The following is a 56,620-nucleotide window of genomic DNA, read 5'->3' as shown; positions in this document are numbered from 1 at the left end:
GACACAGGACGTCCCGTCACCAGGGTCCTGTCCCATCTGTAGGGTGACATCAGTGTCAGATGTGCCCTGTGGACCACAAGCTGCATCAGGGAATTCTTGAAGAAGACAAAAGGCAGGCTGGATGCACATGGCAGCCACACAAGCAGGCAACCCTTTCCAAATGGGGATGTGGAGGAGGACACACATTGGCCGTGGCCAGCCCTCCTTCAGGCTGGATCCCGCCTCTCTCTGAGAAGACAGAGCTAAGTCAGTGCTTCCCATACCTCACCTGTGGTGATGTCTCTGTTGGCATTTGGAACCTGCCTGCTTGAAGTTGATGGTGGCTCCAAGGTCACCACTTCGAGTCTGCAGTATCCATGGGTCGCACATGGGCTGAGTCAGGCTTCCTGAATAGAAAGGGTGACAAGGGCAGGCAATACTGATACCCCATACCCCAGAACTAAGAGAGTCTTCTTTTGGCCCCATTTATGAACCAGATTGTATGTGTGTGTGTGTGTGTGTGTGTGTGTGTGTGTGTGTGTGTGTGTGTGTACTCACACATAACACATGGGTAAGCATATATATGTATACTGGTGCATGTGCGGACAAAGGTCAATGTCTAGTACCTTCCTCAAATCACTCTCCACCTGAATTTTTGAGGTAGGGTTGGGCAAAGAACCTAGTCACACCATTTGGGCTAAACTACTGACCTGCATGCCCAGGGCTCCTAATCTCTCTACTTCTCTAACACTGGGCTTACAGACATGCACCGTGTGCCTGGGTTTTATGAAGGTCCTGGGGACTTGAACACAGGCCCTCCTGTGTGGCAGTAAGTACTTTACCAACTGGATGACGTCCCTGAGACCCAGATTTTTTTTTATTATTGTTCTTTTTTTTTTAAAGATAGGGACTTATATAGCCTAGGCTAGCCTTAAACTCACTAAATTACAGAGTGATCTTGAATGGCCGAGCCTCCTGACTCCACCTCCTAAGTTCTGAAATTAGAGCCGTATACCACCACACCCAGTTAGGGACCAGATCATTAGGTTAGAGCCCTGCTTCTGGGATTCTGCTCCCCATAATGGAGTGGGAAGGAAAATACTGAGTGTGGTGTTGATCCTCCCTGTCTGTGGACGGCAGGCTGATCTATTTAACTTGAAGCAATGCTCCCCCAGCTGCGTGTAAGTCTGATCTGTCCTCAGCAGGCTGGAATTTACAAATGGTGCCCTTCCAAGGAGAATGCAGACCAGGCTGGCATCTCCCAGGGGAGACATCGTCTGAGCCCTGTCTTGTCTAAGCGCTCGAGAAGGAGCTTTACAAAGGCACATGGGTTCAAAATGGAACAAGCACTTGACCGTGTTCATCTGGGATGAGGCCGTCTGCCCTTTCCGGGGTGTCCTCAGAGCCACCATGCTCTTTGGAACCTCCTCATAGTCAAGGCCTGCACTCCCCTTTCCCTGGCTGTGGCGGTGACTCAGTCTGTAAAGTGCTTACTGAGTTCAGATCCTCATTGTCCAAGTAAAACCCAGGCACCAAGTGACACCTACTGGTCCCCCAGCTCTGTAGTGACAGAAACTGGAGACTCCCTGGGGCTTACTGGCAGCTAGGCTAGTTAATCAGTGAGCTCCAGGCTCATGGAGAGGCACTGGCTCAGGGAATAAGGTGGAAGGCCAGGAGACCTGATTCCTCCCCGTGGAGGTGGGGACACTGAGTGACCACCACCCTTTTTGCCAGCCCTTGGCACAAAGGCCAGAGAAACCCCGCAAAGGACTAACATTTTGGATGCCTCCCGTCATGTGGAAGGGCCAGAATTTCTGGGTACCCCCCAGCTCTGGGTCTGCTGGGGCGACTGGCCCTGTCTCCTACTGCCATAGAGGACAGCCATGCTGGGAGTGTTGGGTGAGCAAGGAAGGATCTGAGGGAAAGAGAGACCTGGACAACCTGTCCAGAGGAATGAGTTTTACCTTAGAACAATCAGAACTCACAGTGCATAGCAGCCTCCTCCCCAGAGCCAATGTGGCCTCCAGGCTAGGAGTGGATGTTGTTGTTGTTGTTGTTGTTGTTGTTGTTGTTGTTGTTGTTTTGGGGGTTTTGTTTTTGGTTGCTTGTTTTGTTTTGTTTTGTTTGAGGCAGGGTTCCTCTGTGTAGCCCTGATTGTCCTGAAACTCGCTTTGGTCCAGACTGGTTTTGAATCGGAGATCTAACTGCCTCTGGGGCTAAAGGCGTGTACCACCGTTGCCCGACAGGAGCTGATTTTTGATTTGTTTCCTCTCTTTATTCAGTTTCTCATTCAGTTCAGCAGACTTGGATTTTAAATTTGGGGTTGGAAATGTGTCCCTTTTTGGTGGTGGCTGTCTGGTTTGTTTTTAGGGTGCGTGTGAGGGAAGGAGGGCTTCTGTGCGTCGTGGTGCACACGTGGAAGAGAACGACCTTCAGAAGGCGTTGCCCTTCCACCGTGCTCAGAGGCCTCTTGTAATTACAAGTTGCTTTCTTTTAATTTCTACTGCTCTGTTCATTCCAGCCAAACTGCTCCAGGAGCTGACCAGCTTCCCCACAATTCCCTTGCTCCCTCCTTCCATCTTGAAGGAGCACACTGGGATCGTACACACTTGTGCTTCTGAATCTGGCTTTTTAACACGTGCTCTGGGGGTGGCGCTCAGGTCATCAGGTCTGTGCACACTGAACCATCTCCCCAGGGCAACAGTGTGAATCGTGGACCTCAGACGCTTGCGGGGTTGAGTCAGTTCCTCCTGCGCCCTACCACTGAGCGGCTCTCCTCCATCCCAGCCATGTGGTCTGTGGCAGGTGCCAGCGATTGTTTCCCAGAGACCCTCGGTATCCATTTGATCTCTGTGAGAGCTGGAGACAAAATGGTTAAAGTAGAACCGCCTGCCTACATGACCGAGCCCTCCATAAAACTTCACAGGGAGAGACAGACAGGCAGACAGACAGCCGGAGAGGTGAGCCACAGTTAAGTGTACTTGCACTCATCAGCTCCAGCTCCAGGGGATGCATCTGACCCTCTGGAATCCATCTGATCCTCTCTTTGGCCTTTGTACACATATATTCACATACATGTGTCATATATACACACACAAATAAATATTTAAAAAAAAAAACACAAGAAAATACAATCAATTCAATAAATGTTTTTTAAAGGACCACACTGTGAGGCCAGAGAGATGACTCAGTGGTTAAGAGGACTGGATGCTCTCACAGAGGTTTCATGTTCGAGACCCAGTGCCCACAAAGCAGCTCACAAGTCTGTAACTCCAGTTCTAGGGTATCCAGCCCCCACTTCTGGCCTCTACTGGCATTGCATGCACGTGGTACCTAGACATACGTGTACGTAAAAGACCCATAAACACACTAAAATAAATAAATCTGAATAATATTAAAAGTTCCCATTGTTAGCATAAAATAACCTGTGTGGTCCAGGACTTTCATGAACAAAACGCTCTCGTCAGACAGGATGTACCTGAGGCTCAGAATGGGCCAGGCTTTCTGTAGGATGTGCTGGGTTTGAGCATCCCAGGCCTACTGTGCCTCTGTCACTACAGAGGGCTCTGTGAGCATGGAGTTAGGCTTAGGGTCTAAAGTGTGGGGTTCTATTTCTCTCATTGCTGTGACAAAGTACCTGGCAAGAAGCAACTTAATCATGGCGGGGGTTAGGTTGACTGACAACCCTTCACCATAGAGAGGGTGTGGCAGCAAGAGCTGGACACAGCTAGTTACAGTCAGGAAGCAGGCAGGCAATAAATGCTGCCACTCTCTCTCCTTTACAAAGGAATTGGGGGGGGGGTGTAGAAAAGATGGCTCAGCAGTTAGGAGCACTGGCTGCTCTTCCACAGGACCAGGGTTGGGTTTCCTGCTTACGACCATCTGTAACTCCAGTTCCAGGAGATCCAACACCCTCTCCTGACACTGTCTGCTGACTTCACACACAAAATAAAATAAAATTTAAAATGTTGTCAAAAGACAAACTCAGCTGTTGGTCCTTGCCTTCTTCCTCTTTGTTGAAGCACACACAGGAGGTGAGCCGGCCTGCAGGCTTCCTCTCTCACCAGGAAGTGCTAGGATTACAGATGTGTGCTGCCCTCTCCTGCTTGGCATTCTCCCACTTGAGAGGTAAGCACTTTACCCACTGAGCCCTCTCCCAAACTGGCTTTCTCCTTCAAGGTTCCGCCACGCTGAGGGGGAAAACAAAGTCACACACAGTCAGTCGCCCTTGCTGCCCTTGAAAACCAGCTCTGGAAGATGCACTTCCTGAATTCTCAGCTCCTGGAGTCACCACAGCTAGACCAGTCCCCGGGCTGCAGTTGGCTCCCACTAAGGCTGGATGTGTGGGACAAGGTACACTCGTCTGTCTGTCTGCCTGCCTGTCTGTCTGGGAGTCCTAAGTCCTAGTCTGCTCTTAATGGCCAAGACTCCAGCCTTGGGGTCACTTCTGCAGCTGTGTCTGGGAAGGGCCTCAGCCTCCTAACCCAGGGCTGCAGCCTGCTATGGGAGCGCAGCACTATGCAAATGCTCTCCCGCAGCTTGACAAGTGCGGCTAATACAATCTACATACGTTAAATATGCATTTCTCTCAACTCCCCTCAAGGGAAAGAATCTTCTTCTTGGGGTGAAGTTAAAAAAAAAAAAAAGGTCCAGGGAGAGACTGGGGAGATGGTTCAGTGGGTAAGGCTCATGCTATGGAGTGTTAGGTCCAGGTCATAGATTCCCAGCACCCACAGGAAAGCCAGGCGGGCATCGCAGCCACCTCTAATGCCAGCATGTGGGACATGTGGGAGATGGAGACAGGTGATACCCAGAGCAAGCTGGCTGGGGAGGTCTGCCCGGAACAGCAAGCTTTGAGGTCAGAGACAGACGGGCCTCAATATATGAAGCACACAGGAATCAAAGTCTGACATCAGACTTGAGCTTCCAAGAAGGAGAACACACATATACACACACACACACACACACACACACACACACACACTCACGCACACACACACACACACACACACACACACACTCACGCACACACACACACACACACACACACTCACACACACACACACCCTTTCAGAGGAGGAGGAGCGTTAAGGCATAGTGGCTGCTTCCTCTGGATCAGTACCTAGTCTTCCTACACTGGCCAACAGAGGCACAGAGAGGTTAAAAATGTGTTCAAAGCCACACAGTGAGTTGATGGACGAGGCGGTGGCTTAAACAAGACAGTCTGGCTCTGAGAGGCCAGCCGCCTGTCTCTGCTGCCACCGAGCAGGCAAAGTGTGGAGTTACCACCAGCCCAAAGGCTGCACGAAAGGACATGCATATGCTCCTGTCACACTGTCACCAGGCTCCAGCCGGGCAGCAGACCTAAGGAGCAGCGGAAATGGCTCAAAACCAATCTTACAGTCAGCACGGAGCCAGGAAAAGGTGACAGGAAAATTACGGTAAGCACCGGGCTGAAGCAGGCCAGGGCTCCTAAGGAGAGGCTATGTCTCCCAGGCCCGAGAGGCAGGGATGAGTCCTCAACAGATGTCACTGAAACAAGAGAGTCTTCAGAGACTCAGAGACAAGAGATCCAACGTAGGCTCTCCGAGAGATTATCAGAACGACCCAGGCAGGAGAGTCTGGGGCACCAGGAACCACTGTGCCCTGAAGCTGCAGTCAGGCACTGCAGTTATGGAGTTGGATTCCTCTGAGTGAGTTTGGAGAATAGAGTACACTTAAAGGAGCCCAGAAAAATGAGTACACACACGTCTGGGCCCAGAGTTCCAGACTGACACTGTGACTTAAAGTGAGGATGAAGGGGGCAACCCAACAGACCTGGAGCCAAGCTAGGCACAGCTGGTGGGTGGCAGCTACCTTTGATGCCCAGTGGAGAGGAGAGTGGGGTGGGGGCGGCCTGTCAGAGGAACAGGTCTCAACCTAATGGACCTCCAGCCATTAGCTGCCTATCACCACTGGAACCCTGCAGTCTGACGCTGTGGGCTTCCCAGTCTGAACCTGCCATGGTCCCATGGGATATAGAAATTGTGCAAGTCCTCAAAGAGAAAACTGAACATAAAGAATTATTAGCGGGCCACGGTGACAAGGAGGAAGGTAAATTGGAGGCTAGCCCTGGCTACAGAGTAAGAGTCATTGCCCCAGAGAATGAAGTCTGGAGTATAGCTCAGTTGTGAGTGTATGAGAGGCTCTGGGCACTATCCCCAGTATTGCAAAAGAAAGTGGGTAAGGAGAAGGGTTGTCAGTTGAAGAGAGGATGTAATCTAATCTGACAATGGCACCCAAAGGTGTGGTTTTGGGGTGTGTGTGTGTGTGTGTGTGTTAGTAGTGTATGTGTTGGGTGTGTATTAGTGGTGTATGTGTGGGCTGTGTAAGTGTGTATGTGTGTATGTGTGGGGAGTGTATGTGTGCGTGTACTGATGTATATGTGTGGGGTGTGTGTGTGTGTTAGTAGTGTATGTGTGGGGTGTGTGTGTGTGTATGCTGGTGTATATGTGTGGTGTGTGGGGTGTGTATGTATGTGTGTGTGCTGGTGTATGTGTGTGTGTATGTGTGTGTTAGTGGTGTATGTAGGGGGGTGTGTATGTGTGTGTGTTGGTGTATATGTGTGGTGTGTGTGGTGTGTGTGGGGTATGTGTGTGTGTGTATTGCTGGTGTATATTTGTGGTGTGTGGGGTGTGTGTGTGTGTGTGTGTGTGTGTGCTGATATACGTGTGGTATGTGGTGTGAGTGTGTATAGAGGTGTTAGGACTCGATAATTCCATCTAGTGGAGCCCCTGACTCAATTGGGGGCAGGGCTTGTTAGAAAAGGGCTGGGCACGGCAGCATACCCTATAATTCAGATTCTTGGGATCAATGGGATCATGAGTTCAAGGCCAACCTAAGATATGAGACCTGTCCTAGGGTTTCTATTGCTGTGAAGAAACACCCTGACCACAGCAACTCTCATAATTGGGGCTAACTTTACAGAGCAGAGGTTAGCCCGTTACCATCACGACAAGAAGCATGGCGGCATGCAGGCAGACACGGAGCTGGACAGCGAGCTGAGAATTCTACATCCAGATCAGCAGGTAGCAGAAGAGAGACATCAGTCCTGAAACCTCAAAGCCTATCCAAATGACACACTTCCTCCAACAAGGCCACACCTCCTAATAATGCCACTCCCTATGAGCCTATGGGGGCCATTTTCATTCAAGCCACCACAAGACCCTGTTTCCAAAAAATCAAGACAGTGAGCTAGAGAGATGGCTCAGTGCTAAGAGTACTGGCTGGGTTTGTTCCCAGCATCCACATGGCAGCTCACAACCATCTGTAACTCCAGTCCCCCAGGGTCCAATATCCTCCTCTGGCCTCCCAGGGAACCGGTCACCCATGAACAGACATACAGACAGACAAAACACCCCCACACTTAAAGATAAATTGAAAAAAGAAAAAAAAAAGGGAGAAAACCAGAGTAGCCACACTAGAGGTAATTCGACACTCTGATACACCCCTCTGCATGTAGCTCAGGCTAGCCTCTAACTCTGTGTAGCTGAAGATGATCTTTAACTCCCAACCCTTCTGTTCTACCCTCCATATGCTGGGATTACAGGCGTGCACACCACACCCTGTCTTTGTGGTGCTGCGGATCAAAGCCAGGGCCTCAAGCATGCTAGGCAAGCCCTCTCACAACTGAGCTGTATCCCCAGCCTAAATACATTTTCTTTATAACTTACCCCACCTCAAAGATTTTGTTATGGCCATCAAGAGTGGACCAAAACATCAGGGAACTGAAAAGACACAGAAGAGATATCAAAGTCATGCAGGCTGACTTCCCTGAGTGCAGCAACCCCGTGTCAGGCTGAGTGGATGGACTAGGGCTTGGGATTACTGAAACAAGGAGGCATGGGACATGGGCCTCTAAGAAGCAGACACTGCCGTCATGTGTGACTTTCCAGGAGCCTGTGGGGATCTCTCTGCCTGCAGGCAAAGCTGCAGCTACAGCCGCCACAGCAGGAAGGAAGCGCTGTGTGGGAGATGCCACATGAAGCCGTGCGGTGATGCCCACAGAAGACAGACAGGAAGGACCTACTACTCCCTCCTTCCTACCACAAGCACACAGCTGCTTCAAAGTCCCCCATTGCTGGAGCCTAGTGGGGGCAGAACAGAAACATGGTCCGAGAGACTGCTCAGCAAGTAAAGGCTTCGCCACAGAGCCTGGCAACTTGAGCGCTCTCCCTGGGGTCCACACAGCGGAAGGCGAAAACCAACCTCTGCAAGTTGGCCTCTGACCTCCACATACGTGCACACATCTACGGACAGACGTGCTCGCACACCAGTAAATGTAATTAAAGCAAGTTTTTACATTTTATTTTTATTCGTGGATATTTCTGTGCGCCTGTCTGTGTCCCATAACACACAGGTGTGCATGGAGGACAACAGATCCCTAGAACTGGAGTGACAGGTGGTTGTGAGCCGCCATGTGGATTGTAGGAACCAAACCAGGTCTTCTGTAAGAACAGCCAGTGCACTATACCTCTAATCTGTCTCTACAGCCCCTAACTAACTTTGTGGGTCTTTTTAAGATTTATTTATTTTTATTTATGTGAGAACACTGTCGCTGTCTTCAGACACATACCAGAAGAGGACATCGGATCCCATTACAGATGGTTGTGAGCCACCATGTGGTTGCTGGGAATTGAACTCAGGACCTCTGGAAGAGCAGTCAGTTGCTGTTAACCACCGAGCCATCTCCCCAGCCCAGGTTTGTCTTTTAAACAGGGTCTCACTATGCAGCCCAGGCTGGCCTAGAACCTGCTATGTTAAACCACATCCATCTATGCAAGCCTTGCCATTGAACCCAGAACTTCATGAGTTCTAGGTAAACAATCTACCAACTGAGCTGTATCTCAACCCAGTTTGTTTCTTAAGAAAGGATATCATGTAGCCTAGCCTGGCCTCAAACTAAAGACCATTCACCTCTGATGGGGTCAAAGATGTACCCCCATGCCTGACCTCTGGAGACTCTTCAGCTCCCATTTGACTCAGTATCGGTTAACTGGATTTTGGGGTTTAGTTCTAATATACAACATTAACCGCAGCAGCCCCGCTGTGTAGTGAAGATTCAGAACAGGATTCTCAAAGCCCAGCATCCCCAGCCCAATACTGCAGAGCCAGGCTCAGAGGACAATCCCCAAAGAAAATCAGGGATGAGCTAGGATTTCTGAGACCTGCCTAGGATTCTGTCATTGTCCCAAGTTTGGAGGTAGGGGGCCTGGCACAACTCTGTCCTTCACAGCAAGAAATCTGAGCCAGCAGAGCCAGGGCAACTGCTTTAGGGAGGGAGGCTGATGCAAAGGGTGAGCTCCTGTCACATGAGGGCAGGGATTAGGACCCAGGAGACACTGCATTAAGTGAAATAAGCCAGGTCCAGAAAGAGTCACAGCATGGCCTCAGTCACATGGGAAACTGCAGGGAGGCTATCAAGAGTTCAAGGCCGCCCTAGACCTGGGCCCTGTCACAATCACAAACCAGTCTGTTTCCTAGGAGAACAGAGGGTCATGGGTCCCAGACACTAAAGGGGAAAGGAACTTGGTCAGTGGACCAAAGTCACAGTTATGAGCTCAGCTACAGTGCAGAGGAACTGGAGTTCACTGCATAGCTGGAAGAGCAGAGTTTGGCTTGGACTTGGGGGGAGGGCAGTGCTTGGAGACCTGGGCTTCCTATGTTGCTCAGGCTAGACTGGAATCCCTGAGCTGAAGGGAGCAAACCGCCCTCAAGTGTCAGCCTCCCAAGAGCAGCCAGGACAGCACCCACCACTTACTGCCCATGCCGAAGAGACTTCAAATACTTCAGTAAGGAGGTGAGAGCCACATGTCTATAATCCCAGCATTCAGGAAGGAAAGAGAGGTATAAATCTCTGTGACTTTGAGGCCAGCATAGCCTAGAGAGCTAGTTCTGGGTCAGCCGGGGCTACATAAAGAAAGCCATCTCAAAACAAAACAGAAGACAGAGGGGGAGGTGAGGGTGTCTAACGGCCTGGATTGATCCACGAAAGCTTGCAAGTATAAAGTGGCCCACCTGTCTACACTTCCTACAGTTACCATGAAGCAATCAAACAGCAACAACAAAGGACTGGGCTTAGTTCCCTGGCTTGAGAGGAGGGAAGAGGGTCAGCCAGGGCTTGAGAGGCAGTGTACAAGGGCCCTGGGATCTCCTGACTTGGGTTTGAGCCACCTGAGTGGTAAGACAAATGATTATCTCCCCACAAGCCAGCCCCTCCTCAGTGCTCAGTGCTGTGAAAATCACCAGTGGCTCTATTAAGGCTTAAAGCAGAAACACCAGCCAGGCCGCCTACATAGTAATCTTTCTGTGTTTTGCTTGTCAAGGTCCCCTCTTCTCTCCTCCTTCCGTGCCCCCAGTCACCTCCAGAGCCCTCTTGGCCTCTGGATCCAATTCCCAGCCAGGGAAGACCGCCCTGGGCAAATTACTGCTGTCAATTAGATTGCCAGCATGTCTGCCCTGCAAATTAATGATTCCTCTCATCAGCTCATAAATCACCTCCTGCCACAAGCCTGGCCTGGTCCCAGAAGAATGTCCAGGCTCAGAACAGGATAAAAGCAGAACAGTGTTCCCAAACTACATTCCTGGGAACCTGGCCCTCCCTGACAGGTGTCCAGGGCAGGCCTGACTCAAATGGGCATCACCGTGCAGGACTTATCAGCGCCTTCACCATGCCTGAGAACTATGGCTTCCTGCAGCAGCACCATGGACGGCTGATCTCAGAGTCTTGATGAGCAGTTTGCAAATGTTTAGGGAGCTGGGCATGGTGGCACACACACAGGCAGTAGAGACAGGAGGATTGAGAGTTCAGGGTCAGCCTGGTCTACGTGAGACCATGTCTCAAAACAAATGGGCCGAACAGATGGCTTAGCAGTTAAGAGCATCTGTTGCTTTTGTAGATGACAGGGGCTTGGTTCCCAACGCCCACATGACCACAGCTCACAAGCATCTATAACCCCACCTCCAGAAAGTCTGACACCCTCTTCTGGCTTTGGTAGGTATTACACACACACACACACACACACACACACACACACACACACACACACACACACACACACCCCCCTGGGGCACATACAACCAGGCAAATTCACACTCATGAAATGAAAATAAAGCTAAATAAATAAATAAATAAATAAATAAATAAATAAATAAACAAACAAACAAACAAATACAACTGTCAGAGCAGCTCCCAGACTGACTGAGAAGCCTGGCACCCTAAGCAGCACTCACCCATCTCCTGTCTGTCCCGGACAGAGTGGGACTTAAGCACGGAAAGTCAGACCACACTGAGCCAAGAGCTGACAGATCTGTAAAGCAGTCCAGCTGCCGCTTCCTCCTGGGGGTCATTATTCTTCCACCCCTTAGGTGCAGTGAGGCCTGAATTTCCCAGAGGCGCAGCAGCCAGGGGCTCCACCTCTCTCCTTAGAACCAACTGTGCTTTCTATCCCACCCTGTGCCCCACAGACCAAGGGAGGCCCAAGACCCAAGGACATCCCAAAATCTTCCCCAGGCCCATAACCACATCTGAAACTCAGGACAAGACAGGAGGATGGCCACACTCCACTGCCCCCTTCGCTGGAGGACCCGACCTCCGTGGCAGGAGGTTAGAGCCAGTCTTTGCTACTTTGTGAATTCTTCTTTTTCCCACCCTTTACCTACCAGGTTTCAGAGAAGAGAAGGGAAGATAGAGGAGGGAAGAGGAGGGGGAGAGGAGGGGGGAGGGGACGGGGAGGGAGAAAGGGAGAGGGAGAGGGAGAGTCTAATTTCTTTCTTCTTGTTTCTTCTTTGAGCACAACTGTAAGGGCTTGTGATTCGCCACAGAGTGATACCCCAGACTCGAACATTTTGCAACAGCGAAGAGTGTTTACTGTGCAGGTCCAGCATGCAGGGGTCCACCATACATCAGGTTGGAAGACAGGGGTGTGGATTGCAGGATCAATTTAAAGCCTATTAGGGTAGGAATGGGTGACTCTTTTCTTTCTTTCCCTTGATGGTTGTCTCTGTCTCCAGTGGGTATAGGTGCCCTAGTGATTGGTTAAAACTCTAGGAGATTTTAGGGACTTTTGCTGGTTAAATATACTTGGTTCAGGCTAGATGGTGGAGCAAGTCCACCATCCTGACCAGCTGCCCAACTGCTCCTGACTCCAACAGCTCCTGACTAGATGCCTGAAAGAACTGGTTTATTTTGTTGTTTTGGGGTTGTTGTTTTTTTTTTTTTTTTTTTTTTTTTTGTTTTTTTTTTTTTTTGGTTTTTTTTGGGGGGGTTGTTCTTTTTTGTTGTTGTTGTTGTTTTGGCTTGGTTTTTTTGTTTTGTTTTTGTTTTTGTTTTGTTTTCCTAGAATTGACTTGTTTTGGACTTTCCCAATTCTAGGAAACAGAAACTTAGGCCTAGTCTCCCAAACCGCCAGTCTGCAGCCTGTCATGGCGTTCGTTAAGTTGGCTCTGGCTAACCCAGTTCTCTCACAACTACTAACAAAACCACAGCTAACTCCTCTGAACGACCACAAACCACTAACCCTGCCTCTTGGGGCCCTAGCATTTATATAATTTCTGAAAAGTTCCCAGAATCCCAAAGTCACACAATCACAGAAAACATCTGCACTGGCAAAACCACACCTCTGCTAGAGCATGGGGCAAACCATAGTCAGCTGCTGCGGACAGTCTGAAGCAGCCCCGTGTCCCCACACCTGGGATTCTTATAATATTCTTATAATATTTCTGTATTTTTAAAAAGAGATAAAAACTCCAGAATTTTCACTTCACACCCATGTCTGACTCAGTCAAACTCCACTTCCCTGGCTTCTCCCTTAATGGTTGAAGTAGTGTTGTTGAACGGATGGCAGGTCCTTGGTCCTCAGCCCCAACCTTCACCCCTGATCTTCATACACTGAAGAACAGGGAAAGCCACAAACACAGCCGCTGAAGAGTGAGAGGCTTCCAGCCCTGTGAGGCCTGAGACACAGGGCCGGGCAGGTTGAGCCAGTGAAGGGCCAAATGAGGCAAGGAAAAGAGATGTGAGGGAAGAGAACCATAGGGTGGACTTCAGGCTTGGTAAAATCCAGCTGCCTAGAGCTGGGAGAGCAGCCCAATGGTAGAGCACAGGCTTCCTCTGTGTGTGGCCCTCAGTTCCTTCTCCAGAACTACAAAACAAAATTAAATAAATGTAGCAATCAGTTGTGTGAACAGGACTTAGAGGCTTCCCTGTCTGTTACCCCAGCCTCTGCCAACGTTCCTAAAATACAGTCCCCTTATGATCACAGGTTGGCCATCTACAGGAAAAGAGATTTGAATCCACACCAGCCTTCGTGCTTCCCAGCAGGCCTCCCTAAGGGGTGAGCTGGAAGCCTATAGGGGCCGAGTAGGCAGGAAAGAAAATCGGAAATATTTGAGAAGATGTCCAGCCTGAGAGAAGCCCTGGGTGCTATGTCCACAGTGCAAATAACAACTAAAGGGGGCCAGAAAAGATACTGTGGGTGAGGCGGGGAGTGAGGAAGCGACCATGCAGACTGAAATCACAGGCCAAGAAAAGGCCACTGACAGCCACACCAGCTAATACCTCCCTTTAAAGGTGTCAGGCCTGATCAGCCTTTTTTCCTGACAGTCATGGGGTGTGAGATGACATCTAAAACCCCACCACCACTACCAAACCCGCCCTGGACTGGATGCTGTGGCTGAGAATGAGAGTCTAAATCTCAGCCCCACTCAGGTGGCCAAGGTGGAAATGTCTGGTTTCTTTGGAGAGTCAGTTAGGTTATCATGATGTTTGCTGGGGCAGACACGCAGAAGGACACGTGATGTTTAGAAAGAATGTAGTTATGAGCCCACAGACAGCGGGAGCTGGAGCGCTGGTTTGCCTGGCCCTGCCTCGCTAGTCTTCACTGACGACGCACATGTATTGGTTCATCTTACACTGCATTGCTGATCTTCACTTGTGGTGACTTCATGGAGATTAACAAAGATCTTCTGGTGAGGTTCCTGCGGCTTCTTGTTGGTTCCACGGACTCGGGCCATTGCTAGCCTTGTGCTTTTTTTTTTTTTTTTTTTGGTTCTTTTTTTTTGAGCTGGGGACCCGAACCCAGGGCCTTGTGCTTCCTAGGCAAGCGCTCTACCACTGAGCCAAATCCCCAACCCCTGAGCCTTGTGCTTTCTTCTGGATTGATCTGTCCTTGCTGAGTTATATCTGGTGTCTGCTGAGTCATATGTGCTGTCTGCTGAGTGGACTGGGCTGCAGCTGCTGATTCATGTTTGGGGTTCGCTAGTGGACTAGACTCAGAAAAACAAAGATCGGAATCGCCCCAAAGAACCGTTTCTAAACAGGGTCACTTACCTCATATCCTAATAACCTCTGGTGGATGGTGGACTAGAGGGGAGGTTGAATTCTTATTAAAGTAAGCTGTGAAAAATGACACCCACTAGGTGGCCTAGCCTGTGATCTCAGGACCTGGGCAGAAAGTTTGAGGCCAGCCTGGGCTATGTACAGCAAGATCTTGCCTTCGCTTAGCCCCGTGAAAATAGAGAGGGGGAAGAGAAGGAAAAGAGGAGGGAGGGAGAGGCAAGGAGGGAGGGATGGAAGGAGGAGGCAGCATTGTAGCAAACTCCTGTAGTTCCAGCATTTGGGAAGCAGAGCCAGAAGGCCAATCTGGTCTGCACCGGGCCCTGCCTCTTGGAAAGAAACAAAGAAAGAGGGGGACCCAGCTATACCTCTCCTGGGCATATACCCAAATGATGCCCCAACATACAACAAGGACACATGCTCTACTATGTTCATAGCAACCTTATTTATAATAGCCAGAAGCTGGAAAGAACCCAGATGCCCTTCAACAGAGGAATGGATATAGAAAATGTGGTACATCTACACAGTGGAGTACTACTCAGCTATCAAAAATAATGACTTCATGAAATTCATAGGCCTTCTGATGGAATCACCATCCCTGATCTCAATCTGTATTACAGAGCAATAGTCCTTCTCAAAGAGGCGGGGGGAACAAAAATATTCATAGGAGGGGAAATGGAGACAAAGTTTGGAGCAGAGACTTGAAGGAATGGCCATTCAGAGCCTGCCCCACCTGGGGATCCAGCCCATACACGTACAGCCACCAAACCCAGACAATATTGAATCAACCAGCGCTCCCAGGGACTAAACCACTACACATGGACTGACTCACGGCTCCAGCTGCATATGTAACAGATGCAAAGGCAGAGGATGGCCTTGTTGGGCACCAATGCGAGGAGAAGCCCTTGGTCCTGCCAAGGCTGGATTCCCCAGTGTAGGGGAATGTCATGGCCAGGAGTTGGGAAGGGGGGTGGTTGGGGAGGGGGAACACCATTATAAAAGAAGGAGAGAGGGATGGGATAGGGGACTTATGGGCAGGAAACCGGGAAAGGAAATAACATTTGAAATGTAAATTAAAAATATAAAACAAACAAACAAACAAACCATTTGGTGTGATCGCTTATTCAATCAGCAAACAGAAAATGCAGCACCTCAGGGACCCCCACCTGTGTCAGACTCCTCTTTATTTATGACTAGAGACGAGGTGCAGCATGTCAGCTGCTCCCTAAACAGTGATGTCTGGTGAAAACTGCACCACCCGCAAACTAGACAGCCAAAAGTAAAGTGGCTGGAGCAGGAAGGGGCTTGGTCATAAAAAAGGATGCTGCAGCTCCTAAAAAGCTGAGCTCTGTCCCCAGCACTGATGTGGGGAGGCCCATGACCACCTGACCACCTCAGAGGAAGAGGCACCCCTTTTCCCACCACCACAGGCACAGACAAGCACAATGAACACACACAATTTTTTTTTAAAAAATAAGTCTCAAAAGTCCTGGTGGGGGGTTGAGGCAGGAGCATGGCTGTCATCAGTGTATCTGGTCCCTTCTCTCCCTGTCATCATTAACCCGAAGTTCCCATCCTTCAAGTCACCTCCTGATTCCAAGCTCCAGATATCACATCCACATGCCAGGCAGTGGAGGGTAAGAAACAAGATAATTTCCCCAACACACAGCCCCCACTCCCACCCAGAGCCTTCCTGCTGAGTCAGCTTCTGCGGGAAGCTTGCCAGCCACTGCCACCACCTCCACCACACCCCAGGCCTTCTGCTTAAGTCTCATTGGCCTCTTCTTAGAGGGCAGGGGAGGGGGCATTGTAAGAAGTTCGCGGTTCAGCTCAACCCTCTGGGCTCTCCGTAGCTAAAACCAAGGGCGTGGCTATTGGCTGTGCCAAGAGCAACTCCCCCCACTCCACACTCCCCACCCCGCCTCCACCCCCTCCCACCCCTCCACACACCTAATTCTGATTGCTGAATGAAAGGCTGGCCTGAGAGCTTCAGGAAGCTTCTCGCTGATAATGTGGGGCCTCTGCATGAGAAGGATGTAGCCTGGAAGCTGTCCAAAAAGCTCAGAAGACTCGCCTCCTTCCTAGGACTTGCTGCAACAAGTCCACCGCCATCTTGCACCACTGAGAGGGTTTAAAAAACTACAGAGTTGTTTTATTTTACACTTATCCCCTGCGCTGGGGCCCAAGCAAGCTAACATCGAAGTGGCCTCATTTATTCCTCGTCTTTCTCAAGCAATGCATTCTGGGAAATCGGGACAAAGAGATAACTGCCAAGGTTACTAGGCGGCTTGCTTGCCTTTTTGAGACAAGGTTTTTCTGTGTAGTCCTGGCTGATCCGGAACTCACTCAGTAGACCAGGCTGGCCTCACCCTCACAGAGATCTGCCAGCTTCTGTCTCCTGGGATCAAGGTGTGTGCCACCAAACCTGGCAACACAGGCTGCTTCCAATCAACACAATAAGGAAATAATTCTCTCTGCCTTAGTTTGCCAAAACTTATAAAGTTTTGCAACACCTACTTGTGGCCCTGGTTACCTGGGAGGCCGAGACAGAAGGATCATGGCTTTCCTGGACAACACAATGAGACCCAAGATCAATGAATCAATGTAGCAATTTTAAAAAAATAACTTCATGAACCAGAGTTGATGGATCAGTATCTCCTCTCTTCTCTCTCCCTGGGTGACATCATCTAGGCATGCAGGAATGGGTGTGTTTTCTCTCCTAATTAAAGAATTAAAAAGTAGGGAAAATGTGAATAAACCAAAGTTTATTCAAAAGGAACAATTTAAAAAGAAACAGCCCAGAGCAGGCACAGTGGAAATCTCAGCCGCTGCCTGGAGGAGGCGGAAAAGAGAAAGGAGAGAAAGAAATCCACATTGCTTGAGTTAAGCCAGAATGGAGGTTGTTTGGGGGCAGACAAGCAGCTATCCGTGGGGCGGGGAGGGTGGAATTTAAAGAAAGAAGGAGGGAGCCCAAGTACTTGAGATTACACACCTGAGTTCTGGTGGCATCTAAAGAAAAAGACAGGAAAAGGGAACCTTACACCTTCCTGAATCAGGACTCAGAAAGAACAGACCCAGCTGAACTTCCTGGCCCTGCAGGGACTGCAAGAGAAGGCAGGCATTCTGGGAATGTACAGTACCTCATTAAAGGGATAGTTATGCCGCCCATCTCTTAGCCCGCCTTCCTCAGGAGTGGGCACTGGGGCAGGTGATTGACTGGCCTGACTGGATTAACTCTGTCTTAGGTAGCCTGGGATGCTTGGTCTCCGCCCAAGTCAGACAGTCTTGGACTTTTGCTGTGTCAGCCCATTTCTGAAGAGGTAACCCTAAAATCATTTGGAGGTAAGCTGAAACTGGGGGCAAGCTGTAGCTCATTTTAGCCCATTTTCACCATGGAAATCTCAGGATTTGGCTCTGCAGCTGTTTGCCAAGAGAGATCATTATTGTCTGTCTGGGCTGGAGTTCTAGTCCACACCCTGCAGCACAGCTCCTGGCATGGTGCTTTAAGGAGGGATGAGGGCCTGGAACTCTCTGATAGCATTCCCAGTGCATTACCGGGGGTTCCAGATGCTGCTTCTGTGGATCCCGTCCTAGCTGTCTGCTCAGTTTCCACTTCTTGCTTGCACTGCATGCTCCCGCCTTAGAACGAAAGATTTAAATTACGTTCTTTGTCGTGTGTGTGCCTGCCCTGGAGGTTAGAGTTCCCACAGTCCCGTCCTTCCACACGGTGATCCTCGGACTGAACCCTGGTCGTAAGACTTAGCTGCCTTTATCCACTGAACCACCGTGTAGACATAAGGAAATGATTTTGGACGGATCGATTTGGTCTCTTGATTCTTCTTTCCTCAGCTCTTTCTGGTGCGGGATAAAGTGCCAGACTCTCAAGCTGGTGGGGTGGAGGCAGAAGCAAGTATCTTTGTGAGTTCAGGGATAGCCTGGTCTACATAGTGAGTTCCAGGCTAGCCAGGGCTACATAATGAGACCTTGTCTCAAAAAAAAAAAAAAGAAAGAAAGAAAGAAAGGAAGGAAGGAAGGAAGGAAGGAAGGAAGGAAGGAAGGAAGAAAAGCCGATTATGCTCTTACCCAGTTTATTACTCCGCCCTGCCTCACACACATGCTCAACTCCTAGCCCTGGACCCTCTGATCCCCCTCAGAATTTTCAGTTCCTTGCTCCTCGTCCATCTTTTCCTTTGTGGCATTTGCCTTCTCTCTCCGAAGCAATTTATGCCACCACCCCGTTCCCAGTTGCTCCAGGACACAATCTTCACACTGAGATCCTGGGCTGCTGATCAGAGTGGAAGGCTGAGCTAAGATGAGGGACGAGGCGATGTCACACGCTGACTGATGAGATGTACTTCAACCAGACAGCCAGCCGAGCCAGCAGGTTTCCACTGCTGCAGGCGACACCGCGTCAGGGCAGTAACCAGGCCCACGGTGCAGACGATGAGCTGAGATGGGGAATAAAGGAAAGGAAACGCCCACAGAAACCTCGGAAGGCAGGGGAACTAACTCGGAGAGGCAGGATTAGGCCGGGGTGTGAAGGGCTCATATTCTCGGCCGCTGCCCTGTGACTCTGGACATTGTCTGTAGCCTCTCTGAGCCTTGTATTCCTCTTCCACACAGACAGTAACAACAGTAACAGCTCCATTCCCTAGCCGGAGTCCCCTTGGGTAGTCATTTGTCTAATACAGTGGTGACAGTAACCTTTGAACTTAGATCTGTGTGACACCAGGGTGACACATTGACACTCAACAGTTGGGCTCGATAGCCAGGTTCTCCCAGTGTCACCATACCTGAAGAATGATTCCTGTCTCTCTTACAACCCTAGACATGTCCCCTAACTTGGCTCTACAAAGGCAGAAAGAATATTCCATCTCTGCCCAGGGGAGAGGTGGGATAAAGGCACCGGAAGATGAGTTTGGAGCTGCGGCCCAGCATCTACAAAACCTGACCAGGACTGCTGGTGACATCGGTCCGGAGCAGGCAGCCGGTTGCCTGTGGCCATTGCTGACTCAGAAGCTGGGAGGCCTGGTGCTGTCCTCCACCCTGTAGATAGCAGGCTCTCTGGTGACTGGTACAGGAGGGTGGGTGTCTGAGATCCTGCTGAATCCTGTCACATGTAAAACTCGGGGAGCTGGGAGTTTTCGCTCATGGATCTAATCCCAGCACACCAGAGACTGAAGCGAGAGGAATGCTGTGAGCTCCAAGCTAGCCCGGGCTGCATAGGGAGTTCTAGGCCAGCCTGGGTTACAAAGTAAAAGCCTAGGGGGTGATGGAACAACTTTTCTCTGCCCCAACAGATGCCAGGAATGCAGGTTAGGGGCAGAGTCACGGTTTGCACCCCAGGGGCCTACAGGCCTTTCCCAGGGGACTCTACTCCTCGGTGATGTCTTGTTCAGTGACTGCAGGTACCTGGCACCTCCCCACAGTCAGTGGGGCCTCAGTAGGAGTAGTAAGAAGAGACAGAGGGAAAGACGCAAGTGGGAAGGAGGACACCAGGGCCCTGGCCACCACCACAGCAAGCCAGTGAGGAGAGCTCCTCCATGGCCTCTGCTTCAGATCTTACCCCGGCCTTCCTCAGAGATGGACGGCAGGCTGTAGGATGAAATTCTCTTTTGATTCATGTTTCTCACACTGTCCCTGATGGAATACTACTGTCACATCAGACTGGATGAGTGCAGAGATCAGCCTGCCAGCACCTCCCCTGTATAATGTCCACTATCTGTGAAGACAGCATCTGCTGCCTCCCACCCTGTCCTAACGCCTGAAAACTAGATGCAGATTTTGTTGGCCGTCAGCAGAGGGACTCGGACATCCCACCTCCCTCTCCTGCTCAGGGAGCTCTTCAGACAAAACCGGGTCTGAGAGTCACAGTCACCTCCTGGTCCATGTGAGAGAGGAAATGTGTTGTTCTGGAAGCCACACAGTGTGCCTTAGCAGCATCTGGTCAGACACGAGACCTGCTGGTCCACTTCAAAAGCACCTGAGCTGTCTACTGGAGCGACCAGGCTGAGATTAGCTAGGGTCTCTCCCAGGAAAGGAACCTTACCAGGGCTCCACTCACAATGTGCCCAGCTACTCACTCACCAAACATCGACTGAGCACCTACCAAGGAGCAGGGAATCTTGGGAGGACCACGTGTCAGGCATAAACGCCGAGGGGCCTTCTTGACTTTTGCTCACTGAAGTCATGAATCCTAGATGAAAGGGACAGGATGTGGACACCTGGAAGGTCCTGTCCTGTATCACAGCAGGCCAGACTCCAGAAGGAGCTGGGGCCAAGGGCTGGCAACAGGGGGACCTCTGGAGGTTCACCCAAGTGTCCCCTGCATCAAATATCATGAAAGGAGCAGATGGGCTTCAGGGGCTGGAACTAAGAGGTGTTAACAGCACCCCATGGCCCAAAATGAAGCCTCCTCCACCCTCTCCATTCCCTTCAACCCAGCCCCTTCCCCACTGCTCCAAGTTTCACGATGGGTGAGGGTGGTCTGCCTGGGAGGCAGGGAGAGGAGCCTAGAGCTGCAGCCTGGCATCTGCAACCATCATGAAGAGTCAAGCCCCACATAGCCTTCTCCTCCTTCCCTGTTGTCACAGAATGCAGGGACGTTTGTCATAGAGCCAGCCAGGTGGCTGTGGCCTACCTGTCACACTACCTACATCCCCACTCCCTGCTCCACCACACACAGCAGCCTTCTTTCAGTACCCCTGGGTCCCACTGGGCCCTGGGCGTGTCCTGCTGCAGCTGCTCCAGGCCCTTCCAGACAGCTCACCTCTGCGGTCAGGCAAGGTCCACTAAGCCCATTTTATGCTGGGCTTGGAATCAAACTCAGGCCCCTTGCATGCTGGGCAAGCACCCTACACAGCACAGCTCAGAACAACAGGGAACTGAAAAGTGTCCCGCCAGCCAAAAATAGAAACAATCTAAATAAATGGTGAGAAGGGATGCCTGTGGCTACACAAAGTAATTACAAAATATATCCAGGGCTGGAAATGGTCACCACCAGCCTCTGAGTTTGAGACATGCTATGAGAACCTAGCTACATACTGATGCCATTCCAATTAAAATTCCATTCAGATCCATAAAGACAAACGGAGGGGACTGTGGGTGTGACTCAGTTGGTAGAGTGCTTGCCTAGCATGCATGAAGTATTCCTGGCATCACGCCTATCTGTATCCACGGTACTTAAGAGAGAAAGGCAGAGAATCAAGAACTGAAGGTTATCGTTGGGTACATATGGTATTATAGGCCAACCTGGGCTATCCAAGACCCTTCCTCAAAAGTGAAAGGAAAATATGGCAGTGCCTGCTTCAAAATATTAAGAGAAATCGAAAATGAAAAAGAAGACAGGTAGTGGTGGTAGACACCTTTAATCCCAGCACTCGGGAGGCAGAGGTAGGTAGATTTCTGTGAGTCCAAGACCAGCCTGGTCTACATAGTGAATTCCAGGATGGCCAAGACTACATGGAGAGACCCTGTTTCAAAAACACGGTGTGTGTGTGTGTGTGTGTGTGTGTGTGTGTGTGTGTGTCTGTGTCTGTGTGTCTGTGTGTGTGTGTGTCTGTGTGTGTCTGTGTGTGTGTCTGTGTGTGTGTGTCTGTGTGTGTGTCTGTGTGTGTGTGTGTGTGTGTGTCTGTGTGTGTCTGTGTGTCTGTGTGTGTGTGTGTCTGTGTGTGTGTGTGTCTGTGTGTGTGTGTGTGTGTGTGTGTGTGTGTGTGTGTGTGTGTGTGTGTCTGTGTGTGTCTGTGTGTGTGTCTGTGTGTGTGTGTGTGTGTGTGTGTCTGTGTGTGTCTGTGTGTGTGTGTGTGTGTGTGTGTGTGTGTCTGTGTCTGTGTGTCTGTGTGTGTGTGTGTGTGTGTGTGTGTGTGTGTGTGTGTGTGTGTGTGTGTCTGTGTGTCTATGTATGTGTGTCTGTGTGTGTGTCTGTGTGTGTGTCTGTGTGTGTGTTTGTGTGTGCGCACGCACACATATGAAGATTATCCGTGCAGAGTCACACTAAGTGTCTCTTCACTTTCTTCTCTCGTATTTTTCTGAGTTTTCCTTCAAGCAATATTCAGTTGCTGTGAAGTTCTACTGTCTGGTTATTTGAGTAACCTGGAACTACACAAGAATTCATGTGCATGCACAGAAATATCACGGGACGCACTGTGGAGCCCGGAGGACAACCTGAGCGAGTTGGTTTCCTCCCTCCAGCGTGTGGGTCCCAGAGATGGATCCCACGTTGTTGTGTCTAGCAGCCACCCTTCCCTGACAGCATTTTTAGACTTTATTTATTTTTATTTTTAAGTGGGTGACTGCTCTGCCTGCATGGATGTCTGTTCACCATGTGAATCCCTGGGACCCAGGAAGCCAGAAGAGGGCATGAGATGCCCTGGAACTACTGGAGTTACAGAGGAGTGCTAGCCATCGTGTGGGAATCAAACCCAAGTCTCTGGCAGAGCAACCCACACTCTCAACTGCTGAGCCATCTCCCCTACCCACTACGGGTTTTTTTATGGCAATAGTTTATGCCAGTGAGTGTCTGAGTGTCTGACGATATGAGTCAGTTTCCTAACTTTGTTTTTAAAGCCCAGGATCACCTTGAACTTGATATGTAGCTGAGGATGACCAGGGATGACCAAGGCTGACCTTGAACTCCTGATCCTCCTTGCCTTCAGTTCACCTCCTAAGTGCAAGGACTGTGTGTGCCACCACATCTGTTTTACACAGTTCTGTCATTCTATCAACGTTATACCAGACCCCACACACACCTCTCTTTAGACCAGGTCTTTCCAGACAGCCCTGGCTGTTATGGAACTCACTGGCCTCAAAGTCACCAAGATCTGCCTGCCTCTCTCCCTCCTGGGTCCCAGGATTAAAGGCAAGGACAACCATGCCTACCCCCATTTCCCTATCTTAAATGAGACTCCCACTTGTAGTACACAGGAAAGGCCCTGCACACTGGGAGAACCCAGTGAGCACTTGGTGGCTGGGTGCTCACACTCTGATTCCTGCTGGTTCCCAAGCTACTGATTTTGATGGAAAGAGAAGTCTGGACTATTGGGTGGCTTGCTCATGTCACAGAATCAACAACCAACAACGCCAGAGTCAGAATGACAGATAGCTCATCTCTGAGGGAACTTGTCCTTACCCCTCCAGAGCACAGATGAGCACCCCAGAGCACCCAGAGGTACATTCCCTGAGGTTGCCATCCACCTGTACCAGCAGCCCTGCCTCCAAAACCTGCCTAGCTTCACCCTGGCACTGGAAACTCCAGGAACCCCACTCCCATTTCCAGGCATCCAGGTACATAGCAGGAAGGTCTGCCTTCCCACAGCACAGCTCAGGAAGCATAGAGGAAGCCATCCAGACAAGGCTGGGACAGCATAGCCACGCACCAGCAAGGGTGCTCAGACTCAGCTGCCCCAGAAATCATTGCACTGAGGGGAGGCTGGGCTCGCTGACAGGTCACTGAAGGAGCTGCTAAGCCTCCTCCTCCCCATCCAAGGAGCCTTGAAATGCCAAGTCCATGTCCATAGCTAACCAACTGGGCCACAGCCATAAGCCAATCAGCAAATGGCATTCTCAACTAAAATGATTATCGGCATCCAATAGAGTACAGATCCAGATTTCCTAAGAGCCTGATTTCAGTTTGTAGCCAGAGCTTGCTGGGCCCCATCTTGCCCTAAGGCAGCAGTTCTCAACCTGTGGGTTGTGACCCCTTTTGGGGTGTTGAATGACCCTTTCACAGGGGTCGCCTAAGATCATCAGCAAACCCAGATCCTTGCATTATGATTCCTAACAGGGGCAAAATTACAGTTAGGAAGTAGCAACGAAAATAATTCTATGGTTGGAGGTCACCCCAACATGAGGGATTGAATTAAAGGGTCGCAACGTTAGGAAGGTCGAGAGCCACTGCTTTACAGAGTTCCCCAGGCCCAAATACTGCTAGAGGCTGACTAAAGAGGGAGCATTGAAGAACACAGTCCAGCGCACTGTTCTTACCCAGATCGGGCCTGGCCAGAAGTTGAGCCGAGTTCATAGTTTCAAAAGCCTCAGATGGGCTTGTATTTTTGCGTAAGTGAGTTAAAGTTGAGTTATCAACTTTAGTCACAAACTTGGCCAGAGCTTCTGAGACCCATATATGAGATGAATTTGGCTTGTGTCAAAAACCCAAGAGCAGGGCTGGAGACATGGCTCTGAAGCTAAGAGCACCTACCGCTCTTCCAAAGGACCTGGGTTTGAGTTCCAGCACCCACACGGTGGCCCACACTGCTTTATGACTCCAGTTCCAGGGGGATCTGCCCCCCACCCCGCTGATTTCAAGTGGTGGTGCACGCGTGTGGTACACAGACATACAAGCTGAAACACCCTACACGTAAAGTAAAAGTAAGGGGGGAAAAATGAAAGATTTTTTGAAGGCCCGGGAGATGGGTGAGTGCTGTCCTAGCATGCACAAAGCACCAGGTCCATCATGGTGGTGTCCGTGCTCCGGAAATAGAAGCAACAGAGTAAGGAATTCCAGGACCAGATACTCCTCAGCTACATAGTGAGTTCCAGAAAAGCCTGGGCTAGTGGATCTCAAAAAGCAAAAGCAAGCTGACAGGGGTGGAGTGTGGGATTAGCAGAAAGGGTGGGAGGCTAGCTGAGTAAATTATAAACCCCAGGATCCACACAAATGTGGATGGTGGCCCAGAAGGCTAAGTAGGGATCTCTGGAGTGAGCTGGCTGACTAAACCAGCCCTCTCTGCAATCTCTGGATTCAGTGAGGAAGACGGAGGATAACTGAAAAAGACTCCCAATGTCGACCTTGGCTTTCTGCACAAATGCACACATCCACCTGAACATATGTGCGCCCGCGTTAATATAAACTGGCAAACACATGCAAATGAGACAAAATGATGGGCCTGGGGAGCCAAGTCAGTCTGCGAAGTGCTGCAGTAGGAGGACATGAGTTGGAATCCCAAAAGCCACATAAAAAACCAGGTCTGGCATGGGAGCCTGCCCAGGTAGGTCAGCTCAGGTTCAGTGAGACACTGTCTCAAAAAATAAAGATGGGGCTCACAAGGTGGGACACACTTTGAAAGCAAGCATTTGGGAAATGGAGGCAGATATATCTCACTGAGGCCAACCTGGTCTACATACTGAGTTCTAGGACAGCCAGCACTATGTAGAGACCCTGTCTTAAAATTAATTAGCAGGGGGAGGGAGGCACACTTGCTTTTAGTCCCAGCACTTGGGAGGCAGAGACAGACAGATCTCTGGATCTCTGTGAGTTCAAGACCAGGTGGTCCACAGAGCAAGTTCTAGGACAGCCAGGCCTACACTGAAAAAACCCTGGTTTGGAATGAATTAATCAAAGATGGAGAGAAATGGAGGGAAAATGATCTATAAGGACCTCAGGGCTATACACACAAACACACACATACGCACGCATACCTGCATACTCGGATGCACACCAACACAGAGCTACGTGACACCGTCTCAAAGGCCCACCTGCCCCTCTAACTCTGGTTCCAGACATCCTCACCATGAACACAAACCGCAGGTCCACGTGCAGCACTGAATGGAGTTTTATTTTAAAGTCAAAGGCACAGCCTCGAGGGGCTGAGGCAGTGACTGTGGATGCCCAGTACAGAACCCCATGGCTCCACCTGCAGCTAGAAGCAGCTGTGCCAATGAGGAAGGGTGAGTGAGAAAGGGGCTCCCCTTGTAGGGGCACCTGCCTCCTTTCTTACCCCCACTGGGGAGAAGCCAGTGACGTAAAAGTGATGTATCTCAGAAATGTCTAGAGGCCCCCATGGTCTCCTTCTCATCCCCAACACAGGTCTTTGGTGGACATCATTGCACACGGTCCATAAAGTGACATTGATGGGTACCCCCTCCTAGGAGCAAAGTCCCAGGGAAGCACAGGACGGGGGCTCCTGATCTCTACCCCATGGCAACTGTGTACTTAGGGACAGGATAGGATGCCTTTCTAAGCAGAGTAGCCCCTGGAAGGGGCTTTCTCTCTCCTGATGAGGCAGCATCGGGAGCGGGGAGGGGAAGCCCAAACCCCACTTTGCTCATGACACTTGCTTCCCTGTGTCCCCAATTCTTATCTGGTAAGACATTTTTAAAAAAAATCTCTGCTTATAAAAATACTTCTGCTCTGTCTAGAAGTGGGTGGGGAGGGGAGGGCAATTCCTGGGGATCAGAGTGGGAGCTGCTGCCCAAAGTCTGGTGGCAACACCAGGCTCCCGGGTCAGAACTCCTAAAGGGAAGGGGGTCACAGTGGCGGGAGCTAGGAAGGGGACAAGGGGCCGTTGGCTCGGCGAGTTGTCCCCTTGGAGGCAGAGGCTGGTAGGCGACCCGAGGAGGCAGGCACGGGGGAGCCGCGGCGGGAGGCGGCCGCGCTCCGGAGCTTCTGCTTGCGCCTTTTGGCCAGCGGCGCGTTCTCCACACTCTTCAGAAAGAAGCCCTCGCGCTTTCCTCGGTTAAACGCCTGGGAAAGGAGAGGATGAATGTCCCACCCCGCCAGATTTGGGTTTGCTAATCCTCGCCTTGGCATGCATCCCACAGTGCCCGGATCTACAAGCCCCAGGCCTTCAAACCCATCAAAGGCGGGCTCCGCCCACCAGCGGCCTGCCCCTTACCATGAAAGTGGCATTGAGCCCGGAGCGCACTGCTGGCCCAGAGGACTCCAGCACATCCGGCGTGCGGAGCGGGGGCGAGGAGCGCGCACTGCCGTCCTGAAGCCACGAGCTGCTACGCAGCCCCTCCAGCTTCAGCCGCTTGGCCGGGTCCACTGTCAGTAGCCCTGGTGGTAAGGCAGGGGCATGCTGGGAAGGGAGACTCACTCTGCTCCTGTACCCTGATCCAGCGATTCGCCTGCCTCATGACCTTCCCTCCCTAACCATGCCCTAAGTCCTCCAGCTCCGCACCTCGGACCAGCTCCTTGGCTTCCTCCGAAACACCTTGCCAGGCTTCCCCGTCCAGAGAGAAGCGCCCTTCACGGATCTTGCACATGATCTCAGCTGCCTGGCTCTGTCCACCCTGGCCAGAGGCCCCTTGGAAGGGAACCTGTCCAGACAGCATCATGTACTAGGAGGAAATAAAGGATTGAGACAAGTCCAGGCTGCAAGGGGAAGGGTGCACCCTCACCCGCTCACAGCACCACCACCCTCTCTGCTCCAGGGACTCAAAAGTGATATACCCCCAATCCCAGTATCAGAATACCTGCTTTGCATCCTGGCCTCAAAGACATGCTACTCCCACTAACAGACCTGGTCCCCTACGTCAGGCTAACCATCAGGAAAATTAATCCCAGCTCCTCCGAGAACCTTACCAGAATGACACCCAGGCTCCAAAGATCACAGGACTCGTCGTACCCCTGCTGTGCCAGCAGCTCGGGTGCAGCGTACTGCAGTGTGAAGCAAGGCGTCTGCATGGGCCCCGCCGGGCTCTGGGGCCGCAGTCTCGCGAACCCAAAGTCGATGATCTTCACCGGGGCCCCAGGAGTGTCGTCTGCGTACAAGATGTTCTACCGGAGGGAGGCGGGCGACAGTCAGGGGCAGCAGAGCCCAGTACAGGTGCCAGGCAGTCCTGCTCCACCGCCCGGGTCTCGCACCCACCTCGGGTTTCAGGTCACGGTGCACCACGCCCGCCTCCTCATGCATGAAGCTCACGGCTGACACCAAGCTCCGAAGGATCTGGCTAGCCTCGGACTCGCTGAAGAGTCGCTTCTTGCGGATGTGCTCCAGCAGCTCCCCGCCCCGCAGCAACTCCAGGACCAGATAAGTGTGTAACTGCAGAAGGCGAGAGGCGGGTCCCTGCCACTGCCTGCCCTCCCAGATATCTCAGGAGTCCCATATTCTTGTACACACCACCCCCAAAACCAACAGCTTTTCAGGACCTCATTTTTATCCAAGTTTAACCACCCCCATCTCATAAGCCCCGCTTCCTGAACGTCCTTCTCACATTCCTTTCCGCTCCATCCTCAGCAGTGTCCCGTAGTCCTCAGGCCCTATACCCCTCGGATCCCACTTCTGGGGTCTCTCTCTTCTCTACCATCCCCTACTCCACAGGCTGCCCCTAACAAGCGTTGGTCACCTGGTCGTGAAGCACCTCATGCAGGTTCACCACGTTGGGGTGTGACTGGCACAAGCGAAGGGCAGCTACCTCGCGCTGAGTGTTCTCCTCCAGCCTGGGAAAAGGCACGAGGGGTTACAGTGGCCTACTGGGCCCTTATTCCTAGCCCTCGCTGGTGGGCTCTGCCCACAGAGGCTCCCACCTGCGGCTGAGGATCTTGACGGCAAATTCCTGACCACTCTGGCGCTGGCGACATCGCCGACACACAGAGAAGCTGCCCTGCCCCAGCGCTGGCTCCCGAAGGTCCAGCTCATACTGCTGGAAAAAAGGCGAGTCCTGGAGGTAAAGGGGGATCATTAGATTCTTACACTGAATATGAGCAACCGTGTGATGGCCGGCGGCCTGCCTACACCCAAACCATATCAACAGCAACCGGTGGGACCCGGCCATTGACAACCAACCCAGAGGACTCCAACAAAGCCAATACCATCTCCACCCCGGGCCAGCCCACCTGCATCATGGCACTCCTGGCAACTGCTGCCCTGCCAGGCCTGTATCCAGCACCAGGTGCCGCCAGCACATCAGCCATCACTGCGTTGTTGTGGTCAAAGAGTATGGAAGGAGCCACGAAGGAGTATCCCTGCAAAGGAGAGTGTGGGGGTGGATGCCCAGGGGGCGGGGCTGAGTTCATCCCCAGAGGGGCCGTTAGGGGCATTCTTACAACTGGGCGCACACAGCCTGTGTGGACGACCGTGTTTATGCTCACTTGGAGCCATGCCTACCCTCCTAGTGTGGGACACCCACACTTCTGTCATCACAGTGACCGGCTTCTACCCCCAAAGCACCTAGCACAGACTAGTGGCCCAGGACTGTACACAAGGGCTGCACCTGTTGTCATGCACACTTAGCTTAAGATAATTCAGCAATATCTGCTAAGGGGGAAAAACAACGCTCTACCCTTTCAAGCCAGATGCTGGCCTCCTCTGGGAAGGGAGGGTTGCCGGGAAAGGCAAGCAGCTAACAGCATAGAAAGCCAGTCTTTGCCTTTCCCATAGACCCGCGTCCTTGCAATCTCAAAGTTCTGTTGTTGTTATGGTTTTGTTTTTGTTGTTATTGTTTGGGTTTGTCAATTTGTTTTGTGCTTACTGTGTGGACCAGGCTGGTCTGAATTCACAGAGATTCCCAGGGGCTATGCCTCCTGAGTGCTGAGATTAAAGGCCTGTGCCACCATTGCCCGGTCTTCGCCTTGTCTTGAGACAGGGTCATGTTACATAGCCTTGGTCGGCCTGGTACTCACAATGTAGCCCAGGCTGACCTCAAACTCACATCCCTCCTCCTGCCTCAGTCTCCCAGTGCTGGAATTACAAGTGTTCATTACCATGCAACGCTATCGGTTTCTTTAGGCCAGACTCCATGTGGCTAGCACTTTCTCCTGTTAAGCTCACTGGGGATTCCCAGTGCCCAGACCACATTATGGGGGCTCAACAGAGACTCCCTCTGCGCCTCAGCCCTCCGAGTGCTGGGATGGCCAGTGTGATACCGTCATAACGGTCTGGCTCTGTCAAACTCCATGGTGTTCTGTTTTATTTAATATGCTTATACTATGTTCTACAGGCTTGACCTGAGCCCTAGGCCTGAGAGACACAGGGATTAATCCCAATCCTTAGGGGCTTCCAAACCAGTCATGTCAAATCGCTCAGCAGTAGGTGCTGGGCCCAAGGGCAGTGCACAGGAAAGGAAATCTCAGAGAGCCAGGTGGTTTGAGCAGACGGGGAGCTCATCGGTTCTGGGGGAGGCAAAATAGAGGTGTGCCTGGGAGCCCCTAGAAAGTGCAGTGGTACTGTGTGGAGCAGCAGGTAGGAGAAGCTGACACAGGACCACATCTCCCCTGGCCCTGGACCAAGCTAAGGCAAGCCTCAGCACTCAGCCCTGAGTTTCTAAGCCAGTGTGCTAGGCTATGGGACAGCCATAGCATCTCCTCCTGAGTGCCCACTTAGCAATTTTGAAAATTATTAATAATTTTTGAGACTGAGTCTCATATATCCCAGGCTGGTCTCAGAACTCCATATGTAGCTAAGGATGACCCTGAACTCCTGACCCTCTTGCCTCTGCTTCCTGAGTGCTAGGATTACAGGTAGCAGCAACAGCCCTGCTTATGCAGTGCTAAACCCAAGCTTCACATACGCAAAGCAAGCTCTCTGCCAACTGACCTACATCCTCCACCCTTAATAATTTAAAGCACTACTTTTCAATTTATTTATTCTATACCTGTGGGTGTTTTGCCTGCATGCATGTCTATTCACATCTGTGCAGTGCCCTCAGAGGCCAGAAGAGGGCGTCAGATTCCCCTAAACCTAGAGTTGCAGATGGTTGTGGGTGCTGGGATTTGAACTCCTGTCATCTGCAAGAGCAGAGCTCTTAACTATTGAGTAATCTCTCTAGACCCTAGATAACATGGAAATGGTGGAATGGAAAGAAAATGAAAAGCCAGGCCCGGAGGCACTGACCCGGACTTCAGCTACCTGGGAGACTGAAGCAGTAAAGTAGAAAGTTCAAGGCCAGCCTAGGCAACTCAGCAAAACCATGTCTCAAAATAAAAAAGGGGCTAGTGCATGGCTCATGGCAGAGCACTCCTTAGCACAAAGAAGGCTCCATGTTTAGTTTCCAGTATAAAAGGGGGACAAGGGCTGGAGAGATGGCTCAGCGGTTAAGAGCCCTGGCTGCTCTTCCAGAGGTCCTGGGTTTGATTCCCAGCACCAGCATGGTAGCTCACAAGGGTCTGCAATGCAGTCCCAAGGGATCTGAAGCCTTCTTCTGACCTCCTTGAGCGCCAGGCATGTTCGTGGTGCATAAACATACAAGCAGACAAAAATCCTATGCACGTAATAAATAAGTAAAACATAAATGAATAAAGGTTTGAAAAGGGTGAGCAGGTGCTCGTAGGGCACACAAAGCCATCGAACACAGCGAGAGGGACTTCTGTAACTGACAGCATCAGGCAGCCCTAGGAAGTGGAACAGTCTGGGGAGATGTGTCCTCAGAGTAACCCAGGGTCTGGGCAGTGACTTTGCCAGCAGGACTGAAGCGGGCAACAGTGTCCTGCACCTGCTCCATCTGGAGTCTTGTGGCTTCCCACTCACCTGAAAGATCCTAGGGTCCCCAGGTGGAGGGCTGCCAGCAGGGGAGTAGACAGGCTCCAGCCGAGTGAATTCCTCTGCAAAATTCCCCACATCCAGCTCTGAGCGGATCTGGGGCCGGAATGGGGCTGGGATCTTTCTGGCAGCCAGAGCAACCCAATCCAGACCCTGGGGAGGAAGGTCAAGGGTGAGAGGTGAGAACAAACTGATTCGCTCTGCTTCCTCTTGTGGTATGGAACAGAACCTTTCAGGCTGAGTGACTACTTTATAACGACACAGCCGTGATATGAGTTACTCCATTTTGAGTCTAACTCCTGAGAAAGAATGAACGTTACATCTCGTTTATACAAGTAAACAACCGCCATCTGCCAGCACAGCCAGAGGCACAAGCTGATAAATATTTGTCTCTAATAAATAAGGACACCTGAAAATGCAGCAAGCTTGAGCTGAGGGCAAAGCCCGGCTGGCAGTGTGCTTCCCTAGATGTGCACAGAACCCCAGTCTGGTCCTCAGGATACATCACCTGGGTGTGCCTATAATCCTAAAACTGGGGAGGTGGAGGCAGGAGAATCAGAAACACAAGGTTATCCTCAGCTACACAGGGAGCTTGAGTCCCTGGTGGGAGGTCAGAAAAATCGGACCCATGAGCATATCACATCTAAAGGAAGTCTTGTGGCACTTGGACCAGTGACTGGAGAATTGATACTTCTAACTACAAGGAGACTAAAAGCGTGGGTGAGACTCTCCCTGGACGAGGCACTCACCTCCAAGCCTCACAGTCTGAGTTTGCTCCCTGGAACACACATATGGAAGGAGAAAACCGATTCCTACAAGTCGTCCTCCCTTCTGGGAGTGAGCACCTGCCCTTTATGTGTTTAAGCTAATGTGACAGGACTAACTAAGCTTCTGCCAGCATCCATTTCCTGTCTTTTTAGCACCATAATCCCTACACAACCCAGATGCCTCATCTTACAGACACTTCCTTGTACCTGGTTGTGCCCAATAGCTTGCAAGCAAAGACTGTCAGGTGGAGTCTAGGAAAGCACCTTGAAGAGAAGGTGAGAAACTTGCAAACCCTGCTCTTCCTCCTCCTGCTTCCTTCCTGGGAAGCAGTCTACGTGGTTAGCCCTTTGGAGTCACAAAGCAACCCTAGGAATGGGTGCCACATCTCAATATGGAGGAACGGGGGGGGGGGAGAACACGGTCTGGATTTCCTTCATGTAAGAAGAAGCTTCTCCTCACCGCCATCCCTTTGTATGTGCACACATATATGTATGTGTATTTGTATGTGTGCAGTGTCAGGTAAGTGTGTATCTGAATAGCCTCCAAAGAGCTTATCCATAGAAAGGGCAGAAGGGAGAGGACACGTTTCAAGTGTCAAGCCTCAAAGACCTTGGGGCTTCTGCAGGATGGTCCCAGCATGCAGTCTGACTTGGGGCTGTTCCCGAAATTCCCTGAAGGAAGTGGACCCTGGTCAGCTTCATTCTGGGGTCCACTCCTGCCCATGCCTCTACCTGGGGCCATGCTGGCCAGGGAGAGGAGGACTCGGGTCTGAGAGCAACCCTGGAGGCCCTCCAAGGCTGGGGTCCCAGCACGGAGGCAGAAAGCCTGGCCGCAGGAGATACCCACAGATGGATGCTCTCATTGCCATGTCTGATAGATGGCAAATCCGATGCCTATATATAAACAGAAGAAGACAACGGCTAGGAAAACCCACGCGATGAGGTCAAATGTGAAGGCTTCGTGCCAGTTCACGCATCCCCAGGGATCTGCGCAGCGAGTGTTCTGAGGACAGTGGAGTCTGCGTGTTCTGCCCTTTGACCCCTTATTGTGCGTAACGTCAGAAAAGAATACATGTGTGTTCCCCATGCTGCAGCCCAGCCTACAGAGGCGAAGGATCTAGGAAGTCACAGGTTAAAGCCTCACCTGGAAAAAGAGGTGACTCTTGACTTCCTGTGCACCCTGGGGACCTGCGCCCAACCTCTTCTTAGGGTCCTTGCACAGCAGACGCTGTAGCAGGTCCTGTGCCACAGGCCCAATCCGGGGAGGGAAGGGAGGGGAGCACTTCAAGATCCGTCTGGGAGGATGGGTGGGGTGTCAGGGGCAGCAAGCCCCCTCCCAGCCCAGCCCAGGCAGGCCGTATAGCCCTCAGCTACCCTCCATGACCTGTACAACTTACCGAGACACCTCAGCCTGAGTGTTCCTTTCTCCCTCCAGTGTGAAGGGTGAGGCTCCTGTCAGCAGCTCGAAGAGCAGGATACCCAGGCTCCACCAGTCCACAGCCTATGGGGCAGGGTCAGAGTGAAGGCCTTGTGCACTAGCTCCACCCCTGCCATCTTCACCCTGACAACCCACCTTGCCATGTCCAGCCTTGCTTCGGATGATTTCGGGAGCCATGTACTCGATGGTGCCACAGAAGGAGAAGGTTCGCTCTTTCTGGGAAGCCAAGAGGACCCATTTGGATACCTCAACTTCACCCGTACCCCAAAGGCCCTAAAAACTTAGAGCAGAACTTGCTCAACTTTAGAAGACTCGGAACAAAACAGTGGGAACCTTGTACCCAACTACTCTGCAGCGCCCGGGGGGCTGATATGGAGGGAGCACAACAAAGGCCTATCTGGAAGCACCATGGGCAGAGCTTGCCATCCACTCACCTCCTCAGTCAGGAACTCCTTGCTCAAACCAAAGTCTGTGAGGACAATGTGACCTTCAGAGTCAAGTAAGACGTTCTCCAGCTTCAGGTCCCTGTAGATGATGCCCAACTGGCAGGAACAGAGGAGACATTGAGTGCTGCCCTGATAGTCGCCGTACACATTCCTGCAGGTCCCCACTTAGGATACAGAGGTGCCCTGAAGATCTCCAGGGCAGGATGAGGCCGGGGCAGGGCTAGTTATTAGTTAAGAAAAGCCACTGGATCCAGGCATGTAAGCACACACCTGCCATCCTAGTTGACAGAAGGCTATGATAGGAGGCCAGCCTAGGCTACTCATCGACTACCAGGAGAGCTGGGTTACAAAGTGAGACTCTCAAAACAAAACAACAAACGAAGAAGAAAAGGAAGAAGAGAAAAGAGAAAAAAGTGAGTGCTGGGGCTGGGTGGGACTGGTTAGTAGAGTACCTAGCATGAGGTCCTCAGCTGGATCCCCAGCACCCCAAGAAACTGGGCGTGATGGACAAGCCTGTACTCTCAGTTTCAAAGAGATAGGAGTTGCAGGGTCAGAAGTTTAAGGTCTTTCTTGACTACATAGGGATTTCAAGGCCAGCCTGGGCTACGTGAGATGGCTAAGGGCCACCGAGAAGGCTCAGCCGACAGTGCTGACACTCTGAGATTGATCCCCAGCATCCATGTAACAGTGGAAGGAGATCATTAATGTCACAGAATCTGACCCACATATGTGCTCTGGCACATATGCACATACACTTACCACACATGTACACAATAAAATCGAATAAGAAGGGAATCAAGAAGGGCCACCAAAGGGATAAATCGAGAAGTCCTGTGCACAGGCCTCCAAGAGTGTAAACAAAAAGCCCCATTTCAGAGGTCTTGGGGACTGAGGTCTGAGGTCACCACTTAAGGAAGTCTGATGAGGGTTAGCCTAAGTTCCTGTTGAAGGAAAGCCCCTTCCAGAAGTCTGTGGAGCAGAAGACCCTCCAGGTTGTGCCAAGGCAAGCAGTTTTTTCAAGATCCCCACCCAGGCCACCCCATGAAACAGGAAGCCCCTCATTAGGTTCAGGGCAGTCCCCAGAGAGCAGCCAAAAGCCAGGGCCCTCTCCTACCTTGTGCAGGTGCTCCAGGGCCAGCACAATCTCTCCCCCGTACACTCGCACCTCAGCCTCCTTGAAGTACTGGCGCTGGTACAGGTGAGTGAACATCTCACCACCGCTCACATAGTCTGGGGGTGCAGGAAAAGTTTAGATGTTCCCCTACAAGGTAGCCTAACGACTCCCATCGCCCTCCAAAGCTAAGATATGACAGGCTCTCACCCAGGATGAGGTGCAGTTTGGCGTCCGTCTGGAAGGCGTAGTGCAGTGTGACCAGGAATGGTGCCTGGCGTACCAGCTCCAGCACTGAGCGTTCGGTGCGGGTATGCTCCTGCGTCTTGGCGCGCTGCACCAACGCCGCCTTGCGAAGCACCTTCATGGCATAGAGCTTGCCCGCATCGTGCCCACCCGCCTTCCGCACCAGGAACACCTTCCCGTAGGCTGTGGGAGCAGCAAGCAAGCGGTTGGAAGGTGGGCTGTAAGTGCGAGGGCGGTGCAGACTGGTAGGAAGAGGGGTGCAAAAGGCTGACAGAGCCTTCTAAGGAAAAGGTGAGCCCTCCCTGGAGGGTGCTCAGTTAAGCTCCAGAAGCAATGTGCAGTGCAAACTAGCCTGGGGAGCTTGCAACTCCAGAAGGCCTGCGGGGCGGGGAGGGGGCGGGGCACGTGCAAACCTGGGATGATCAGAGAGCTGAGAAAAGATGAAAACGCTGGCACGGAGGCAGAGGCGCGCTCCTAGACAGCGTAGGGATGTGCAAACCCAGACTGGGGGATTTGCAAAATACAAGAGTGGGGCTCGCAAGGAAAGAAGGGGGAGAAGCTATGCAAAGCCCTTGGGAGGGAGTCAAAACCCCAAAGAGACTAGGAAATCGCGGCAGGGGGCATGCACACACAGGACTTTGTAGAGAACAGTCCTGTCAACGCGGACGCCCTGCAAGTGGGCACGGAACCCTGGTACGGTAGGGCGGGGCGGGCAAGGGGTGCTCTGCCGGGAAAGGGTGGGGGGACCTCCCCAGCAGCCAGGCCCAGGCCCGGGGCCAGGCGAGTGGGCGGGCAGAAGGCCCAAAGTACCATGCCAGGGCACTAGCCCAGTGAACGCAGTTCTCACCTCCCGTGCCCAGCACCTTGAGCAGCGCGAAGTTCTCCACGCTCACCTTCTCCTCATGCCCGGTCAGGTTGGCTGCGGGCACAGGGGGGCGAATGAGCCCAGCGGGTCGCTGACTCTTGCCACCCGTCCCGGGCAGCCGCCTCGGGATCCGGCACCCACCTTCGGTGATCTGCAGCTCCACGGCGCAGCCCTCATCCTCATCCTCGTCTCCCATGGCGGGCCGGTCGCTGGGGCCCGCGCGGCTGGGGCTCCGGGCGGCGCCGGTTACATGGCGGCTCCGGCCGGGGCGGGTGCTTCCTGGTGCCGCCTCCGGGGCCGAGCGGGCGCCGGCACCGCCTCCCGGCTCCCCGCCCCGTGCGGCCTGAGTCAGGCGGCTGGAACGTGACAGAACGGGGCTGCGGGTGGGAAGCCTGAGAGGGTGGCAGGGTCTCCCGGCCCCGGGACCGGTGAGAGCCGTGCGGGGCCTTTGGATGGCATGTGGCTGCAGCGGGAGAAAGCCTCCTAGCCTGGCGTCGGTCCCACAGAATATGGAGGACACTAGAGGTCTGTGTCCCAGGATTTGAGGAGGGCTGCCCACCCAGGCTTATGGAGCCCTCCCTCCCACGTGGCAGCCTCACCTCTTCTGCTCCTCTGAGCCAATTGACACAAATCACAGCCCACCTACCTCTTTAGGACCACTCGTTAAGCTCAGCAAATACAGTAGGGGTCTTTCTATTCCCTGCACATGGGGGCCCTAGGCTCTTGATGCTGAGTGGGTATTGGGCATCTTGAGAGTGCACTTCAAAAACAGGAAGCCACTTTTCATGGGTAAAGTTACTTTTGCCCCAAAGGAGACCATCTGAGTTGAATGCCTGGTTCCCTCCCACATGGTAGAAAGAACCGACTTCCACACGCTGCCTTTAGATCTAAATGCCTGCACCTACATACAATGCAAACATATGGCATAATATAAAATAAATGTAATTTCGAAAAGAATTAAAGAGGGAGCCTGCAGGGCTGATTGCTCAAGGACCCCACTCCACCTATCCCGGGGAGCCCCACCCTCCCTCCGGCAGCCTCAGGTGCCCTGACTCACATCCTGCCACCCAGCCTAATTGTCCCTGTATTAGTTAGCTTCTTTGTTGCTGCGATAAAACATTCTGACTGAAAGCAGCTTGGTTTACAGGTTACAGTCCGTAACTGAGGGAAGTCAAGGCAGGAACTCAAGGCTGGAACCTGGAGATGGGAACTGAAGCAGAGACCATAGAGGAACACTGCTTATGAGGAGCACTACTGCTTGTGAGGAGCACTGCTGCTTGTGGGGAGGAACACTGCTGCTTGTGAGGAGCACTGCTGCTTGTGAGGAGGAACACTGCCGCTTGTGAGGAGTACTGCTTCTTGTGAGGAGGAGCACTGCCGCTTGTGAGGAGCACTGCATCCCTTGACTTGCTTAGCTAGCTTTATTACATAACCTGAGCCCATCTACCTAGGAATGTACCACCCACAGTGACTTAAACCCTCCTATAATCAATTAGCAATCAAGAAAATGTCTCCTCCAAGACGCCCATAGGCCAGTCTGATGGAAGCAATTCCTCAGCTATGAGGTTCCCTCTTCCTAGGTGTCTAGTTTGAAAAAAGAACTGTGACATTTCACCCCTTTAACCTGTCTCTGCTAGAGCATAACCTTTCCTTTCTTATTTGTCCCTAAGATCCTAGGTTAATATCGCAATATAAAAAAATGTTAGCCAGGGGAGGGGGAGGGGCTAGGGGGCTGACAGACAGGAAAATGGGAAAGGGAATAACATTTAAAATGTAAATAAGAAATACCCAATTTAATAAAAATGGAAGAAAAAATAAAAATTTTAAAAAAAAAGTTAGCATACACCTTTAATCCCAGCACTCAGGAGGCAGAGGCAAGTTTCAGATCAGCCTGGTCTACAGAATGACTTCCAGGACAACCAGGGCTACACAGAGAAACCCTGTCTTTAAAAAAAAATTACAATAACCTGATAGTCTAGATTAAGTCTAGATTATCTTTTTTTAAAAAATCTAGTCTCTTAAATGTGGGCTACTGTAAAATCTAAAATACATACTTTCTTATTTCAAAAGAGAAGAAAGGACCCAGACACAATCAGATCAAGCAAAACCCAACATCGAGTCATGCTATCAAAGTCAGTACCCAGCATGTGGGACTCACACATGCTCTTCTAGCCCCAAATCACTGAAGCAGCTCTGCTCTGCTGCCTGCCTTCCACAGAACACATGGTTGTCTTGAAGGCTGGAGCCAGTCCCTCTGCACAACTGCTGCTGTCCTTGGCACTTGACTCACAGTCCTGGCAACCCCCATATCCTCAGGTCCCTGCTGCACCTGAGACTGCAATTTCACCAGCGACCTCCTGGCCTCCCCTCAGGGATCTGACCCTGCCTCAGCTGTTCTCCATGACCCTTTCATGCCTTCAAAACCAGTACCATTTGGAAGCCTCTTACACATTGCTGGCCAAGTTCTGTTGACAGCTTAAGATGTGGCCTTGGCCCCCACTAGGCCACAGCTTCTGTGTGGTGACCCTGAGAAACACTTCCCAGAAGACTTTGCCTTAGTGATGCTGGTTTCTTACTAGTAGCAGCTGTTTTTTTTTCAGCACTAGCTAACAAACATCCATAATCCCAGTAAATCAAAGGTTTTCACTGATTTTTCCCCCCTGGTTTTTTGAGATGGGACTTCTCCGTGTAGCCCCGGCTCTCCTGGAATTCATTCCATAGGCCAGGCTGGCCTCAAACTCAGATCTGCCTGCCTCTGCCTCCTGGATGCTGGAATCAAAGGCGTGCACCACCACAACCCAGATCGCTTCCGCTGATTCTTATTTCGAATATATCACATGGACAACCCTGACAAACTCTGAAACTTCACAAGCCAGGCCACCTTTGTCTGCACTGCTGTCACCGTGATTTCCAAGTTCCCACAACAGTTCGTTAAGCTCTGAGCACTGGGTGGCACAAAAGCCACATGGTCATGCCCATCACAGCAACACCCACATTCCAGGAACCAACTTTTATATTAGTTTGCATCTCGGTGGCTGTGATTTAAAAAAAAAAAAAAAAAAAAAAAAGCACTCGGCAAAAAGTAGCTTGGGGGGAAAATATTTTGTCTGGCTTACAGGTTACAGTCCTCCTGCAAGCCAAGCCAAGCCAGGAACATGGAGGTAGGAACTTGTAGTTGTCTTTTGCTATTTTGTGGGTTCTTTCTTCCACCCTTCCCCACCCCTTTTCTCCCACCCTTTCAACCCCCTAACACGAGGTAAGGGAGAAAAAGGATAGAGGGGAACGGAAAGAGATCCCTGAATAAAGTTAGGGTCAGAAAGAGGATGATATCATTGTTAGACGACTTCCTGCTGGCTGGGGGTGTCGAGTTCCTTGGGTTAAGTTTGATCTCCGCCGTCAGGAAATCTAATTTCTTCTTGTTTCTTCTCTGTGAACACTACTCAACAGACCGTGACCTACAGCAACCCACCAACAACCCGCACAGCCTCTCAAAGGCCCTAGCATTTTTATGCCCTCTGAAAAGTCCCCAGAATTCCAAACACCGCACAGTCTCAGAAACTATCTGCCCCGTTTCCCACACCTGGGATTAAAACTAAGTTAATAGTATTTTAGTCCCATAATATTTCTGTGATTTTCAAAGAAACCAAAGTCACGGAATTGTCACAACAGGAACTCAAGTAGTGACCTTGGAGGATGCTGCTTCCTTCGGCTTGCTCAAGGAGCGCTTTAAAAAAAAAAAAAAAAAAAGATTATCATTTTTAATTGGTGCTCATGGAGGCCAGAGGCATTCCCCAGAGCTGGGGTTACAGACAGCTGCGATCTGCCCAATGTGGGGCCTTCCAGAAGAGCAGTCAGAGCTCTTAACTATTGAGCCATCTCTCCGGCCCCTCTGCTAGCTTTTATATATAGCCCAGATCACCTGCCTAGGGGTGTAACATCACAGTGAGCTGAGCCTCCCTACATCAATTAGTAATCAAGAGACTGCCTTCATAGACAAGCCCATAGGCCAGTCAGATGGTGACAATTTCTCGGTTAAGTTTCCTCTTCCCAGGTGTCAAACTGACAACTGAAGCTAGATCAGTTCCCCTTCCCTGTCGCCATCCTAGGGACCCAGCTCAGAGATGTTACAAAACCACCTTAGCAACCAGACTGTGAGCTCCCTGAAGCAGGGCTCAACCCCGAAGGGGTGGGAGGGAGGGGGAGATGAGGAGGTTGGGAGATGTGGAGAGAGAGAAAAGAAGTGCCCTGAGAAATAGGGCCAGGCCAACTAAGTTCACTTTGTCTCAGATCCCAGATCCCAGGTCTTATCCACTGTTAAATGCCTACCCAGGCCCTATCCCCATTGGCTGCTTACCTGGCCAGCACATCCAGGTTTTCACAAGGCCAAATGGCCACACTATAATTCCCTTTGCTACCTGGTCCAGGCAGGCTTCTTGGCTACGCCGATGGAAGTCCCCAGACCTCCCGTCTCCCACAAGCAGCCAGCAGACACAGAACCCAGATTCAAGGGGTTACAGCTTTATTCTCCTCACCCTCATGTCCCAGACAATGCTCAGATATTAGCCCAGGTCTGTCTCCAGGGAATGGGCATTAGGTCCCCAGCTAGACCTGGTGGAGGGCTCTCGTGCCCACTCTTGCCAGCCGTCTTCAGCTGGGGAATCTCCCAGACATCGCCTTCTCAGTGATGGATGTTTCTGAGAGCAAGAGCCCTGGCCAGGAGCTCCCCATTCGGACCAGTCACATCCCCTGTCCACAACCTTGTCCCAGCTTCTCCTCAGAGTCCCAGCTGTGGGGGACCTGAGAGCCCAGGCTTCTTTGTCCAAGGATTCTTCTTGGGGTCCCCAGGCCCCCTGGCTCTTGGGCTGCTTGGGAATGCCACTGACCCTACAGTGGGGAGAAGGCTGCACTCCTGTGCCTTCTGTCCCCACAGTATCACTGGCTGAGGGAAGAGGTAAGGAATTGTTTCTCTGGTTTCTGTTCCTGGGGGGCTGGAGAGAAAGACGGATTAGGCTTCCTTCCAAGAAGATGGCCAGCAGTCAGGACAGTCCATGGGACCCTGAACCTTCTGTCTACTTGCTCTCCCCAACCTCCATGTTCTAGCCTCAAGCTATCTCTAAATTTCAGCTCCTCTGGGTAGCCTGTCCCCAAACAGTACCCTCACTCAAATTCCAGTGTGGCTTCTAAACACACACACACACACACACACACACACACACAAACACACACACACACACTCACCCACACACACACACACACACACACACACACACACACACACACTCACTCACACTCACACACACACACTCACACACACACTCACACACACACACACCCACACACACACACTCACTCACACACACACTTCTTCTCCAGCATTATAGCCTCCTATCAGATTGGGGCTGAGCCTCTGCTAGCCCAAACTTCTATATGCTTGTGTGAAGTGCTTGCTAGACTTTAAACACTTAGTATGAACAAAATAATGGGTGTGGTAGCACACAACTATTATCCTAGAACTAAGAAAGTTGAGACAGGAGGATTGCTACAAATAGCCCAGCCTGGGCTACCGTGAACTAGGCCATCATAGCCTATATAAAAAAGACCCTGTTTCAAAAAAATAATAATAATAAAATAAAGAAGGAAGGAAGGAAAGAAGTCAGATACAGCTGCAATCCCAGGGATGTGGACTGTGCCTTTAGTCCCAGGTTGGTGAGGCAGAGACAGGCAGATCTTTGTTAGTTTGAGGCTGGCCTGGTCTATATAGTAAGTTCCAAGCCAACCAGACTGCATAGTGAGACTCCCTGCCTCAAAAAATAAAATGAATGTAAAAAGAAATTCTCATTTGTAACTCTATGCACTGACTACATATTGAAAACTGTAACCATTTAGGCAGACATAAATGAGTCATGTCATTAAAACTGTCGTCCCCCCCCCTCTATGTTTCTGACAGGATTACTAAAAAGGAAAAAGATACACACATAGCTCACATTGTATCCCCTCCCCCCATCCAGACAGGGTCTTGCCATAGAGTCTAGGCTGGTCTTGAATTTGTAATTCTCCTGCCTCAGCCTCAGGTGCTGGGGTGGCCGGCGTGTACCACCCATGCCATGTTCAGATTGTATTTCTGTCAGTCCTGGCTGTTGTAGACAGTGATTATTTTCAGGCAGTGTTTGCTGTCTGCCTCCCTACACCAGAATGTTCCCTGCCGTATCACCAGAGCATACCAGCTGGTGTTTGGTAAAGAATTCTTCCTCATCGGAGGAGAGAACTGGTCAACGAGACTTGCCGGAGACCCCAGGTGGGGCACACACCCCCACTCACCCTCTCCAGTGGCATCTGCTTCATGTTCCGAGAGGGTCTCAATGGAGCCATCCCATTCCACACCAGATCCTAGGGATCAAAAGGCAGCCGCTGGGCCACAGTGCCGGGCAGCGGTGGGCAAGGCATACAGGAACACAGAGACTAAGAGGAATACCTCTCCTCCCCAAAATGCTGAGTCCACTGGGTAATGGGGACTTCTATTCGGGGACTCTATGTCTCACCTTTGCTGTGGGAACTGGGCGCCCCCAGGGGGCCTGGTCTTCTCTGTCTGAACCGCTGCCTTGGGGTGTCCCCTGGACTAAAAGACGCAGAGCTTCGCCCGGCAGGGAATCGGGAGCTGAGTCTACGCCGCTGCCCACCTGCCAGGTTCTCGTCTCCCAAGCAGAGAGAGCTCTGGGCACGGCGCATGGGTGCTGGTGACGAGGACCCTGTGAGAGGCACATGCATGGGGAAGGAGGTCACCAAAGTACAGGGAGGGACCAGGCAAGCAGAGAGCCAGTGGGTGAGGTTACATAGGGTAGAAAGAAGAGCGTAGGAAGGAAGAGACCTGGCCGGTAAGCCTTCGCTGGTGAGCCTGGCCAATGTGCTGCTGGCTCACACAAGCTCACTGTGGAGCCTTGAGCAAGGTGCCCCATCCTCTCTGGTCCTCAGTTTCCTTTTGTATCACTAGAATAAATAATCTTTCCCTAATGTGCCCGGCTGCTCTGAGGTCTTAGGCATGACTGTGGGTTGTGTAGAAATGGAAAGGTGGCAATACAGGCAGAAAGGAGGTGCCCAGGCAGGGGACCCCTGGAGCAGAGAGCAGCCAATGGCATCAAGGCAGGTGGAGGTGGGTGGCACGGAGCACAGGTGCAAGCCAGACAGTATAGCAGATGCCAAAGGTGGGAGATATGGGATAGGGACATTCTGGTCACCAGACCCTCAGACCCACCTGTCCCATCTGCCTCCCTGCCCTCAGGGAGCTCCGTCTCCAGGGGGCCCCCCAAGCTTTCCGTGCTGCCAGCCCCATCGGCCCCCAGGCGTGGCCCCCCATGGAGGGCTCCCTCCCGCCGGGGCCGAATCAGCCTCTTCACCTTGTCTGCCAGCCAGCTGCCCTTCCTGGGGGCAAGAGGGCATAAGAAGGGATAAGGAAACAGGAAAAGGGAGGGAGAGGAGGATTGTATCAGGGGATGAAAAGGGTCAGGCAAACCCTTATTAAGACCTGCACCCCAGCCTGGCTTTCATGGAGCTGGGTGTCAGAGGGTAGGACAGGGCAAAGGTTAGCAGGATCCCGGTTCCGGAAGGTGGGACCTCACTTGGTACGGGGTAGGGGCCCAGGTTCCAGCACACGGTACTGGTCCATGATTTTCTCCACCAGCTTCTGCTTCTCACGGCGCAAGGCATTAAGCTGGTCCCTGGTAGGAAGAGGAGAGAATAGGTTCAGAGAAATCCTGGCAAAGCCCTGGCAGAAGCAGGTATAACTCCAGACCGTCATATTGCAGGTAAGACTACCCTATGCCTGGAACTTTTCTCTTGGACCTGGGGGCGTGGGTTGGGGTGGAGGAGTGGGGATGAGAGGAAGTGGGGTTTCCTGAGGGGCCTGACCCTGAGCATGCTCACAGGTACTCTCGCTGCTCTCGATGCAGATGGTCACGACTCTCCAGGCTGCGCTCCAGCAGTTCTCTGTTCTCCCGGCTCAGGGCCTGTACCTCAGCTAACAGCTGCCTGTTCTCCTCTTCCTGCGCACTGCGAAGCTGGGTCAGAAGCTGCGGCCAGCAGCAAGGGCAGGAATGAATACCCGGCTCGAGACTGTCCAGCTTGACTTGCCTACCTTGACTGCCCCAGGGCGCCCCCAGCACTGTGCCACACCTCACACTGTGTGGTCAGCCGACAGGCGCTCAGGTCCAACTGCTGGTTGGACTCACGCAGTTTCTGGCTCTGGATCTCAAGTTGTGCTCGCTCCAGTTCCAGCCTCGCCAGGCGGCTCCGCAGCTCCCCACGTTCACCCTGGAGCTCCCCTCGTTCCCGAGACACCTCAGCCAGTAGCGTCTGAGCTCTTTGGAGACAAAGACAACTGCTCTCCCAAGAGCCAGGAAGCCCGCACTCACAGAAAGGAGGAGAAACCGGACATGCAGGGGCAGTGACTAACGCACCCTAACCCACTTCACATGTGGGAATGCTGATAGGGGGTTGGGGGGTGATGAGGGCAGGGCTGCACCAGGGCTAGCACCTGTCATGCTCATTCTGAAGTCTCCGCAGCTCCTCCTCCAATCCGCGCTGCCTATGTCCGTCCTGCATCAGGCGCTCGCGCTCTGCCAGTAGGGCCACCTCTTGTGCTTCCACACTGGCCCGCTGGGCCTGCAACTGCTCATGCCTGTATGAACAAGGGTCCCAGAGGACTGCAGGGGCTGCAGCCTTGACAAGTAGGCACTGCATTGTGGGGATCTGAAAGTCTGACATCTGCACCACACCCCAGCAAAGCCCCAAAGCAGAACGCCATGCAGGGTACCGCCATTCACAGCCTCAAAGTTGGGAAGCCTAGACTCCCACAAGAGAGGAGCAGTAGGATAGACACTTGGAGTATAGAATATCCCCTTGGGTTGGGCCTGCTGAGGAAGACAGGCGAGTAAGCATGACAGGGGGAGACTCACCGGCCCTGGAGCTCACGGTGGGCCAGTTCCAATGCTCGCATATTGGCCTTGAGATCTCGGTGCCGCACCAACAGTCCCTCCAACTCCGTCTCCTGCCTTCGCTGCAGCTGCACTAAGGCCTCGTGGTCACGGAGCAGAGCCTGCTGCTGCCCACGAGTCTCCTCCTGGGCCCGCCTTGCTACCCGTACCTCCTCTTCTAGCACCCCCAGCTTCCTGTGCAGCTCCTGACCCTGAATCTCCATCATAGATTTTTCAGCCTAGGGTGGAACAGGTGGGGACGACCACTGTAGTGAGGCGACCAGCCCACAAGGAATACAGGGCACGGCCCGAGACCACAGGGGCAGAGGACAGGAACAGCTATGGCGGAAGCCGAGGCACAACCGAAAAAACGGGCGGAGGTGGAAAGCAGCAGAGAGGCATCAGGGTGGTGGGTCCATGCAAGAGGTCCAAAACAGGGATGGGACACAAGGGTCGGGGACAGGGAAGGGGTGAAGACTAATGGCTGGTACAGAGAGGCTTAGATGCTAGGATGACGGGGGATGGGAGTGGGTGCAGATGCGAATGCTGAAAGCAAGCAAAGGGAGAAGGTACAGCCTGTGATGGCCGAGGTCAGAGGGAAAGCACTTTGGAAGCAGATGAGGCCACTGGCTGGAGTAGGAAAAAGGGCATAAAATGACACTAACAAGAGCCCCATGCTGTCACGCACCTGCAGGCGACTGCTGTGCTCCTGTGCCCGCTGACTCTGTAGCAGAAGCTCCTGTGCACGTCCCTGCAGGCTCCCCAGCTGCCCCTCCAGGTGCTGCAGCTGCCCCTGCAGAGCCGCCTTCTCAGCCACCAGTGTGGCATTCTGCCAGAGAGAGAGATTGCCGGTGGCTAAGCGGCTCGTCCTCCCATCCCCTGGGCAACCCATGCCCTGCCACTCACATTTCGCTCCACCTCGATGAGCCGTCCATTCTGGGTCTCCACAGTCCGAGGCTCAGCTCGTACCCCAGTTGCCTGGTCCACAGGGTACTGGCGCAGCTGCAGGGACGAGGTTCAGGGACACAGATTGCAGGTGCCTCACACACATAGGGAAGTGTAGGGGCTCAGGCAGATCAGTCATCCCAAGAAAAGGTTCCATCCACTTGAGGAACACAGGAAGCAGCCCCACCAGGGTAGGAGGTGAACAGCTATCCATCGATCTAGAAGTAAGACCTGAGCCCTGACAGCCCTGGTTGGCTATTCCCAGGATGGGGCAAGGGGCCAGCACCTCAGTTCTCAGGACAGCTTTACCTGAATTAGCTCCTCCTCCAGCTGCAGGGCTCTGGCCTTGAGCTTCATCAATGCCTCCTCCTTATTGGTAGACGCTGCCTGCAGCTCAGCTTCCAGACGCTGCTCCAGATGCTGGTACCTACCAGGAGAAGCCTTAACACGCAGCTCTCACTTCCCTGTCCCTCCCTGCACCCAGCCACTGTGCCCACCTCTGGTGCTGGCTCTCCCGTTCTTGAAGGAACTTCTGGCGCTCTAAGGCCGCCTGCTCCAGCTCTCGATGCAGATACTCCAGCCGATCCCCCAATTCCTGGCCCCGTACCACAGCCTTCTCTAGCTCCTGTGGGCAGGCAGAGCAGACTCAGCAGGTGGGGTTGAAGATGGGGATCACTCCTCTTCCCCAGATTTAGAGGAAGGCTAGAGACAGGCCCAAGAAGAGGTCATCTTGCTCTCTGCCTTGCTCGGTTACCCTGGCACATGTCTCTGTGTTCCCATCTGGCGTGCATTGTTCACATCTGTAATACCAGCAACTCAAGAAGCCAAGATTGGCAAGATGGCTGCAAAGTTAAGCCCAGCCTGGGCTACACAGGAGGCCTAGGCTCAGGATGAGACCTTGTCTAAAAGACCTGGAGACGGAGTGCCAGCGGCTCTGTAGGGTGGATATGAAGGGGGCTGGGGGCCTAAACCTGGTGGGGGTGAAGGCAACCCTTAAGTGAGGAGTCAGAGATGCACACTAAGCAAATGGCTTCACCTCTTTGAGCCCATAGTTTCGAGGGTACCCATGAGGGCGGTAGGCCCTGGCAGCTGCTTTTCCAGGCATGTGCAGGGGCTCAGTGGAGGTAGGTCTGCAGAGCACCACAGAGGGGTGGCTACCAAGAGCTATCAGAACAGGAACTCAGGGATCTCGGGTCTAACCACAGAGCAGAGCTGCAGAGGTTGGTCAGAGACTATGGCATTTGGCAGTTGGGCCACACCATTCCAGGGCAGGGGTGGAAGGCCAATTCTGACCTGTGAGCTGCAAGGGGAGGGAGGCCAAACCATTCTGACTCCTGGGGACCCTAGAAAAATAAAGCTGCACAAAGATGACACTGCTCAGTCACTGGCCACTTCCTGCCTCCGAAAACTCAGGCTATTGAGCCATCATCATAAGTGACGACCCTTCACAGCTTGCCCTGGGCATGGCAGTTCCCAACAGATGTGGGCACAGTCTCTGGTTAAAACAACTAAAATTCAGCTGGTGGTGGTGGCGCATACTTTTAATCCCAGCACTAGGGAGACAGAGCCAGGTTCAAGGCCAGCCTGTTCTACAGAGCAAGTTCCTGGATAGACAAAGTTACACAGAGAAACCCTGTCCCAAAAAAAAAAAGAAAGAAAGAAAGAAAGAAAGAAAAAAGAAAGAAAGAAAAAAAAGAAAAAGAAAAGAAGAAAAGAAAAGGAGGAGGAGGAGGAGGAGGAGGAGGAGGAGGAGGAGGAGGAGGAAGAGGAGGAACTACAATTCCCATAGGAGGAGGAAAAGAACTACAATTCCCATAAGGCTCTGCTGCCCAAATGGCCACTAGAGCCTTAGCGCTCTCAGAGATACGAGAACCATGGTGCAGTTGCAAGTGGAGACCTGCGGCCCTGCCCGCTCACGGTTCTAGCTATAGCCCTACCAAGTGCCCCTCCACCCAGCCTGGGAGGCCTCTGTGACCCCCTAAAAACCTTGGGATCCCTTCTCTGCAGTGCTAGCCAGCTCCTTCAATGCCACATCCAGGTAGTGCCCGGAACTGTTACAGTCAGGAAGTCGTCCCAATTCTCTCTAGCCCGAGCTTCTCCCACTCTAAGTCCTCAGAGCCAGTTCTTCCAGAGCCACCCTTACCTTCACTGCCAGCCTACCACCAGCCCCTCTCCCAAAAAAGCAAAAGTGTACTGAGAGCCAGGAGCACCCTGAGCTCCTCCCACACATCATTTTGTGAAATTGGATCAGATCAGATAGGAACAGATAGGTTTTAGTTCCTCTCTTTCTCTCTCTCTCATCCTTTTTCTCCCTCTTTTTTTTTTTTTTTTTTTTTCTGAGACAGGGTCTCACTATATATTCCTGTCACTATAAACCAGGCTAAGCTCAAACTCACAGAGATCCACCTGTCTCTATTCCCAAATTCTAGGATTAGAGGAGTGTACATCTCCAGTCCTCTCTTGAGCCTATATAGCTCAGGATGGCCTCTAACTCTCAATCCTCCTGCCTCAGCCTACCAAGAGCAGGATTGCAGGTAATGTACTACCACAGGAGGGGCAGGCACAGGTATGTTTCTGGTTTACAGATGAGGAAAACGACACTCCGAAGTAACTTGCTCCAAGCCACACAGCTGACAATCAGGAGGGTCTGAGACAGCACACAGTTCCTTCCTAGCAGATCTTTAGATCCCACGCCACAGTAGGTACCCCAGAGAGACGCTCTCATCATTAGCTCATTGTTCCAGATTCCCTACATCTCTTCCCCCACACCTACCCCGTGCGTGCGTAACCAGTGTCTCCCAGCCCCGACGCCTATTCCCCATCTTCACCATTGAGATGCTCCTATGTGAGGTGTTCTTCCAGTCTGTGCCCTGGGGTGGAACTGGAGACCGTTCATGCTGGAGCACCCAGTTCCCAGTCTTGGCAGCACAGCTCTGCCCTAACCCTGGCCATTACCCTGTACTGTCCTTAGCTTTGTCTCCCTATGGGGATATCTCCAGCCTCCAGAGATACCATTCACTCACAACATAAGCCCCAACCTCTCCCTCAGCATAGAAGGAAGCTTTCGCCCTGCCCAATAGGAACCCTGCTAAATTCCTCCTCAGGCTCACCTCCTCACAGCCTGGATCTGCTTCTCTCCACCTCCTCCAGAAAGCCTTCCCTGATGTATCTAGCCTGGACCATAGCTCCCTGCACCACGGCTTTCTGCACTGTCCTGTCACCTCCTCACCTATGCATATGGGCACCCCACACCTGGCCTGGTCACCACTGAACCCAAGCCTAACAAAGCATGTGAATGAATTAAAGAAATGCAAGAATTTCCAGACATCCCCCCATCACCCTATGACCCTACCTGTCAGTTACCACTGCCCCCACCTCCTGATGGGCATTTCCCTTTCATCACGGTGACCCTTGTCAAACTCAACCACACATGGGTTTGCCCACACCTGCGGCTTTCCATGTCAGCGGACAGAGTAGCAACCCCTTCAAAGCTGGCCACTGCTGTGACTTCTTCTGAGTCCCCATCATCTCCAATACCTTAGAGTCCTTGGATTCTCTTGTCACTTCTCTCATCAAAGGTCTTAATCTTTTGTCATCAAGTAGCATCCTGGAAATTTTCCCTGAAGGCCTCTCACTCCCAGATAGGCACTATCGCCTCTTCCTGGGTACACGGCTAGCACTTCACTTGTTGTTGTTGTGTTATTTTTAAAACATTTATTTTATGTATGTGAGTGCACTGTAGCTGTCTTCAGACACACCAGAAGAAGACATCAGATCTCATTACAGATGGTTGTGAGCCACCATGTGTTTGTTGGGATTTGAACTCAGGACCTCTGGAAGAGCAGCCAGTGCTTTTAACCACTGAGCCATCTCTCCAGGCCCTTACTGGTTCTTTTCCAGATAGGGTTTCTCTATGAGGCCCTGGCTGTTCTAGAAGTCACTCTGTAGACCAGGCTGGCTTCAAACTCACAGAGATCCACCTGCCTCTGCCTCTGCCTCCTGAGGGCTGAAATTAAAGACGTGCCGCCACTGCCTGGCACACTTATCTTTACTGAATGTTTTGCTTTTATTTTCTCTCTAGGTGGAGTTTCATAAAGCCCAGGATAGCCTCCAATTCATTATAGAGTCAAGGATCTCTGTGCTGCCAACTTGACATCTGGGAACAGGGAACCTCAACTGGGAAAAATGCCTCCATCAGACTGTCTGTAGGCAGGTCTGTGGGGCACTTCCTTGGTTAATGATTAATGCGGGAGAGCCCAGCCCATTGTGAGTGGAACCATCCCTGGACAGATTGTCCCAAGCTACATAAAAAAGCAAGGTGAGTAAGCTATGGAGAGGAGCCAGTAAGCAGAGCCCTTCCACGGCCTCTGCTCCACTCAGTTCTGTCTCCAGCTTCCTGCTCTTGAGTTGAGTTCCAATAGAAAAGCAAACTAAACACCTTGAACTTCTAATCCTCCTGCCTCCACATCCTGAGTGCTGGAATGAAAAGCATATGTCTAGTTTATATGGAGTTGGGTATGGAGCTGGGTGAGCTTACTGCAGAACGGACTCCGTCCTGGCTCCTGAGAACTATTGTTTGGTCACTTGCAGCAGGCCTTGGCCATGAGTCAGGCAATTTCCACATTATCCTGGTCTGCCAACGGATCATGAGTGCTGTAGGGCACAGTGTCTGATTTATACAGGAAGATGGGGCTAGGGCAAAGGGACAGAGGCTACCACAACAGGAGTGCAGGACAGACCATAGAGCTGACAGTGCGAGTCCCTCCTGTAGCCGGCCCCATAAGGACTGGCTACCAGATGTCCTGCAACGGTAGGAGTGGCCTGGATTGTCTACTTTCAGTCCCATCTCTGTACAGCGAAGGGACCCACACCATACAAGCCAGCAACTGTCGCAGATCCTCATTTCCTGACCCACTGCTGTACCCCACATACCTCCCTAAGGGCTTGCTTCTCCAGGTGCTCCCTCTCAGCTTCCTCCAGATGACAGCGGACCTGGCTCTCCAGAGCCTGCACCTGCTGCTCGGCAGCCTCAACTTGAGCCCGCAGCCTGGGCCCCTCGCGTTCCCATTGCCTCCGCTCCCGGCCTGCTGCTGCTAGCGCCTCTGCCAGTGCCTCCCGCTCTCGTGATGCAGCCTCCAGCTCCAGGCTAGCTGCATCTACTGCTTCACGCAGACGGGCCTGTTCCCGGGCCCGGGCCTCTACCTCCTGATGGGCCTCAGCCTCTGTTCTGCGTGCTTGGGCCAGCTCCTCAGAGAGGGAGACAGCCTCTGCACTTCGGGCCTCCAGTCTTTGGGCTTGGGCTTGCAGTTTAGCCTCAAGGCCTACAACCTCTCTCCTTAGTTGTGCTACCTCATCTCTGAGGGCCTGCTCCTCTGGGATAGCAGTGGCCAGGGTCTCCCCTGGGATTGGCTCCTCCCTGGACCAGGCATCGGGAGGCCCTTCTGATGTCTGCTGTGGTTTCTGAAGGACCAGTTTATTGACCAACCCCTTGGGCCTCTGTTCGTGCCCTCCTGTCTCTGTCTGTTGCTTGGACAATTCTAGTTCCGGTTCCAGGGTCTTCTTCTCCAGTGGCTCCAGGAGGATGAACTCAGCAGATCTGGGCCTGCATTCGGGGTTCTCCTGTTTCAGGACCTGGGCCTCCGGTACCGACTCCCCTTCGGAAACCTCCCTGCTGCCAGTCTCTCCTAGCTCCTGCACGTCAATTCTGATCTCTGCACCCTGTGGTGGGTCCCAGACAATGGGGCTCTGGACAGAGACTATATGACCAGACTTCTCCAGGGACTGATGTGCCTCCACGGTAGGGTCTGATTCTTGAGTTTGGTCTGAGGTCTGGGGATCCTGAGATACCATCTGGAAAGGACTGTCCAACTCCGGGTGTGAATCGGGCGCCTGGAGACACTCAGATAACCTTGTGATTCCAGAGTATGATGCTGGGGAAGGCAGGTCCAAAGATCCCGGGCCTTCGCCTCCTATCTGGCAAGCCAGGCTTTTGGGACTGTGATCTAGGGCCAGGGGAGCTGCTGGAGCCCCATTAGTCACAGGTAGCATGGAGTCCTTGCTCTGCTCCTCCAGCAGAGGGCGCTGAGGACATATGAGAGAGACAATGGGGGGTGTATTAGAGGAATGTAGGTGGGAAGCAGCGAGGATAAGGATATTGGAGGAACCTACCTGACTGTCAAGCTGTTCCCGAAGCATTTGTAGTTGGCCTCGAAGCGTCCGATTCTCCTGTTCCACTGTCCTTAGCCGCCCAGCCTCTGCTTCCCTCACCTCATCTTGCAGTGAGGGTGCTGCTCCCGGTAAGGAAGATATGACCAAGTCAAAACTCCACCCACCCTCCCTGACTCCCGGCCCCAACACCTCTCAGACCTAGTAAAGGGCTTGAAAACAAGTCCTCCCCATTCAGAGTCTGCCTTCACCCCCAGATCCTCACCCTCACCCTAGGCCCGACTCACTCTCCCCAGGGGAGCCTGGGGGCGGCTCCAGGCTCCTCTGAAGTTCCAGTTCCAGTTCCACATTCTCTTCCACCAGCTGCTCCAACTGATGCCGCAGAGAGTCCAGGTCCTGGGATGTGGAAAAATGGCTCAGCACCTTGTTCATCTGGCCCAGGCCAAATGTACAAGTCTGAATATCATTCCCAACAGGAATCACTTAGAGCCCTGGGCATCACTGGAGTCATGGGGACCAGGGACAGTGGACTGCGGACAGGTCAACCTAGCTCACCGCATGGGCCTCGCCCAGCCGAGTACGCAACAGGAGGTTCTCCCGCTGGGTCTCGTGCAGCCTGGCTGAGCGTTCTCGGGCAATCTCCAGCTGTTCCTCCAGCAGGACCTTCGAGGCCTCCAGGGCCCCAGAAAGCACTCGCTCCTCCTGGTGGGAAAGATGGGAGGATCCTTGATGAGATGCAACCTTTATGCTCGCCCTTCCCCTGGGACAGCTTCAGACTCTGCCTCTTTCCCTACTTCTTCCCTCCAACTGCAGCTTTCTCCAAGATTTCCCCAGGTACTCCTCCCTTCTGTACCCCGCCCCAAGGAGAAGCCTTCCAAGGCCACATCCCTCTAGACCACACTCACGGGTACCCACTACTTGGTGGAATCCCACTGCTGACTTCCCTATTCTACCCGTGGCCCCATCCGTCTCTTCAAGCCCTGTCCTTCCATAGTCTCTTCTTCTCCCTTCCATCCGCCCATCCTAAAGGGCTTGTCCCAGACTCCACCTGCTGTATCCTCACCCACTTCACCCTGCTATCACGGTCTCCCAAGCAAAGCTAGGTCCACTCTTCTCTTGGCCAGACCCCTCCTGTACGCCCCGCCTTCAGGCCACGCCCCGCCGCAATACTCCGCCTCCAGCCCCGCCCCCACCTCACCTCTAGCTGGCCCTTAAAGACCTCTGCTGCGTGAAGTCTCTCGCGACAGCGCCGCAACTCTTCCTGCAGGCGTGGCAAGCGGCCGGCCCGCTCCCGCAGTGCCTCTGCCTCCTCGCGGTAGAGTTCTGCGCGCTTGGCTTGTCCAGACAGCGCCTGGGTCTAGGCCATATGGTGTAGAACTAGGATTAGCCAGCCACGTGACAGAGGAGTGAGGTATCACAAGAAGCAATAGGACCACGATGGGGAGGGGTCAATGAGGGGCAGAGGTGTGGGATGGGCGTTGGACCGCACCTCCTGACGGAGCCTTCGAATTTCAGATTCCAAGCCCTGCACCTCAGCCTGGGAGTCCAGCAGCAGCTCGGCCTTCTCCTCCCTGGAGGGATGGAGTGATGGAAGGTGTCTGCCAGTTGCAAACCCACACCTGGGGTCTGGGGATCCATCCAGATCCCACTGGCCCCTTCCCCAGCCTTCAGACACTCACACCTCCTGCCGCAGGCGTCTCAGCTGGGCCTTGGCATTGGTCAACTGCAGAGCCAAATGGTGCGAGGGACCCTCCGCAGAAGCATTAGCAGAAGCCTCTGGCAACAGCAAGTGGGCTGGCTCCCGCTCTAGCAGTACTTCAGCCAACCGCTAGCAGGAAGTCAAAGGTCAGGAAGCACCTTCCAAAACCTCTGTACATCGGGCCTCCGATCCCCACAAAATCATTCTGGGTTATGACAACTGACAGCCCTTGCCTGTCCCCTACCTGTGCCCCCAGATCACGCTCTCGCACCAGCCTGGACATCATCCCCATCAGATTCCGTAACTGCATCTCCAGCTCCTCAGCCACCAGCTCTGCAGATTCTGGTCCAGCCAGAGCCAGTACCACACCAGCACCAGGCTGGGTCACCTGAGGGCACGGAGAGCAATACATCAGAAGGAGGTGAAGGTGGCTTCAGGGGTGGCAAAAGCCTCCGGTGCCATCCACCACAGTACCTAGAGATCAAGGGTTAGACATAATTTCTGGTAGGCAGACAGACTGGAAGAGGGGCCATGACATGGAAGAGGTGGGAAATTTCCAAGATGGCCAGCTTCCTCCTCCGTCTGCTGACTTAAGACAAAAGCCTGGCTGGCAGCTTTTGCCCCCACTAGCGGTCCCCTGCTGACATAGAGGCTCAACGAGTTCAAGGCCTGATCAGGACATATCACACAACGGTTTCAGACAAATCAACTATGGGCCTTCAAACTGACCGACCAAAGAAGAGACTGCTTTGTGTGTGTGTGTGTGTGTGTGTGTGTGTGTGTGTGTGTGTGTGTGTGCGTTTCCCGAGTCCTGCTTCTGTTTCTCTGTGTGTCTCTGGCTCGCCCTCAATGAATGCCTTTCTTAACTGCTGCTTCTGTCTGCTGTGCAAGAGCTCTCTCTGCTGCCACCTGCTGCACTTCAGTTTTTTTTCCCCTGCCATTTAATTCTTCAGCTGGCAGAGAAAATGAACCAAATCAAGCCCCGAGACCGTATCACTGCCATCGGTACCTCCTGGATGGCAGCAGCCAGCTCGCTCTGAACGTCAAGGCTGAGGCCCTGGATATGGCGGATGAAGAGCTCCCGATGTTCGCACTGTGGTAGACAGAAGGCCCAAAGCTGGCACACAGAGGCTCCCTTCTCCTGTCAGAATTCCATTCCGTTCTCCCGTCCCCTCCTCACCTGCACTGAGGCCCCCAGCAACAGCCGAAGGATGCCTTCCAGCTCGTCCACTGCCTCTTCTGCTGGGCACAAGACACAAAGGGTTAAAGAGGGACATGGGGCAGGGACAGAGGCCAGAGGGCAGGTAGGAAACAGCACCTGAGAAGGGGTCAAATCCCAGTGTCTGAAGGTCTGGAGGTGGTGACAGGATCAGCAGCTGCAGTTCCTCCTAGAATGGCCCACACTGAGAAAGACACCTTCACAAGGGGCTGCTGGGCCTCCTGTCAGGTCTCCCCAATGCCTTACCTGATAGAAATCCCTCAGTCGCCCCCACAGGTGATGGAGGTTCCATATCCTACAGGCTGCAGGACCATCATGGCCCCTGACCATCTGAAGTCGTCCTCGGGAACTGGGAGCACTATGACCACCCAGGGAACATGGATGAGAGGTTGGCTTGAGGATCTTCCCCCACCCCAGACAGGCCTTGCCCTCCATCCTCAGGCTCCTCCCACTATTCATTGCCCTCCCCCACCCCCAAACTCAACTTCCCCATGTCCCTTACATGATGCCCAGCACCCGAAGGAGTAAGTCTCCATTGCTCAGCTTCAGGAATCTCCTCTCCGTACAAAGAGGCCCCTCCTCCTCCTCCTCCTCCTCTTCCTCCTCCGTCCCCGATGATTCTTCTGCCTCCCCCACCAGCCCAGCCAATCCCAGTGCCTGTGGAAACAAATAGAAGTCAGCTAAACAGGTAGAAACCGCCCCCCACTAGTAAATGCATCCTGAGTCCTGATCTGTCCCACACACACTTCACCAGTGCCCCTGAATGCCTCCTGCCCCAGTTCCCAGACCATCTCCCCCTCCCCCTCCTCTGCCTGCTGGATGCTGTACAACCCAGCCACCCCTCCCCCAGCCCTCAGTCTGCCCTGACACTCTCTTCCTCTCCCAGCTGTCCCACCTGACCCTCACCCAGGTGGCCAGACTCCCACTCAGGAAGTCTCTGAGCCTGGGCCCCTTGACCCCCTCCATGTTGGGGGACAGGGTGTAGTCCCTGTCACGCTGTGGCAGCTACACCTGCTCTGAGAGGAAGAGGAAGTCCCTGGCTGGGGGATCCCAGAGGCCCAGCCACAGACCCTGTACAGCTTCCTTCTTCCGGGGTTCTGCCGAGCTGCGAGTCCTGTCTCAGCAGCACACACATACACATCTTCCCTGGGTCTCAGATAAGACTGGCTACAAAGCTGTAAGTTAGCTGAGGGGAGGCCTAG

General features: G+C 52.6%; 2 protein-coding genes across 2 annotated transcripts; both read right to left on the bottom strand.

Moving 5' to 3' along the window:
• Positions 1-25,878: 25,878 nt before the first annotated feature.
• On the bottom strand, positions 25,879-36,710 carry Rps6ka4 (ribosomal protein S6 kinase A4). The gene is made up of 17 exons (XM_032896496.1): positions 36,566-36,710; positions 36,407-36,478; positions 35,524-35,742; positions 35,317-35,432; positions 34,191-34,298; positions 33,892-33,972; positions 33,716-33,819; positions 33,463-33,613; positions 31,540-31,704; positions 28,911-29,039; positions 28,602-28,735; positions 28,421-28,514; positions 27,943-28,116; positions 27,657-27,851; positions 27,253-27,412; positions 26,965-27,128; positions 25,879-26,813 (listed from the first exon to the last, which is right to left on the bottom strand). Exons 1-17 carry the CDS (start codon positions 36,618-36,620, stop codon positions 26,613-26,615), a joined length of 2,322 nt encoding a protein of 773 aa, XP_032752387.1. The 5' UTR covers positions 36,621-36,710; the 3' UTR covers positions 25,879-26,612.
• Positions 36,711-40,921: 4,211 nt separating this feature from the next.
• On the bottom strand, positions 40,922-56,397 carry Ccdc88b (coiled-coil domain containing 88B). The gene is made up of 27 exons (XM_032896495.1): positions 56,325-56,397; positions 55,921-56,075; positions 55,665-55,776; positions 55,518-55,587; positions 55,380-55,438; positions 55,209-55,292; positions 54,444-54,587; positions 54,180-54,328; positions 53,990-54,071; positions 53,699-53,857; positions 53,056-53,202; positions 52,788-52,896; positions 52,504-52,640; positions 51,268-52,416; positions 46,833-46,960; positions 46,645-46,762; positions 46,297-46,392; positions 46,079-46,219; positions 45,373-45,629; positions 44,952-45,095; positions 44,591-44,777; positions 44,342-44,487; positions 44,038-44,136; positions 43,674-43,840; positions 42,964-43,170; positions 42,743-42,811; positions 40,922-41,412 (listed from the first exon to the last, which is right to left on the bottom strand). Exons 1-27 carry the CDS (start codon positions 56,382-56,384, stop codon positions 41,357-41,359), a joined length of 4,431 nt encoding a protein of 1,476 aa, XP_032752386.1. The 5' UTR covers positions 56,385-56,397; the 3' UTR covers positions 40,922-41,356.
• Between the last annotated feature and the right edge of the window lie 223 nt (positions 56,398-56,620).

The sequence above is a fragment of the Rattus rattus genome, chromosome 2 (genome assembly GCF_011064425.1).
Source record: "Rattus rattus isolate New Zealand chromosome 2, Rrattus_CSIRO_v1, whole genome shotgun sequence".
In the NCBI taxonomy this organism is placed as follows: domain Eukaryota; kingdom Metazoa; phylum Chordata; class Mammalia; order Rodentia; family Muridae; genus Rattus; species Rattus rattus.
Note: the sequence above shows the minus strand (reverse complement) of the source record. Positions and strands in the feature narration are given on the sequence as shown.

Excerpts from the sequence above, each read along its gene's own strand:
- Ccdc88b (XM_032896495.1), bottom strand. The coding sequence starts at position 56,384 with ATGGAGGGGGTCAAGGGGCCCAGGCTCAGAGACTTCCTGAGTGGGAGT. Across the intron at positions 54,072-54,179 it reads AGACGCCTGCGGCAGGAGGT|GGAGGAGAAGGCCGAGCTGC; the intron begins GTGAGTGTCTGA and ends CCATCCCTCCAG. Across the intron at positions 42,812-42,963 it reads GCCCAGTTCCCACAGCAAAG|GATCTGGTGTGGAATGGGAT; the intron begins GTGAGACATAGA and ends TTTGATCCCTAG.
- Rps6ka4 (XM_032896496.1), bottom strand. The coding sequence starts at position 36,620 with ATGGGAGACGAGGATGAGGATGAGGGCTGCGCCGTGGAGCTGCAGATC. Across the intron at positions 36,479-36,565 it reads GGAGCTGCAGATCACCGAAG|CCAACCTGACCGGGCATGAG; the intron begins GTGGGTGCCGGA and ends CTGTGCCCGCAG. Across the intron at positions 28,515-28,601 it reads GTCAAGATCCTCAGCCGCAG|GCTGGAGGAGAACACTCAGC; the intron begins GTGGGAGCCTCT and ends GCCTTTTCCCAG.